The 52,962-nt window shown below is 39.6% G+C and overlaps 1 protein-coding gene across 1 annotated transcript; it reads right to left on the reverse strand.

The window, feature by feature from the left end:
• Positions 1 to 587: 587 nt before the first annotated feature.
• IL31RA (interleukin 31 receptor A) lies at positions 588 to 52,708 on the reverse strand. The gene is made up of 14 exons (XM_004744641.3): positions 52,627 to 52,708; positions 43,029 to 43,146; positions 39,554 to 39,735; positions 37,076 to 37,227; positions 31,712 to 31,877; positions 25,312 to 25,391; positions 22,908 to 23,124; positions 16,336 to 16,518; positions 15,289 to 15,390; positions 14,348 to 14,494; positions 12,302 to 12,442; positions 4,652 to 4,745; positions 3,476 to 3,557; positions 588 to 2,242 (listed from the first exon to the last, which is right to left on the reverse strand). Exons 1-14 carry the CDS (start codon positions 52,682 to 52,684, stop codon positions 1,793 to 1,795), a joined length of 2,172 nt encoding a protein of 723 aa, XP_004744698.2. The 5' UTR covers positions 52,685 to 52,708; the 3' UTR covers positions 588 to 1,792.
• Between the last annotated feature and the right edge of the window lie 254 nt (positions 52,709 to 52,962).

Here is a 52,962-nt window from a genome sequence, read left to right on the forward strand (position 1 = left end):
TTCTTTTCAAATTTTCTTGTATTATTAGAAGGGCCAGGAATAAGGCGCTGACATAGCTGTTTACATGATTCCTAGAGCCCCAGAAAACTTCATGGGGAATGTTACCCATTTTTAATGAACTTATTAAAACGCAACTTCTCCTGTTTGTGTTCTGTTTGCTGTAACTGAGAAAATGCAGACAGCTTTTTCAGGCCACAGAGGCAACCCAGGACACTGCAAGTGAAAACGGTTTGAGACCCAATCCCAGGAAAGAAAGGCCTCATAGCTGCTGGGCCTGTGCCCTGTGAATGTGCTCTGGAGGGCAGAGTGTGGCCCCCTGAAGGAGCTTCAGGGGTCCTGCTTCCCTTCCTGGCAGGAAACACTGACTCCTAGGACCTACCTTGGGCCATCTAGAAAGAACAGAGAGTCCTGGTTTCCTTAACCCTCAAGGCAGCAAAAGTCAGTGCGAAAATGATAAAAGGAGTCCAGTGGGAAAGGAAGAATAAATGAAAGGAAAACAAAGAAGAAAAAATTGAATTTAAATAAAATTAAATTTTTTAAAAAGGAAGCATTAAAAAGATGAGAGGCTGCTGAGAGAGGTGGGAAAGCCAGGTTCACAGCCCCGCCTTCCTCCATCTCACAGCCTGGTCTTCCTCCATCTCTCGGGGCTCTCAGCCACCTCCCCCAATAGCTAGAGGAGTCAAAACCACACACTAGGAAGTCATCTGCCATCAATGTGGTCACGATGCTGGGTCTCCGCAAATGAATCCTGACCATAGGACTCCCTTGACTGCCATAAGCTGTGTGTGTGGCCAATGCAAAGGCAAGAGGAGTCCTGGGGTCAGAGCAGCAAAATCACAGCAGCATGTTTCTACAGCCTACTCAGGTTTTGCTGGGAAGAAGCCTTAGAAGGTCATGCTCAGGAAGCATTCCCTGGCTCTGAGGCCACGTGAGGCGCCAGGGTCTCTACCTAAAAGCAGGGCAATGTTCAGTGCCTTCTTACTTTCAGGCTTGGGGGCAAGACAAAATGGCAGCAGAGGCCTCTGGGATTGTTTCCAGGGCTGTGCAATGTGAAGATTGGGGTGGACCTTCTGGCCCAGCCCAGAGTCTGCTCACCAGTGCCCTGCTGAGACACCCCCCACACACATTCCCTGATTTCCCAGCAGCCAGTGTGCTGTGAACCAGGGGCAAGAATTGTGGGTGGAGGTCTTGCTGAGATTTATGAGGGTAAGAAGGAGTCTTGGGCAGGCACAGCATCAGGAAGGCCACTCTACCTCCCCTGCCTCTGTACAGAGGGAAAAACAAAATCTCGAAAGTGAGATTTCAGCGCTGCCTTGGAGGTGGAGCCCAGAACCCAAGGTATAGAGGTATAGGGAGAGACTCTCACCTCCTACCAGACCCCAGTCTGCTGGCAGTGGGGAGAGTCTACTGGAACCCTGAGGAAGTAACTCCAGCAACAGCTGTGACAATGATCTAATTCCTACAGAAGGCCAATTATATCCACCTTGGGGGCCCTGCTGTCCCTTGAAGTAATGTCACAGACCCCAGTGTGAAACTGAAAAAAAAAAAAATAATAATAATAAATTGCTTTTCCTAGGCAGGGTACAGACATATGACCATCCCTCCTTCTCGGGCAAGTTACACGTCTGGGTCAATGAAGGTCAACAGGCCCCTCAGGGGGATGTGAGAGTTTCTCTAACACAAGCAAGTTGGGAGAGACACCCAGGAAAGCTCTTCTGGCCAAGTCATGATATATGCTCTCTGCAGGATTCACCCACACTGAGACCCAGAGGGATTCAAGCCACAGCAACAATTAAACTTCTCTTTTGGCTTCATCTTGAGGTTTTTCGCATGTGACAAATTCTCTGGTTGTCACCGAATTTTTCAAGTATGGATTTGGTTCTCCTTCCTCGCAGAGATTCTCTGGCCCTAAACTCTGAACAGAAGAGAGAAGTTGTTCTTTGGTTTCTAAGCTGGTCTCCTCTGGTATTCTAGAACGCAGCTGTTGGGGTTTTCTCTGTGGAATCTCAGTTGATGTGGGAGGACGATAAGGCCAATATGGAAAAGTCACATACTTATTTTTCTCCTCTCTCAAAATGCTTTCCTGATCCTTTCCAATTTCCTCTGTGGAAACCTCTTCCAAAAAATTCTCAAAGTTCACCACCAACTTGTCAATAAAATCACTGGAGGCCGAGTATGATTTTAGAACCCTGTCTCCTTCCGTGTTCACAGGATCATCAAACTCCTTCAGGTTTAGCTTATCCTGAAAAAGAGAAAGGGACACCCCCAATGATCATTTAAGAGCTACACATGAGGCAGTCAAGAGCTCATTAGGCTTAGGATAACCAATGTCTCACCTCTTGACCAGCCCCCACATTCCTTCCAGAGACCAGAAGTGATGGCCAATCTCTTCCACAAGCCCTTCCAGAGAAGCCTGGCAAGACTGACCCATTTCCTGAGAAATGGCACATGGTATTCAAACAACTTTTTTTCTTCTTGAGAGCTCAAGGCTATTTTCCACATAATCATAAGCTCACTAAACCCCAATTGAGATGGAAGCATCCAAATTAGAACTCTTACATAAGATGAAAAACCACAATCATCAGACAATACTGCCTATAAATTCATTTACTCTCTTGACAACTTTTAGTAAGTAGCAAAGTATATAGGGTAACACACAGCTGATAAAGGAGAGAAGAAAACAGAAATAACACAAATAACAAAAATTAAAATAAATAAATAAAGATGTCTACATTAAAAAAGTCTTCCGAGCTGAAACAAGCAAGAGCTAGTACTAAAAATTCCTGCATCAAGAAGTATTAGAAATAGTCTTTCAATAGTAAAAATTTAAAGGTTATATTTGATAGGGCTTGTTTTTACTTAACTAAAAGAAATTATATCTTAAAAATTGCAAAACAGTTTTTAATTTAAACTTATGAAAAGGAAGTTTTCTACTTAGGGATAAGTCACTAAAAAACCCTATTCCCAGTTCAAGTCTGACTGTAACTTCCCTAATTTGAGAAAAACAACCCGAGGCAGCCGTGTCAGCCTGTGGACAGCTATGTATATCAACATCCCCTCAAGGTCTCCAGTGGCCTCTAGACTAACTTGTTCTTGGCTGCTTTTTAATGGCCCTGAATCTTATAGCCAGGCTCTCTCTTGCTCCCTAATTAGACAGTCAGGTCCTTGAGGATGGGGCCAGTGTCCTTAGGTGGCATCCATTATAGGACCAGTTCCATGTCCAGCACACACTGGGTCCTCTGAGCAGAGTGAAGTCCTTTCCACTGATCCAAGAGGATGAAGGCCAAAGTTGTTCTAGAAAGGCTCATTCCACCTGTCATGCCAGCCATACCTCGGGACTTTTTAACCTGAATTTCTATTGATGTGAAGCCTGTACAAATCTCAGTGCAGGACTCCTCCCCATCTCCATCACCCTTCCTTGTCTTATGCAACCAACCTACTCAATGATTTCTCTAACAAAAGCACAAGTATTTACCTTGAAATCATCTCCATGCCATGTGGCTATGCTGCTTTCAGCAGGGTTGGGGACATCAGGCCAACATAAGTGCTTCAATTTGCTAATAAGAGATATGATTTTAAAACGGGAATTAAGTTTGAGAAGTATATGTTACTTACACTGCATGGGTCTGCCAGAAGGGTGCAGCTTTGCTACAGAGAATTGTATGGCTCCCTATTACATAAGGACAAGCTGTCGACTTCCTGACAGAAACTGGGAACACATAGTTTGGGGAGTGAAATTATAAGTCATCAATGGGTTGTGATGGAAAGACACCTTTCTTACCCTCTCCTGCCTCTGCATCTCCACCCCTGGTCCTGATGCTAGAAACCACACCATGACAGAACCATGTTTTTGAGATTTGTCCTCCAGGAAGCATAACCCTCTAAGCCTGTACAACATCTACATTTTAGTGCAGTGATTCTCAAAGTGTGGTCCTAACCAGCCGCAGCCGCCTCACAAGGGAGCCTGATAGAAAAGCAAAATGTACAAGGGTTTGCCTGGTGACTTGGTTTCTACCTATGGTTTGGAAATGAGGCTGACATTCACTTAACTATAACTAAGCCTAGATGCTTGGCAGAGAAGGTCCTCATCTGTGCAGTTTGGGAGAGAGAGATCTATGGGGGAGGGAGCCCTTGACCAACAGGGTAGCATGAGATTCTCTGGGAAGAGAAAGCAGAGGACCCTGAAGACAAGCTTCCTTTCCCACAGTGACCAGAGCACATGGGACAAACATCTCTGTGGCCAGCCCTCCAACACTGCACTACCAGCAAGGAACAAGTCTATGCTGGGCATACTACTGGCCAATGCTCTAATCCCATGGGTAAGTTCTCTCTCTACTTGGGAGATCACTGAGAGGAAGGACCTTCTCCCTGACTTTAGAGTCAGATGCCAAATACCGAAGATAACAGCATGTGGGGCAGCTGGCAATCCCCTGGCATAAGCCTGGTACATGGGGCTGTGGGGAATAGAAGTCCTCGTTTGGTCAGAATTCTGATGAGCAGGGTATGGCAGATAAATAAACTCAGTAAATATGTACCGAATTGATAAATGAATCAACATCCCCTTAATAACACAGTGCCCTTTCCACACATGATGCCTTCCACCCCTTTAGTCCCTGATTTTGAGGGTACATGCTGTTGCCTATAAACTCACTTGGGTTTTTTGAGACCATATGCCACTGTCAGCATGATGAGAATGAGAAGGCCGCTTCCAACCAAAGAAGTTATAAAGAAAATCTCAGGGACACCTTTGGGAATAGGAGAACAAAAGTCAGTAAAAGGATGAGCTCCTCACTTTGATGACAAAAATTAAAGATTAATTTTTTCTTCCAGGAGTTTCAGCAACATGTTCTTTATGATTTTTCTTTCAATTCAATTAAAATTTATTCATAAAAAGAAAAGTGATATTTGTGGCTCCTCATCCAGTTCTTTTCTGCCTGAATAACAGTGACAAACACTATGTTCACCAGGCTCATTCTCCACCTTCATTCCTTAGCACATATTTAGTGAGTGCTTACCACTTTCCAAGCACTATCCTGGGTAATAAAAAGTAAGGAATATATACACGATCCCTACTCGCATGGAGCCTACATTCTGGTAGAAGGATTCAGACAATAAAAAAAGAAGATTATTACAGATATAATAGGATGATAGAGTATATTTAGGTAAGATGGGAAGATAGTAACTTTACACATCGGCAAAGGAAGACTTCTCTGAAAGGAGAAATCTGAGCCAATGTTAATAATGAGAAGGGGTAGGAGTCAAGATGGCGGAAAAGTAGCAGGCTGAGACTAATTCAGGTAGCAGGAGATCAGCTAGATAGCTTACCTAAAGATTGCAAATACCTACAAATCCAATGGAAGATCGAAGACAAGAACAACAGCAATTCTAGAAACAGAAAATCAACCACTTTCTGAAAGCATACTTTCCTGGGGTTGTTGCCACTCTTTTAGTATTTTACTTGCTCCTTCATATACTCTTATCTGGACAAAATGACAAGGTGGAAAAATTCATCACAAAAAAAAAAGAACAAGAGGCAGTACCGAAGGCTAGGGACCTAATCAATACAGACATTGATAATATATCAGGTATAGAGTTCAGAATGACGATTCTCAAGATTCTAGCTGGGCTTGAAAAAGGCATGGAAGATATTAGAGAAACCCTCTTAGGAGATATAAAAGCCCTTTCTTGAGAAATAAAAGAACTAAAATATGACCAAGTTGAAATTTAAAAAAAAGCTATTAATGAGGTGCAATAAAAAATGGAGGCTCTCACTTCTAGGATAAATGAGGCAGAAGAAAGAATGAGCGATATAGAAGACCAAATGGCAGAGAATAAAGAAGCTTAGCAAAAGTGGGACAAACAGCTACTGGACCACGAGGGGAGAATTCAAGAGATAAGTGACACCATAAGACGAAACAACAGAATAATTGGGATTCCAGAAGAAGAAGAAAGAGAGAGGGGAGCAGAAGGTATATTGGAGAGAATTATTGGAGAGAATTTCCCCAATATGGCAAAGGGAACAAGCATCAAAATCCAGGAGGCACAGAAAACCCCCCTCAAAATCAGTAAGAATAGGCCCACACCCCGTCACCTAATAGTAAAATTTACAAGTCTTAGTGACAAAGAGAAAATCCTGAAAGCAGCCCAGGAAAAGCAGTGTGTAACATACAATGGTAAAAATATTAGATTGGCAGCAGACTTATCCACAGAGACCTGGCAGGCCAGAAAGAGCTGGCATGATATATTCAGAGCACTAAGCAAGAAAAACATGCAGCCAAGAATACTATATCCAGCTAGGCTGTCATTGAAAATAGAGGAGAGATTAAAAGCTTCCAGGACTGAGTATTCTCTCAAAAACTGAGAGAATTTGCAAACACCAAACCAGCTCTATGGGAAATATTGAAAGGGGTCCTCTAAGCAAAGAGAGAGCCTAAAAGTAGTAGATCAGAAAGGAATAGAGACAATATACAGTAACAGTCACCTTACAGGCAATACAATGGCACTAAATTCATATCTCTCAATAGATACCCTGAATGTTAATGGGCTAAATGCCCCAATCAAAAGACACAGGGTATCAGAATGGATAAAAAAACAAAACCCATCTATATGTTGCCTACAAGAAACTCATTTTAAACCCAAAGACACTTCCAGATTTAAAGTGAGGGGGTGGAAAATAATTTACCATGCTAATGGACATCAGAAGAAAGCAGGGATGGCAATCCTTATATCAGACCAATTAGATTTTAAGCCAAAGAGTATAATAAGAGATGAGGAAGGACACTATATCATACTCAAAGGATCTGCCCAACAAGAAGATCTAACAATTTTAAATATCTATGCCCCTAATGTGGGAACAGCCAACTATATAAACTAATTAATAACAAAATCAAAGAAAAACATCAACAGTAATACAATAATAGTAGGGGACTTTAACACTCCCCTCACTGAAATGGACAGATCATCCAAGCAAAAGATCAACAAAGAAATAAAGGCCTTAAATGACACACTGGACCAGATGGACATCACAGATATATTCAGAACATTTCATCCCAAAGGAACAAAATACACATTCTTCTCTAGTGCACATGGAACATTCTCCAGAATAGATCACATCCTCGGTCCTAAATCAGGACTCAACCAGTATCAAAAGATTGGGATCATTCCCTGCATATTTTTAGACCACAGTGCTCTGAAGCTAGAACTCAATCACGAGAGGAAATTTGGAAAGAACCCAAATACATGGAGACTAAACAGCATCCTTCTAAAGAATGAATGGGTCAACCAGGAAATTAAAGAATTGAAAAAATTCATGGAAACAAATGATAATGAAAACATAAAAGTTCAAAATCTGTGGGACACAACAAAGGCAGTCTGGAGAGGAAAATATATAGCAGTACAAGCCTTTCTCAAGAAACAAGAAAGGTCTCAGGTACACAACTTAACCCTACACCTAAAGGAGCTAGAGAAAGAACAAGAAAGAAACCCTAAACCCAGCAGGAGAAGAGAAATCATAAAGATCAGAGCAGAAATCAATGAAATAGAAACCCAAAAAACAATAGAACAAATCAACGAAACTAGGAGCTGGTTCTTTGAAAGAATTAATAAGATTGATAAACCCCTGGCCAGACTTATCAAAAAGAAAAGAGAAAAGACCCAAATAAAATCATGAATGAAAGAGGAGAGATCACAACTAACACCAAAGAAATACAGACAATTATAAGAACATACTATAAGCAACTCTACACCAACAAATTTGACAATCTGGAAGAAATGGATGCATTCCTAGAAACATATAAACTACCACAACTGAACCAGGAAGAAACAGAAAGCCTGAACAGACCCACAACCCTAAGGAGGTTGAAACAGTCATCAAAAATCTCCAAACAAACAAAAGCCCAAGGCCAGACGGCTTCCCGGAGGAATTCTACCAAACATTTAAAGAAGAACTAATTCCTATTCTCCTGAAACTGTTCCAAAAAATAGAAATTGAAGGAAAACTTCCAAATTCATTTTATGAGGCCAGCATCACCTTGATCCCAAAACCAGACAAGGATCCCATCAAAAAAGAGAACTACAAACCAATATCCTTGGTGAACACAGATGCGAAAATTCTCACCAAAATACCAGCCAATAGGATCCAACAGTACATTAAAAGGATTATTTACCACGACCAAGTGGGATTTATTCCAGGGCTGCAAGGTTGGTTCAACATCCGCAAATCAATCAATGTGATACAACACATTAATAAAAGAAAGAACAAGAACCATATGATACTCTCAATAGATGCTGAAAAAGCATTTGACAAAGTACAGCATCCCTTCCTGACCAAAACTCTTCAAAGTGTAGGGATGGAGCACACATACCTCAATATTATCAAAGCCATCTATCAAAACCCACCACAAATATCACTCTCAATGGAGAAAAACTGAAAGCTTTTCCACTAAGGTCAGGAACACAGCAGGGATGTCCATTATCACCACTGCTATTCAACATAGTCTAGAAGTCCTAGCCTCAGCAATCAGACAACAAAAGGAAATTAAAGGCATCCAAATCGGCAAAGAAGAAGTCAAACTATCACTCTTTGCAGATGATATGATACTATATGTGGAAAACCCAAAACACTCCACTCCAAAACTGCTAGAACTGTACAGGAATTCAGTAAAGTGTCAGGATATAAAATCAATGCACAGAAATCAGTTATATTTCTCTACACCAACAACAAGACAGAAGAAAGAGAAATTAAGGCGTCAATCCCATTTACAATTGCACCCAAAACCATAAGATAACTAGGAATAAACCTAGCCAAAGAGGCAAAGAATCCATACTCCAAAAACTACAAGTACTCATGAAAGAAATTGAGGAAGACACAAAGAAATGGAAAATGTTCCATGCTCCTGGATTGGAAGAATAAATATTGTGAAAATGTCTTTGCTACCTAAAGCAATCTACACATTTAATGCAATTCTATCAAAGTACTATCCATCTTTTTCAAAGAAATGGGACAAATAATCCTAAAATTTATATGGAACCAGAAAAGACCTCGAATAGCCAAAGGAATATTGAAAAAGAAAGCCAAAGTTGGTGGCATCCCAATTCTGGACTTCAAACTCTATTACAAAGCTGTCATCATCAAGACAGCATGGTACTGGCACAAAAACAGACACGTAGATCTACACGTAGACACGTAGAATAGAGAGCCCAGAAATAGACCCTCAACTCTATGGTCAACTAATCTTTGACAAAGCAGGAAAGACTGCCCAATGGAAAAAAGACAGCCTCTTCAATAAATGGTGTTGGGAAAATTGGACAGCCACATGCGGAAAAATGAAATTGGACCATTTCCTTACACCACACACGAAAATAGACTCAAAATGGATGAAGGACCTCAATGTGAGAAAAGAATCCATCAAAATCCTTGAGGAGAACACAGGCAGCAACCTCTTCGACCTCAGCCGCAGCAACATCTTCCTAGGAACATCGCCAAAGGCAAGGGAAGCAAGGTCAAAATGAACTATTGGGACTTCATCGAGAACAAAAGCTTTTGCACAACAAAGGAAACAGTCAACAAAACCAAAAGACAATCCAGGGAATGGGAGAAGATATTTGCAAACGACATATCAGATAAAGGGCTAGTGTCCAAAATCCATAAATAACTTATCAAACTTAACACCCAAAGAACGAATAATCCAATCAAGAAATGGGCAGTGGCCATGAACAGACATTTCTGCAAAGAAGACATCCAGATGGCCCACAGACACATGAAAAAATGCTCCACATCACTCAGCATCAGGGAAATACAGATCAAAACCACAATGAGATACCACCTCACACCAGTCAGAATGGCTAAAATTAACAAGGCAGGAAATGACAGATGCTGGTGAGGATGCGGAGAAAGGGGAACCCTCCTACACTGTTGGTGGGAATGCAAGCTGGTGCAACCACTCTGGAAAACAGCATGGAGGTTCCTCAAAAAGTTGAAAATAGAGCTACCCTATGACCCAGCAATTGCACTACTGGATATTTACCCTAAAGATACAAATGCAGTGATCCAAAAGGGCACGTACACCTGAATGTTTATAGCAGCAATGTCCACAATAGCCAAACAATGGAAAGCACCTAGATTTCCATCAACAGATGAGTGGATAAAGAAGATGTGGTATATATACACAATGGGATACCATGCAGCCATCAAAAGAAATGAAACTTTGCCATTTGCGACAATGTGGATGGAACTAGAGGGTATCATGCTTAGCGAAATAAATCAGTCGGAAAAAGACAACTATCATATGATTTCCCTGATATGAGGAAGTGGAGATGCAACATGGGGGGTTAAGGGGGTAGGAGAAGAATAAATGAAACAAGATGGGATTGGGAGGGAGACAAACCATAAGTGACTCTTTTTTTTTTTTTAAATTTTTAATTTTTTATAAACATGTATTTTTATCCCCAGGGGTACAGGTCTGTGAATCACCAGGTTTACACACTTCACAGCACTCACCAAAGCACATACCATAAGTGACTCTTAATCTCACAAAACAAACTGAGGGTTGCTGGGGGGAGGGGGTTGGGAGAAGGGGGGTGGGGTTATGGACATTGGGGAGGGTATGTGTGCTATGGTGAGTGCTGTGAAGTGTGTAAACCTGGTGATTCACAGATTTGTACCCCTGGGGATAAAAATATATGTTTAAAAAAAATAAAAAATTAAATAAAAATAACGAGAAGAAACACTCATGCAAAAACAAGGAGAAAGCATTCCTGGCATAAGGAACAGCAGAGGCAAAAGCAGGAAGAAGTTAGAGAGCATAGATAGAAGCAGAACGCGGTAGGAGAGGAGGTCAGTAAACCCCAGCTCAGGAAGGATCCTGAAAGCTGTGGGTAGGAATTTGCATTTTATTTAACATACAGCAGAAGCAACTGGTGGGTTTCAAGCAGGGAGCTAGGGTTTTAAACTCTGAATGCCGTGTGGAGAATAGACTGCAGAGGAACGAAGACAGAAGCAGGGAGATCTGTAATCTGCAAACAAGTGTAAGAAACACCAAGGCTCCAAGGCAGGCTCTTGCCTTAAATTTGACCCATGGAGAAAATTCTAGCAGATGATGCAATCTGTGCCTAGTGCTGCAAAAATACTATATGATTTTAAAAGATTCTACAGAACAATATCAAAAAGAACTCCAAAAAAGGCAGTGTTAGCCCATAAAAACAGAACATGTTTTCTATGTGGAAACACATACTGTATTTACATTTTCCAGAACCATAAAGATAGTTTTATACTTTTGAAAATGTGATAAGCAAGAGGCTTTCAAGAGTACTTAAACCAGGGGGGTCTGGGTGGCTCAATGTGTTGGGTGTCTTGATTTCAGATCCAGTCCCATGGTCATGAGGTTGAACCCTGCATTGCGCTCCACTCTAAGCCTGGAACCTGCTTAAGATTCTCTCTCTCTTTCTGCTCCTCCCCACCCTCTGCTCATATGCTCTCTCTCTCTCTCTCTAAAAAAAAAGTGAGAGAGAGAGAGGGAGAGAGAACCTATACCAGACTCTGTTTACCTTTTACTGAAAAAACTGGCAATGTCTCTTCACTTTTAATATAAATAATTCTTAAAACAGTTCTAGTATATCCTTAAAATCAAATCTCTGCTCCTCAAGGACTTGAGAAAATTAACATATTTCTGTTTCTCACATTCTCCTTCTTTCTTTCTTTCTTCATTTCTCCTCTCATTCTAGCTTCCTTTCCTCTTGAATATTTCCCATAACCATCATCAACACTACATTTTGTTACTAAATTTTTCTTGCTATTTTTAATGTAAAAACTGGTAAGTAGAACATATTATGTACATTTTTGCTCAAAAATCTCCACAAATGATGGAAGTTAAGTTCCTTCCTGTGGACAATGGTGCTAGTTAAACCAAGGTTTTCTCTCCAAGGCCCCACTCTGTAGCAACCTCTGGAACACAGATACTGGTGACTATGAACCTGTGGCAGCTTTAGAGCAGAGGTTGGTATGTACTGAAATGAAGTTGGAATTAACTTGAACCCTTCTCCTCAAGATGACATGGGACTACCCATGATGAAGGAAAAAAATGACCAGTCTTTTCAAATTCATTTCTCAATATGTCTGCTCTCTCTACTTCTCTCCTCAACCATAAGCCTTCCAGGAAAGTCAATGAGCCAGAGGGCAGATGGTTCTTCTTACTTAAGTACTTCCCTTTCATTAGGCTTCCCCCTGCCTTTAGCAAACATCATCTCCAACTGCCCTAAGGGAAATGCCAAGGAGACTTACGCAAGGCATAAAGGAAATACTCACTAATTGATAATGTCTTGAAGTTTATCTTGGTGCCATTGGTTCCCCCAGCACTTGTGCTGGCCATGACCTGAAGAGTATAAGAGGTCTTTCGTGTCAGGGACTCCAGGCCATACTGCAGGATATTGGGGTTGACTGTCTTGGCTAAAGGAAAAATATAGAAGTCAAACACAACAGCCAAGCCCAAGTAAAAACTGTGCCTTAGGAAGAGTGAAATAAGAGCACTGGGACCTGTACCTCCAAGTCATCCAATCAAATACCCCAATCCCTCTATCCATGTTCTGCTTAAAATTATAGAAAGATATAGCAAAGATATAAACATAAAAGCTAACACTATAAATCTCTTTGAAGACAACATAGGGTAAATAGTGGCTTTGAATTTGGCAGTACATATGATACTTAATACATAAGTAACAAAAGAAAATAGATTAATCTGGACTTCACCAAAATTAAAAACTTTTGTGTATCAAAAGATATTATCAAGAGAGTGAAAAGACAATCCATAAAATGGAAAAAAAATGTTTGCAAATCATATATTTTATAAGAAACTTCTAACATAATCTTATGACTCAAAAACTGAAAGACTAACAACCCAATTTAAAAATGGGCAAAGTGGGGCACCTGGGTGGCTCAGTGGGTTAAAGCCTCTGCCTTTGGCTCAGGTCATGATCCCAGGGTCCTGGGATGGAGCTCCACATTGGGCTCTCTGCTTAGCAGGGAGCCTCTTACTCTTCTCTCTCTGCCTGCCTCTCTGCCTATTTGTGATCTCTGTCTGTCAAATAAATAAATAAAATAAAAATGGGCAAAGAAATTGAACAGACTTTCTCAAATAAGATATACAAATGGCCGATAAGCACATGCAAAGATGTTCTACATCATTAATTATTAAGGAAATACAAAATGAATTGAGAAACCATTTCATACCCCCCATGATAGTAACAATAATATAAGTGTTGGTAAGAATATGGAGAAATTGTAACTCTCATCCATTGCTAGTGGGCATGTAATATGGGGCAGCCACTATGGAAAACAGCTGGGTGGTTTCTCAAAAAATTAAACCAGAATTATCATATGGGTCAGCAATTCCACTCTGAGGTATGTGCCCCAAAGAATTAAAAGTAAATACTCAAAGAGTATTTGCCTACAGTATTAATTACAGTAGCCAAAAAGTGGAAACAACCCAAATGCCCATCAACTGGTGAATGGATAAACAAAATGCAGACTATCCATAGATTAGAATATTCTTTAGCTATAAAAAGGAATGAGATATTATTACAACCTAAAAGATGGATAAACTTTGAAAACACAATGCTAAGTAAGAGAAGCCAGATTCAAAAAGCCTCATATTGTATGATCCCATTTATATGAGATAGCCAGAATATGTAAATCCAAAAGACAGAAAGCAATTTTGAGGTTTCCAGGGACTGTGGGAAAAAGACAATGAGAAGAGACTGATTAATGGGTATAGGGTTTCTATTTGGGATAGAAACAGATAGAGATGATGGTGGCACAACATTATTGATATACTCAGTGCCACTAACTGGTACACTTTCAAATGTTTTGAGTGATAAATTTTATGCTTTATGTATTTTACTATAACAAAAAAAAAAAGTTAGCCTAAATAGGAATCCAAGCCTAGCCCAGAATTGAGGATGTCAGTAGATATTGTGGATTCAAGCAAAAGTATGACTTGACAGTGGGCAAAAGGAATCAGGGTAGAGGGTGCTGCACTGAGGTAGGTGTCACCACTCTACTCTTTAATACAGAGTATTAAAGAGTCTGCATTAATGATTGGGAAGCTCCCAGAAGGCCAGCTTGTTCACAGCCTGACCACAAACACTCCTTTTGATTCTTAGGTACTGTCATTTCACTCTCATTTGACTCCAAAAAACTCAAGAGGTAGGTGTTCTTGGCCTCATTATCAGAGAGGTTGTCAAAGAGGCTAAGTGATTCATGTGAGATTATAGGGCACCAACCCCTACAGCAGGTGTACCCACAGCAACTCTTTGGGGTTCGGGGGCTTTCCAGCTCGGCTACAAGCACACTTACAGAACTCCTTTCCATCTTCAGTTTGGTAATATATGGTGTAGTTGCTGATGAAGCCATTTCTCTGACTCTTGGGAATCTCTTTCCACATGATTGTGACTGTCTTCACACCAATGTTGTCTGCCTCAGTCACAGGACCCACTGACGGAACTTTACAGGCCAGGGAGAAAAACAATAAGCACTGAATCACAGCTGGGAAGATCCTTTTCCCCAGAGCTGTGGGTGGTACTCAAGGCAAATCGGGGCCAAAGATGGGAGGCCGGAGCAGAGTAGGGAAAAGATGGAATTATCCATCCTGAACAGAAGGAAAGCACTGTTAAAGGCCTGCAAAATAAGTACTTTCTGACAGAGCCCCCACTCTCATTTTGCATTCAGCTTTCATTCGTATCAATAATAGCTAGTATCAAATACAGCTGCAGGACAGGCACCCGGGGTTACTTTTGAGTGACAGGAAAGATTTTCTAATGTTGAATCTGGATAAGGTTAACCTCCAAAAGATAAAGAATAAAGTCTGGGCAGTTCATCAGTACAACCCATGAGTTGTACCGTACAATAGCAACACAAAAATAATTTTTTGCATCTCCAATTTAGGATTAACTCTGTAAGGTCCCTAACTTGGTCTATGTTATTTTTGCTTACAAGCCTATTGGCCCTAAGTTCCTTTGTGAGGTTGGACAAATTATTTTACCTCTCTGAGCCTTGATTTTCCATTTGTAGAATGAGGGGCTTGGACTTGAGGATCTCTAACTTCTATCCCAGCTTTGAAATCCAATAAACCTACAACCTGACCGCAACTGTGTCAAGCGTATGAAGCTTCCAAGCTGAAGGTGCAGCACAGCTAAGCGCTAAGACAACTGTGAATGGGCTAAAGACATTCACAGCCTCGTGTGGTTGTTGGACAGGCCCCAGGGTTTCCTTGCCCCATGGGGCCTTTGCATACATACTGCCTTCTTGAGCATAAGCCTGAATGGAATATGGCTGGCCCACTCGGTCTCCCAACACTGGATAAACAGAGATGTTATAGCACTGGAAGGGTTTTAATTCATCTGTAAAGAAGAGGGAGAGAGACAGAAAATAAGCCTTATGCTCAGAGGCTGGCAAAGGAGAATCATTAGATCGAGTTACATCTACGTCTTAGAGGACATATGTAAGTATGGACATATACTCTAATGTAAGAACATTTCTCTACTGTTTCCACATCTGGAAAACAAGGAGGTTAGGATGGATCATCTCCATTGTCCAATTCTAACCTTTTAAAATTAACTATTAGAACTAAGTCTACACCACTCTAATGAAATGCCAGAGCCAACCAGGAAGGGAAAAGTAAGAGATCCAGTCCTTCCTCTATCATGGATTTTGTTACATGATTTGGAAGCACTACAGAATAAAACTTAATCCTTCTCTCAATACCATATCATCCTGAGAACTCAGATTCCATGAATTCTGGCTCCTCTACCATGAATCCCTGCATGAGTATAATCCTTTATATGGTGCCATTAAGTATTAAATGGTTAGACTGGCAGGATTGGGAGGGTAAAGCCTCATTCATCTGTCTTTCAAGGAGCAGGGACTTTCTTTAAAAGAAGTCTATTCGTTATATCACTTACTTGGAGAGGGGACCTAGATCTTAAACAGGGAACCAGAACTAAAAGGGTAGCCTGGGCAAGACTAGTGGGAGAAAAACCCTAGCATTACCCACATGATCAAAGATATCCAGGAAGGGCTCTCTGATGGTGAGGTCAATATGGTGATTTCCACCTGTAAATAGACCATATACCAAGTCTGATATCCATAGATTCCTGGCCCAGCCTAAGTGGGAACCACCAAGAAATATGGCACTTCACTGGGCCTGCACTTGCTTTGTCCAAAGGACAACCAAAGATGTCCAAAACTGCATCTACAGCTTTAGAGTCAAAGTTAAAGATCTTAAAACTAGTGGAAATGAAACTGAATCTTATATAGAAGGAACTTGTGGGGTCCACAATGGATACCTTTCTGGATGGTCCAGTTCCTGGCCTGAGACACAGATTCCCAGGAAAAAGTGGAGGGCTCTGAGTCCAAATCGGGGAACCATTCAACCATCCATGTGTCCACATCTGGAGCAGAGCTTTGCCACTCCACTATCAGCTGGTCCTGAGTGAGGCAGGCCTGCATGGCCTCAATGCACTGAAATGCTAAGAGAGGAGGGGAAAAAAAAAGAGAGAAAGCTGCCTAACTCATTCTCCAAATGCACCAACCACACTGGCTTCATCCACTGCCCAAACTGTAAAGAAAATCAAAATTCAAGATCTCCACTGAGGCCTCCTCTTAATGGTGCTGTTTCCATCTTTTTTATTGTACCACTTTTCCTTGCCTCCTACGTTTGTTGATTAAGTATCTTCTTAATTTTTCCTTATGTCTCCAAAATTTACCTATTTCCAAGAAAGAATCTCATTTGAAAGTTGCTGAGTCACAAGACTTACCTTCCATAGGTGCCTGTGCAAGTAAAAGGAAGCAAGTTTAGACAAAGAATGAATCTCTAAAAGCAGAATTTCAGGTACCAGTAATTCTATGGCTGGGAGCTGGGAGATCACGCCCCTAAAGGCATACCTGGGAGGTGACTTCAAATTTCAACTATCTAGGCTGGTCCCACACAACCTGGCTATAGATTCCTATCCACAAGGCCGTGAGAACTGTATGTACCAGAAAGATGTAGACACACACTTCAAAGCACCTAGATATGACTGATATGTAAATGACATTTTCTGCAGCCCTAACAAAACAAACAAAAACAACAACAAAAAAAAAAAAACCCTCTTGTCTTGAAACAAGCAACAAGGATTCCTTTAATAGAAAAGTTACAAATAAAATCTTGGGGTGGGGGGAAAGGGTGGGGCGCACCTGGGTGGCTCAGTTGGTTAAGTGACTACCTTCAGCTCAGGTCATGATCCCAGGATCTAAGGATCAAGCCCCACGTCAGGCTCTCTGCTTAGGAGAGAGCCTGCTTTCCCCCTCTCCCTCTGCCAGCCACTCTGCCTGCTTGTCTTCTCTCTTACTCTGTCAAATAAATAAATAAAATCTTTAAAAAAATTTAAATACAATGCAATACCTAAGATTTTAAATAGAATAAATAAAATACCTAAGAGTTTCAATACAATACCTAAGATTTAATTAGAATCAGATAGCTATCTTATTAAAAATGTTTAAATAAGAAGAAAGGAGAACTACTGGAGGACATGTGGCACAGAAGGGGAGCACAAGTAGGTGGGGCCCAGAAGATCATGGGGTGCCACTCTCCTCTGCCCCTTATCACCCACAGTATGCCTGAGGCTTCAAAATTACAATTAACAAAGTATGTTTCAATGAACACCAAAGATAGTCCTGGATAAAGGCAGGAGGCAGTGTCCTTCCAAAAAAAATCAAAAAGCCTTCCGAAGCTAGAAGCCTAGCCAAGTATAGAATTTGGTGTGAAGTCTGGGAGTACTGAATCCTGCTATTTGTAGGCAACAAGCCCCAGCAGGCTATATGCACCTTTACGAGCCTCTGTTCTTAAAGGCCACAGTTTATGAATCCTTTTCTCAGACTGGGCCTTTATGAGATACTCCAGCTGCTAGTCCCAGAGAAAGGCCAGGAAATTTGTCGATCTAAAAGGATCAGGAAGGGCAACTGAGGCATGAAGGAAATGTAAACCTGGAGTAGGGATAGCGGCCAGGACATCAACAACATGTGATCTCTAGAGCTCCCACCACTCCCACTCCCACCCATAGCCTGTAAACATCCTCAGTTACCATTCTGGTCAGGCTGAAAGGCATTTCTAGAGCTTCTGGAACCCTCCCTAGCTCTTGTAGAAGGTAATGTTCATGCTCCCTGATCTGCTCAATTCCTTCTTACTATTTGGGGTGTGTGTGTGTGTATGTTGCTTTGTTGGAAGAACTGTGCCCTCAACTTACTCCACAGTCCCCTTGCAGGCCATGCTGGAACCATTCTTCCTTAGGTTTTTGTTGCAAATTGTACCCATTATGGGTGGAACTGTGTCCCACAAAAAAGAAATCCTCAGTACTCCAGAATGTAACCTTATCAGGAAATCAGATTGCTGTGGATATTAGTAGTTAAGAGAGTGGATCCTTAACCCATTATTTATGACTGATGTCCTCATGAACGGATTTGGACACAGAAACAAAGAGACATAGGAAGCTGGCCATGTGAAGACCCAGGCAGAGACTGAAGTTATGCTGTTATAAGCCAAGGAATGCCTGGGGCTTCCAAAAGCTGGAATAGGTAAGGAAGGATCCTCCCCTAGAGCACAGCCCTGCCAACACCTTCGTTTTAGACTTCTGGCCTCCAGAACAATGGGACAGTAAATTTCTGTTGTTAGAAGCCACTGCGTCTGTGGCCCATTGTTACAGCAGCCCTGGGAAAATCACATGGCACCTTTGACTTGGCCAACTCCCATTCCCTGGCTGTGTTTCCTTCACATCCTTTTCTGGTCTCCCTGGAGGCACTTTCGTAATAATTACTTGCACACAAATCCTGACCTGAAGATAGGAATGAGTGTTGATTCCTAAGCCCACAGTCCTTTTCTTTACCAACACTGGCTATCTGAGGAGCAGAGGTGAGGTTGAAAGAGCCAAACATGCTATAGGGATAAATGGAACAGCCCAGGCCCTGGGCCACAAGAGGTGTGGAAAAGGTTCAATTAAGCCATGGCAACTGTGAAAGAGCCTGGGCAGTGTCAAGGGTGCTGAAGGAGAAGTTTCCAAATCATCACTCTGCTGTATGTAAACTCTCCTGGACCCCTCCATTATTCAACAAGAACATTTGAACAATTTCTCCAAATACAACATAACCCCAGGTGCTGTAGAAAATCCATATTCATCCTGGAAGAGGGGAAAAGGGGCTTTGACTGCTAACACTTTTAAGTTCTCATGGTCTGCATGAAGGCAGTCACTGTGGGCCATCAAATACAGCCCTCAGGCACTGTGGTGCTCTCCTTAGCTGTCTAAGGCTACCCTCAGCTCTGCCTCAGGAGTCCTGACAGCCTCCTCACCCACACCACACAGTTGCTGTGCTCTTCGGGGTCCTACCTCAGATCACTCCAGAGCCACATGCTGGCTAAGGTCCTTTAAAAGTCAGAGATGTTTAGGTCAGAAGGAACATGAAGGTGTATCTATTCCAAACCCTTTTTTAAAAGATGATAAAATGGAGGCCCACACAGGTAAATAACTGGTTCAATGTCAAGCAGCATCAAGTCTAAGATTCTGGTATATTGTAAAACTGTGGATTATGCAGACCTGAGTTTGATTTCACCTGAGCAACCATGGGCAGATTCCCAAGCTTTCCTGAATTTCCACTTCATCATCTATTAAATGATTCTAATAGCCTCTACCTCATGGACCATTTCAAGGCATTAAATTAACCTATCTCATCTTGGCATAATGCCTGACATTTACCAATGAACAGCATATGATAAGTGTACTTACTAAGTGTTAACACTTATAACAATTATTATTATTATTATCTTGGTGCAAAAAGGTGATTTTATTAAAGCACAGGGACAGGACCCATGGGCAGAAAGGGTTGCTGCTATAACAATTATTATTATTATAACTATTCTCTAGCTGACTCTACCTTATTAAACAAAATTCTATAAAGCATTACTTTCTTATACGTCTAAACCAGGAGTCTTTAAACTTTCTCTGTAAGAAGCCAAATAGTAAAAATTTTAGGTTTTATAAGACATGTGGTCTTTGTCACAATGATTCATTTCTGTCACTATTACACAAGAGGAGACATAAGCAAATGGAAACAAATAGGTGTGGCTGTGTTTCAATAAAACTTTATTTACAAAAACAGGTATCAGGCCAGGTTTGGTCTACAGCTGTAGCTTGCCTGCATCTGGTCTGGGATTATTATAATGGATGATCACACTGATGCTTCTTTTTTTTTTTTTTTTTTTTAAGATTTAATTTATTTATTTGACAGAGAGAGACTACAAGTAGCCAGAGAGGCAGGCAGAGAGGGAGGGAAGCAGGCTCTCCGCTGAGCAGAGAGCCTGATTCGGGGCTTGATCCCAGGTCCCTGAGATCATGACCTGAGCCAAAGGCAGAGGCCTAACCCACTGAGCCACCCAGGCACCCCACACTGATGCTTCTGACACAAGGCAAGTACCTTCAGAATTGGGAAAAATTAACAACAACAACAACAACAAAAAACCCTATGGGAATTTAGCATAATTTTAGCTAAAATATTATTTTATAGTACTTTTAAAGTTGATAATCCCTGCCTAATAAAAAATTAATCAACCAGAAATTTTATTAAGAATGGCAATGTTGGGGCAGCTGGGTGGCTCTGCTGAGCATCCAACTCTGGATTAGCCTAGGCCATGATCTTGCAGTTGTGAGATCAAGTCCCCCACTGGGCTGCACTCAACACAGAGTCTGCTTCAGATTCTCTCTCTCTTTCTCCCTCCTGTACTCTCTCAAATAAATAAATAAATAAATAAATAAATTTTTAAAAATAAGAATGACAATAGTAATAATTAGCATTAGGAAAATAATTTTAAAGATACAATCTCATTGCACAACAGCTCCATGAAGGAGGCATTACTACATAACAGCTCCATTTTACAAGTAGCTGAGGTTTAGTAAGGTTATATAAGTTGCCCAAGGTTTGTGGTATCTAGACACCACAGTAAAAAAGCCAAGATATGAATACAGGGCTGTTGGACTCCAAAGCCCATGTTTCTATCCACTATTCTTTACTGCCTCCCTCTCCAGGGCCACATCAAGAAACTGGCTTTACTATGCAGCAGTGCTTCTACTAACAAAGAATGTTTATTCAATGACACACATTTGTCAGAAACTTTATCACTAGGGATATCAGATAGGAAGAAAGTAGGATGCCAGGAACTAAGGATGGTGAAAAATATTATTAAATACTACAGTAATGTCAAGTGTAGCTCAAAACACAGAATATGTATACAACTGACCATTGAACAACATGGGGGTGAGGGCCACCAACCCCCATGCAGTTGAAAATCTATGTATAACTTTTGACTCCCCCAAAACTTAATTACTAATAGCCTACTGTTGACTGGAAGCCTTATTGGTAACAGAGTAGATTAATACATGTTTTGCATGTTACATGTATTATGTATTATAATTTTTTTATTTTTCAAAAAATTTTATTTATTTATTTGACAGAAAGATATCACAACTAGACAGAGAGGCAGGCAGAGAGAGAGGGGGAAGCAGGCTCCCTGCTGAGCAGAGAGCCTAATGCAGGACTCGATCTCAGGACCCTGGGATCATGACCTGAGCCAAAGGCAGAGGCTTTAACCCACTGAGCCACCCAGGCACCCCTATGTATTATATTTTTACAACAAAGAACATGAGAGAAAAGAAAATGGTATTTAGAAAGTCATAAGAGAAAATACATTTATAGTATTGTACAGTAAAAAAAAATTGCATATAAAAATTGCATATAAGTGGACCCACCCAGTTCAAACTCATGTTGTTCAAAAGTCAGCTGTACATAGGAGTTCCAAAATGAGGCAAGGAAAGAAATGGGTTCAGTTTAAGGGGAAGAGAAAGAGGGGAGTAGAGGCAAATGTGTCCAGCGCTGGTAGTGCAAAGGTCTGAACTAGTCTAGGTCTAAGTAAAGAGAGGTGAAAAATTAGAGAGTGCAAAAAAAAAAAAAATTAGAGAGTGCATTATCTAACTACGATGTGTTTCAATAAGTAGTTACTGAGCACCTTTTCTTTCTTTTCCCTGAGAACCTTTTCTATGCCAACTGCTCTATGCCTATTCTAGGTGCTACAGAAGGGGGCTGGTGTGAGGAAGAGGAAGAGGAGGAGAAGAAAAACAGACAAAAATCTCTGTGCTCAAGGAACTTGCATCCAACTGAGGGAGAAAATGAGGAATGAGAAAATGGATAGAATGAGAAACAGTAAGATTTGTAGAGAAAAATAAAGTGGGAAAGAAGAAATCCCTTGCCTGCAATTCCTTGACGAAGAATCACAGAAAGTATTTTATTCCAACATGCAATATAAAAGATGAGTTTGCCTGGAAACAGTAAAATGTTTAAAACTACTTAATTGAAAGTATAATGAGCACTTTATTGATACGTATAAACATCATAAATTTTCCTAACTGAAGATTCACATGGAAAGGGGAAAAAGAAGAACATGGAAGAGTGAGTAAGTGTAGGCTGGGACATGGTCAATACCATGAAAGGGAAAACTCAAAAAAGAAGTTTCTTTCACTGAGGACAAATGTGGTTTTTGGACAGTTTTATATGGCTCACTCGGACCAAACAAATCCAAGCTTCTTGTAGAACTTCTAGGTGTATGACTGTCTCATATGACTTTATGAAGTCTCTGCTTTTCAACACAGGCTTTGTTCCAAAGGAAGTGTATTTCAAGGGGTTCATCAATTACCACAAGATTTTGGTCTCCTCACCATAACCTATAAAGCTCCCACTTCATTTTCATTTGGACCTGACAGAAAGAGCAATCCTTGAGGGGGTCTTCCTGGCCAGCTAGTTGGGACCAGGCATCAAAGTAAGATGTTGACACTCTACTTACACTTTTCATCAACAGCCGGAATCCTCAGCGTGGCCACCGGAGATTCCCCAAGAGAATTATAAGAAATCACATACACCCAATGGGTCTTGCCTCCCAGATGCAGTTCATGTGTCTGGTTAGTGGTGTTCACTGTTTCTGTGAGATTAGTGTTGCTTTCTGGAAAGTACCATATCCTGTAGCCAAGGGCCTTCTCCAGGACCGGGGCTCCACTTGCCTTCTGAACCCAAAGGAAACAAAATGTATTGCCAGAAACAAGAAAAGATAGACACTGAGATGGTAATAAATGGTGAGGATGAGGGGTGAGGGGTAATGTTAATTATTAGGTGCTAAACTGCAATTAGGTCATCACCCTTCTGGGATGAATAATACACCCTGTGCTGTAACATGAATCCTTCAAGGGCCAAAAGAGCTTTGATAAATGGTCCCTTGGTATCAACCCTTAACAGAAGTGTAATTCCATGAGGTTTAACTAGGAGAAAGTGCAAGCCAATGTAAGCAAGTCATTTTGATGCTTATCTTTCTTTCCCTCCCACAGGAACAGGACAGGACAGTATAAGCTAAAAATGTGAGACAGTCCCTCCAAGAATCCCTATTTTGTTCTGGCCTTGGGTCATCTCTTCTCTGGAAGCTTCCAAGGGTTGGAAAGTACCTGTGCTGCGACATAAAAAGCAGCATGTCGCCTCCTTTGAGAAAAGAGCTAGCTTCCCTGGACCAGCCATACTGGATATCCCAGCTAAGAGGCCTAAAACATTCAGGGTTGTCCTACCAGTCCTAAACCTGTGGTGAGAAGCCTCAGGGGACCCCAGAGATTCCAAGCCAGACTCTTCTCTTCAGCCTTGAACCTGAACCTACTAACCATATGTTTTTGCCTAGTGATCACCTTGCTGAGTCACTTTGTCCCACTGCTTTTCCATTTCAAGAATTGACAGAAACTTCCTAATGACTGGGAGGTTTTTACCTCTTAGGACAATGCATTTTCTTTTATAAACAACAGCTTTATTGAGATGTAATTCTGATACCATAAAATTCACTACTTTAAGGCATACAATTAAGGGATTTTTTTTAGTATATTCACAGAGCTGTGCAATCAGTGCATTATTCAGTGCATTATTATTCAGTGCATTATTCAGTTTTAGTCCAATTTTTTAAACCAAACTTAATTCCTAGAAACCTCTCCTACTGAGGCAAAAAAAAAAAAAAAAAAAAAGGACCAGTCTTCAGGTGAGGGAAAGAAAGAGGAGGGAACTCAAGTCCATTTCACGAACTTCACATTCACATGTTGGCCTACTTGACCCAACACTCTGTGGCTGACCATATGCGGATATGTGCCATTGTTTGCTTTCCTTCCCCCAAAATATACTGACTGAGTGATTTGTTCATACTTAATCAGTGAGAAAGAAACCACAAAATGGGAGTCACACAATCTTGATTTACAAAGGCCAGTACACCTGGCTGTGCTCTCCCTGGCCTGCTGCCTCTACAACTTGGGGGGGCCCCAAAGTCCTAAGGTATGAAGGGAGTGGAGAAAAGCAGAAGGCATAACTGGAATTGGAATATCATCGGTAAAGAAAGTGATTTTTCCATTTTCAGAAGGATTTTAAACTTGCCTGGACTTTAGCAAGCATGAAATAATATGAGTGTTCCCGGAGAACTCAGGACACTACTGAAGAGTTCTGACATCTCGCTGCTCTCCTCCCCTTCTTCTCCCCTCCACAGCTCCCCCATCTTTTTCTCCTGGTTCCTGGATGGGTTTTTCCCCCCTCATATTTGCCCTTCTCTTTTCCTGTTTATTCCCTCTTCCCCTCCTTTTTTGTCCTTTGTCTAACCTTCTCTTCTCTTTTCTCTGTCTCTCCACATGATGCCCACACTTTCTCCTTTGTTCCTCAATCCCAGGCCTCCATCCAGGAAAGGATCATTTGACTCATGTTCTGGCCTTATATCCCACTATACTAGTACTCAAAGGGACACATGAGCAATGTATGTTTTCAATGACCCAAGGCCACATTAGTGAACTGACCCCAAGTCAGTGCTTTTCTCCCATGTAGGGGTAGGTGTTATACAATATTACAGCCAGCCTGGGTCAGTGGGGAATGGGGGGGAGGTGTGGGGGTAGTTCCCCAGAAGGTCAAGATGCACTTGCACTTTGTACCTGTCTTAAATGTTAATGTTCAGACCAAAGAAGAGAGGGGGCAGGGTCTGTAAGGTGTATTTAGGCCAACTATAAGATGACCTATGAGGCTTTGTGAACTGTGAAACCACAGTGAGATTTGGGGCATTATAAAGCCTCTAGGGAAGGAAACACAGATGGTAAAATTTCAAGAATTACAGTTACTGGAGGTGTAAAAAACCAATGGTTTTAAAAAGAAACAAAACAACAACAACAACAAAACTGTAAGGTGGTCACCTTCCACATCAACTGCACTGGCCTTCTTCCATTGACCTTGGCTGGTCTCAGGACTCTCCACAGATCCAGGCCATAGGGAGCTGTAAGGAAACAGAGTGAGGTGCTCAACATAAGACAGAAGGGACCTGAAACAGAATTTGCTGAAATTAGCTGGGTGGACTATTAGAAATGCAGTTGGGAAGGGTTTGCTGGAGGAAGCCCGGAGGAATAAAGCGGTCAGTGGAGGAATGGCCGTACTACAACAATCCACAATGTCTTCATTTTGTGACCAAAGGATTCATATCAACCAAAAGTAAAAATTAAAACTGCTCTTAGATCCAATGGCTTAATGTAAGTTTAAAAAGTACAATAGGAAGTACTATAATATAATTTATAACTGAAATCTGGATTGAAATGTAACATCTCATGCCCTCTAAGATATAATATCTATAAACACTAAAGCTGGGAATGACACAGATAACTAATAGGGAGATAGATACATAGATAGAGATATTATCTATATCATTTCAGGTTGGGGAAGGGAGAGGAAGAAAGAGAGAGTAAGACCTACTCCCCAAAATGTTAAGATGTTATAAAATATAACAAAGAATTAAAGAAGAAAGGAGCAGAGAAATAATCTTTGCTAGGCCATAGGTCATTACCTGAGCTTTAAAGATCAGCTTGATGCTGATCTTTGTGGCAGAAAAAGCAAAAAAGGTTCATATTGAATTGCTTGTTTCTCATAGCCTGATAAAAAACAGTCATATGAAGGAGCAAATGGCTGACTAGGGGAATGAATTAATTAATAGAATTTATCATGAGGATCCTCTTAGAAAGACAATGGGAAACATAAAGGCCAATGTCTGCAATCATAGCTGAGCAAAATAGAGAAATATGACATATGTACTTTTTTCATATTTCTGTTCTATAAAATGTAAGGGCATAATGTTATACCTGATTCACACAGTTCTTCCGTGAATAACATAATCCATGACAATATAGTTCAAGTGTGTTAGCTTCCGAAGATCTGATCAGACAGGGATAATTTCAAAATCCTGAGTTTCTAGTTTAAGAATGTCTTACACATGTTAACCAGGAGAAGAAAGCAGATAATTCTAAAGAACTGTCCAGAAGGCTAGTGGCCTGTAATTTGGAAAAAGAAATGTCTCTAATTGAAGATGCAGTTAATGAACTCTGAATATTTTTTTTGAGGAAATCACATGGCTAAAGATAATGTAAGTAGGTCTGTAGAGAATGGAGTCAACCACTCAGGCCAAGAACTAAACTGCTTTAGTACTAACAGACTGTTTTCAGGTATGTGCAGTCACACTTTGGGTGACTAGGTGTCTTAGGATGAAATTACTGAACTCCAAATGAAAACAACTTCATAATGTATAAAAATGAGCCAAAGGTCAAGTAAGTCAATAACCTGTTTTGTCATCAATGGAGAGTCACATTTCTACAACTACTTGCAGAACTAGGAGTGAGTAAAACAGTCTAATTGGTAGGTCCTGATCTTGATGAGATCTAATTCTATGTAAGAAGCATATCAGGAGGGACGCCTGGGTGGCTCAGTTGGTTAAGCAGCTGCCTTTGGCTCAGGTCATGATCCCAGCGTCCTGGGATCGAGTCCCACATTGGGCTCCTTGCTCGGCAGGGAGCCTGCTTCTCCCTCTGCCTCTGCCTGCCATTCTATCTACCTGTGCTCACTCTCCCTCTCTCTCTCTCTGACAAATAAATAAAATCTTTAAAAAAAAAAAAAAAGAAGCATATCAGGAAATCAAAACTATTTAGACTTTAAAAACTTGAGTTCATTTGTGCCCCACTGAGATAACTGTCTTACTGTCTTACAAGCTCTGTCAGAAGTTATCTGATTTCCCAAAGAAATCAATATTCTTTAATATCAATTTCTTCAAATCGACTCTTCAATAAAGAATCAGAAGACAGACAACCTGTACTCAATTTTCTCAGAGAACAAGAAGCTGGTTTCAACCTGTCTACAAGCCAATGAGATGTGAATACAGAGTTCCTCCAGGCAGAAAGCTTTAGCACAAGGGCCCAAGATCACGAGACTTCACAGGTGACCCATGGAATTGGAAGGATTATCACTCCATCTCTCACTTGCATCTCTCACTTCCATTCCAGTTATGTTCAGTCAGACTCAGGGATAATAGCACTGACAGTAAGAAGCAAACAAATCTAAAGGTGAAGTGTGTATTATAATCCAGCCCCAAATATTCATCTGAAGGACAGAGATAAAATAAACTAATTATTAGATAATCAATCATTGCAAGGACTTGGCTAGAAATACAAGCGAAATTCTCCTTGGATTTATCCCATAGGCAGTCATCTAGTTGTAATAGATGGTGATGGTAAATGAATTTAATCAAGTGTTTTCTTTTTTCACTGAGGCCCCTATTTCCTGCAGATAAAGGCCAAAAAGGAACCATCTTCCCATTATCAGCTTCCCACAGATGCAGCTTTTAGTAAAACCATCGCCCGAGTTGCATGTAAATCTTCTACAATGAACAGAAATTTCCATTAACCATGAGCTAGTAATGGCTTTGCAGTATAATCAAAGTTAGAAAAGTAATAATTCAGTGTGTTTGTAAGAGCAAAATTAAATTTTTCCAAATCCATCAAAATATCTACATATTCAAAGGCATCAATTCTTTGAACACGTTAGCAACAATTTGATGCTATGTTGCTTCCATTACAGTCTGGGAATATCCACAACTACCACCAGTCAGACACCTCAGACATGCCCTGGTGCTTTGCTGAAGACCAATTAATAAGAACAGTTAACTTTTAGCCAAGTGTCACTATACTAAGCATTTTACCTGATTTGCCTCATTTAATTGCCACACCCTTATAATTAAGCATGGTAGTAATATCATCACCATTTCTGAAACACAGAGATGTATGTTTCAGTGTTACAAGATTTTAGGTAATAAAGCCAGGATCAGAATATCAGGATGTAATTACATCTGTGTCCTTATATGCTTAAATGTGGATAAATCATCCTAATAATCAATCTATTAAAATCCAAATGAAAATAAATAATGTTTCATATTTTACTTAGAAGAGAAAATTTCAAGCAATTAGAAATGGTTTGAGGTGGGGTATATTAAATAACTGGCGTTCCATTGTGAAATAGGGAAACAAATTGTTTATGAATTAGAAAATGGAAATTAGGATTTGCTGGGGGCCAAGGGGGTGCTTCTTCATCAGTTTTCTCTGGGATCCTGAAAAAAATGAAGAGAAACAAAAGCAAAAGTTCTACAGTGGTGCCTTTGATAAATAAGTGGTTGATTTCATCAGCCCCAGGCACAGACGACACCAGCATCTAAGGCACTGCTAATGAATTCTAGCCCAACTAGCCAAAATAACAAATCAGCTGAAACAGTAAATCTTGTTTCTGGCAGCAAAACAAATGGATGAAACAGAAACTGACATGAGGAAGTGGCTGGGCTGTCATGAGCTAACAGAAGATCCAGAATCACAATGGCACCAGGAGGCCACTGGAGAGAAGACCACCAGCTATAGGGTGGCAGGAGGGCAGTGCAAAACAGGGTTATACCTGAAGTAGAACCTAATCTCCTAGACCATCTGCTAGAAGGTGTAGCTAAGGCAGAGGACGCATCACTCAACAATACTACATGTATTGCCTTCTGATCCTTTAAAAGGGAGGGCTCAGTTAAGACAGACAACTCTCTCCTACAGATTATAACCAATGGGCCACTTTATTTATTTAATTTTTTTTGCTGTATAATTTATGTGCTGTTAGTATTTGTAAATGATTATATTTGTGTTCATTAGACACTTTGAGGTGATGTCTATAGAATGTAAATGTGTTCCCAAATATTGTATGTAATTTTAATAAAAAGTTACATGAGATCCACAAACTGAGTAGTTTTCTTTTATCATGTCTGCATTTCTATTGATGTAAAATTTATATAGCCCTTACCATTTGTAAGGTACTGTTCTGAGTACTTAGACATAAAGATTTGGAATTTTCTGTGATATTTTTTTTTCTTGGACTTCTAGAGCCTGGCATAGAAAACTAGATGCCTGAGTGGCATAGATGAATGGAATCTATGGGTGAGAAGAGCCTTTAGAAATTATCTAGGCTGGGGTGCCTGGGTGGCTTAGTTTGTTAATCCTCTACCTTTGGCTCAGGTCATGATCTCAAGATCGTAGGATGGAGCCCCACATTAGGCTCTCTGCTCAGTGGGAAGTCTGCTTCTCCTTTTTCTTTCTCTCTGTGCTTACATTCTTTCTATATCCCTCTCAAATAAATGAATTTCAAAAAAAAAAAGAAAGAAAGAAAGAAAAAGAAAGAAAAGGAAGTCATCTAGTCCAATTTCCCATGTGCTGTATGAACCCATGTTGTATAACCACATCCACCAATGGGTAGTGTAGACTGAACTAACATGAACATCTCCAGTGGGAGCTACAAAATTCAGAAGATACTGGATTATTTCCAGACATCCGATCATATGTGCAAATGTGCTGAACACCTATTAGTACCAACTTTGTCTCATAGGAAACTCAAGCAAGATTCAGAGGAATAAATTATTGTCAAATGGACTAGGGAGCACAGAAATTGATTGCAAATGTTACCTGAAACTTGTATGGTACTTGGCTGTAAAACAGAATAAGATTTAAGAGAATATGACTGAAATTATGGCCAGGTGTGTAGTTGGGGGAAATTCAGGGAGAGTAAAGCTTCAGAAGGCTAGAAGGATGAACATTTTACATTTCTTCTATTACAAAAGATGTGTGGACATACCAAGTGTTCAACTACTCATTCATTCATTCATCGTGTTAGGCTGAAAAATGTATCCCAAAGATCTAAATCCTAATCCCTGCCATTGGTAATGTTACCTTGTATGGCCAAAGGGACTTTGCAGATGTGATTAAGTTAGGATCATAAACTGGAGATTATCCTGGATTATCCGGGTGGGCCTAAATGTTTTCACAAAGGTCTTTATAAGAGTGAAGCAAAGAGATTTGACACAGAAGAGGAGAAAAAAGTGACATGATGATGGACGCAGAGATAAGAGTGATATGTTTAGTAGATGGGGGAAGAGGCCAAACCCCAAGGAACACAGGCAACCACTAGAAGCTAGAAACAGTAAAAAAAACATATTCTACCCTCAGAGTCTCTATAAGGTAACAACCCTGCCAACACTTTGACTTTAGTCCAGTGAAACTGTTTTGGACTTCTGAATTCCAGAACTGTAAGAGAAAAAAATTGTGTTGTTGGGGCGCCTGGGTGGCTCAGTGGGTTAAAGCCTCTGCCTTCGACTCAGGTCATGATCTCAGGGTCCTGGGATCGAGCCCCACATCCGGCTCTCTGCTCAGCGGGGAGCCTGCTTCCCCCTCTCTCTCTGACTGCCGCTCTGCCTACTTGTGATCTTTCTCTGTCAAATAAATAAATAAACCCCCCCCCCAAAAAATTGTGTTGTTTTCAGTCATTAAATTTGTGATAATTTGTTACAGTGGCTGTGGGAAACTGATACATTCATCAAACATTTATTACTGTTGAGTGGGAGGTGCTGGGCAAGACTTGATTTACAAAGAACAGTAACCCATGCTGAGTGACCTGAGCAATTGGCTAATACTTCTGAAACTCAGCTCCTTCACCACCAAGTGTGGTGATTCCACATCATTTATAGGGCTCCTAAAAGGTTGAATAAAAATAATAGAAAGCCAAAAAAATAATAGGAAGCCTGGCATTTATTGAATGTTTATTGTAAGCTAAATACATTATGTCATTGAATTTTTAAATAACACTAAAAAGTAGGTACTACATTTAACTTAGTTTTATAAATTGTATTCTATTGTGGAAAGGGGGAGTAAATAATGAGAAAAGTAAGGTTTAGAGATAGGTATCTAGCCCAAAGCACTCCATAGCCAAGCTGGGATTTTAGCCAACCCCACAGAGTTAAAGTATTAGTCTGAACACCAAACCTCACTCACAGCAAGCATTCACTCGTTGTATGGTTCCTTTATCTTTCCCTCACTGTCATTAAGAACCTAACTTTTTTTTCCTCATTAATTATACCTTTATTTATCTTTAAGTGGTAGCTCCAAGGTTTACAATATATAGCTTTAATTTATCATAAGATATCTTTAAATAATATTATAGCACTTCACATATAGTATAAGAAGTTTCTAAGAGTATTAAAGATGTGCTCTTTTGCCTTTGGGGCAAAAAGATGCTAAGGCCATCTGAGGAAGGCTGACTTACCGTGTGGGCTCAACTGGGCACAGTGAGTGCCCTGTGAAGAGGGAATGTACAGACTGCCAGAGTCCATGATTCCCAAGTACAGAGTTTGATGAAACCCAATAAGGCTAGGCCCAGGTCACCCGAAACCAAACCAGGCAGAAAAGAAATTGCAAGGGACCAGCTTGCCTTCTTCCTCAGTTGTTCCCACTTTCTCTTGGCTCCAAGCACTCCAGAACATGGACTCCGCTGGGGCACATCGCAGAGCTACAACATACTCCGTAAAAGCCTGCAGCCCTGTGAGGTTGTAGGTCTCATCTCTATCGATATCTTCTTTGGTGAAGTTGACTTCCATCTAAAAGACAGAGATAACCCTGAGCTAGATGGGAGACCTCTTTTATCTTTCCATTTTTCTTCTCCATTCCCCAATCATTTCAGAACTAGAAGCACTATACCTCGAGTTTTAAAAAATATAATTTTCATAAATAAACTTCCACGCATGCCTGGGAATCATTTGTGCCTGAGCAGATGTGAGTCACCCCACGAACCACCACCCTCCCCATTTCCTCTCTCTGTGCTTGGAAGGCAGAGATCCCTGCCCCTGGACTGGACGTGAATGAGTAGTCTTGTTGTTCTGGAAAATACAAGGTGGAGTCCTAGGACCCAGGCAACCCAGTCTCAGTTTCAAAACAGAAGATGACTCCAACACCTAGATATAAGGCCTTACATAACAGTAGGCAACAGAGACCTTCCTTAGTGGCATCATGTTCAAACTCAGGTCATGGACAAGGCCTCAAAAGTTAAGTGACCATGGATTACCTCAGGGTTTGTTATGAGCAGAACTGGGATCAGAACACAGATTTCATCCCTCCTAGACCCTTTCCCTTTACCTAAATTTTCCACAGCAAATTGTTGGTCTTTGGGTGACCAGCAGGGCTGCCAAGGATCTCAGCAGCCTGGATGCATGCATTCATTTTGACATTCTTTTGTGGTATGGAGAGAGAGGTAAATAAATCACTTCTCCTTTCTAGACCTCAGTATCTTCACTAGTAAAATGAACACATTGCTGTATATAGTCTCTAAAGTCCCTTCTGAATCCAATTTTCCAAGGGAAACTAAAAATTCAGAGACTTGTTTTTGAGCATGATCACTGTTGCTGCAATAAGAACTTTCAGCTGTTGGATTATATTAACTCATATTGAATTAATGAATGAATGAATTAATTAATTAATATGTATATAACAGCTGTGAAATAAGTATAGAATGATAGGTGTTAGGCCTAAAGGACACTGGGCAAAATGACAAAGTGTATATGTGGCAAAAAGCTGAGCATCCCAGCTGCAAATGGACACTTGTGAGCTCCCAGCCTAGTAAGATGGTGCTGGGAAAAGGATGTAGGAGCCAAAGGTGAGGATCGTTTCATGCTGAATCCAAAGTTCCGTGAGCTCCCTCCTCCAGTCACCCCTGGAAATGTTGCAATGGCAGAACAGGGTCACTGGGACAACCCATCCTCTCCAGGAGAGTAGCCTCTGCAGCTTAAGCCTAGTTATAGGGCCCAGGAGAAACCAGATTAAGATCTTTGGGAGAAAGGCAACCACATGGTGACTTCCATACATGAATCAAAATGAAAACCATACTCATCTACAAAGTAAGTACAAGGAAGTCTAATAAAGTTCTGTTTTCCTTTTATGCTCTTTTAAATAATAATATTCTTTTAAAACGATCTTTTGAAGTTTTCTTCCTGCTTTACTAGCCTCCTTAAGCACATGCTTGGCTTGTGTGTTGGGGGTCCTCGCATTCACTCTCAGAAAGCTCTGTTTAATGTAACTATGTAAGAATGTTCTTTTCAGCCCTACTGCTAAAGCAAAAAAAAAAAAAAAAAAAAAAAAAAAAAAAAAAAAAAAGAAAGAAAGAAAGAGAGAGAGAAAGAAAGACAGAAATTCTTCTCAGTCTTTCAGTGTGCCTGCCTGGAAGGCTTTTTTTAGTTTGGCTTTTTTGTCTGGACAAGTGCATTTGGTCCTTACAGGGTCCAGAACAAACTGATCCTCCTTATATGGGCTTAACTAAAACTTTCCCAGCTCAACACAGACAATGGGCTCCTAATAAAACACTAATTAACTTCATCAGGTTTGTTTCTAACAATCTGTACTTTGTGCCAAATCCTAGCTTGCCTAAAGTGTTTATGTTTTAAAAGATGAGTCAAAAGTGTTGGTACAAAGCCCAAGCCTAAATCAAACTCTCAAAACAGTCTTGAGATCTTTGGCAGAGTGCTTAAATGGCTGGGACTTATACGGGCAGAAGCTCCTTAGAACAGGCAACAGGAAGATGGTCTGGAGGTTGCTAAAATATGGTCAAATGAGTGACAACCTAGGGTCAGATAACCTGGGCTCGGGTTTGCAACCTACAAAACTTGTAGTCTTGGACAGGTGATTTAAGCTCTCTACATCACAATTTCCTAATCTGTAAAAGGAAAAATAGTGATGCCTCATTGACAAGATAAATGTAAGTATTAAATAGTCTGGAGTATAAGAAAGTGGTTTGCAACCCATATAGCATCATACAAATGTAAGTCTTGCTATATGGCCATATGGGTTTTTTTTTTTCACAGTCTAATGCACAGAGAGATAACTTTAAATGACTGTGCTGAGGGTTAAGTGCAGTGACAGAGGAGGAGCACCTAGCTCAGGTTCTCAGGAGGAAATCCGTCAGAACTGAGTTATGAAGCATGAACAGATTCAGCAAAGTTTGGGAAAGGGTGAGAGGTGCAAAAATGAGACAGAATAGTGAAACAACATGACATAAGGGAAGCTAGCAATTGAGAACTACTAGAGAATCAAGGACAGGATAATGATGAGGTTGGAGGAATTGATAAGCAGCAGGTCTTGGGGGGTTAAACATTTGGACCTTTTTCCATGGAAAAGTTGGGTTGGTGTAATTGCATTTAGAACTGATTTTGTCTGAAAACTGAAAGGAGAAAGATACTAAATACACATTCCACTTTCCCTCTCATTTCCTTCACAAGAGCAGGAGAGAGGACCTCTCATCTCAGGGACTAGAAGGGATAAAGCAAAGAAGAGTGCAGATGTGGGTGGGTTTGCCAAAGAAGGGTCCTAGAGGATGCTGTATGCTCCGGTAGTTTACACCTGCTGATCTCACTTAGTGTTGTTGTCCATGGCTCAGTAATTTTCTAGAGGAACAGAGATCTTGGTTTATTTTTCCTGTTGAATCCTATCTCAGCAGCCATAGGACTCTGGGCTCAGACAAAGAGAATAAACTCAAGGGCACACCACCCTAGCAAGTCCTCATGTTTACTTAGACTATAACATGTAATGTAAGGAAGATGAGTTTATGCTCTGCCAGGAATTGCCTTGTCTAGAGTTCCCTTCTATGTTTCCCAAAACTACAAATTAATAAGTCTTATGTTACATGTAGTCAAGTACTAGTAGAATGATTCCAGAGCTGGCATAGAAAGGATGCTGAGAAAAGGAGTGGACATCATTGTTTCTCTTGTGTTAAATACAAGACAAGTGAAACTTAACCAACTTTCTTTTCTGAAAGGGTTCTAGGTTAAAAGACAATGCAATAGATAAAGTATCTTTGAATTCCAGCAAAGGAGAATCAAGCAATAGTGTCATGGACAAGTTGGAAAAAGATGGGCTAAATGATTATGGTGGTAATTAAGTATATTCACAGAAACCTGGATAAATGGCCACACTCAAAGAAAAAGCGGTTGCTATCTCTGAGTAGTCTCTATCCCTGTGGCAAAACATAGTAGTCCTATGTTTTGCCACAGGGCTCTGACATAGTCACAGATTGACAGATCTGTTTTTCTTAACTATCAGATAAAGATATAGAAATAAGAGTGATCCAAGCCAAAGATATTACAAAGTTAGAAAGTAAAAAGTTAAATGTATGTTTTGGGTGATAGAATAAAGACTCTAAATTGGCTGAAATGATGGGTATAACCAACATGAAGAAATACAACAAGAATAAATAAAACACCTACACTTACCTTAATAAACAAGTTATAAGATAGTAGACATGTGTTTTCCTAGAAAATCTTGTGTGTGGGGGGGAAAGTCGTGAAGATTAAACTGATTTAACTGGCTAGGAGATAATTAAGAGTCAATAATATTTAGTGGTTACAAAAACAAACTTGATATAATTTCAGGTTTCATTGATGGAGATATGGGAATACCCTTTAAACTTTGAGGTTAGAAACGATTTAAGATATAAGACTTTATGGATAAAAGAAAAGATTGAGAAAATTTGATAATATTAAAATTAAGAAGTTCTGCTTCAAAATAACCATTAGAAGAGTTAAAAGGCAAACCATTAGTCAGAAGTGTTTGCAACACACATAACAAACAAAAAACCCATAAATAAAATATATAAGAAGATTGGGAGGGAGACAAACTGTAAGTGACTCTTAATCTCACAAAACAAACTGAGGGTTGCTGGGGGGAGGGGGGGTTGGGAGAAGGGGGGTGGGGTTATGGACATTGGGAAGGGTATGTGCTATGGTGAGTGCTGTGAAGTGTGTAAACCTGGCGATTCACAGACCTGTACCCTGGGGGATAAAAATATATGTTTATAAAATAAAAAATTTTAAAAAAAAGAAAAAAAATATAAGAAACTCCTACAAGTCAATTTAAAACTCAGACCACCCACTAGAAGAAAAAAAACGTGCAAAAACTTAAATCAACATTTCACAAAGAAGGACTCCAAATAGCCAATAAACACCTGAGAAGGTAAATGAGCTCATTAAAAGTCAGGTAAATGCAAATTAAAGCCATGATTCTTCTGTGTTTATATAATGGAGTACTACACAACAATGAAAATATGAAAATATATAAACTCCAGGATTATATAACATGGATGAATCTTAAAAGTACAATATTGAAAGAAGCCAAATATTTACAAAACACAAAATATATGGATTCCCATTATGTAATGTCTCAAACTATGTTGTTTGGGGATGCAGGTTTAAATGGCCAATCCATAAGAAAAAGTGAAGAAGTATTTACCATGAAAAATCAAAATAAAAGCTCGAGGGACATATGGCAATTATCTTCAGGAAAGGACGGCCGGGGACCTTGGCATGCTTTTTGGGACCTCACTGGTTTTTAACATAAGGGCTTACTTAATAATAATTTATTAAATGTAATATTTAGGTTTTGTTCACTTTTCTAAATATGTCATATATCACAATTTTATAAAAGTTTGAAAAAATAAAACAGGAAATGGCCAAGCTATAGAATCTCTGGCCACCAACACATCTAGACATAAATCAGAGCAGAATGCAAAAGTAAATTTCTAACTTTTTAATTAGTGATGCTTATTAAAGTGTGCTCAGAATGCAAGATGCCTACAGTGAAACACTTATACATTCTAAAAGGCTGAAAAGGGAAACTGGGATGAAAAGTATCTATTGTCTGTCTTCCATTTTTAAGGTAGAAAATGGGGGGAGAAATGATTCCAGGTCAAAAAAAGGCTATCAATAATGTTCTTCTCTGGGCCCTCTAATAGAAACATCATAATGGCATAACTTACCCAGCGGGCACTATTTACTGTTCTGAATCGAAGAGTATATTTTAAAGTAGATGAAAGAGGAGCCAACACAGGCCTTATCCATTTTATTTGAAGCATTCGTTTGATGCCCAAAACTGATTGCACACTGAAAATCTCAGGTGGTTCAATTTTCACTGAAAATAAAAATCATCATAAATTTTCTCATATATGCAAGAAGATCAGAAAATGCTAGTAACATCCATCTAAAACTGAAAAAAAGAAATCTAGAAAGGAAATGATAATGCATATTTCGTAACTGGCTATATGCAGATGGCGTTGGGAAGGCAGGGCAAAAGGAATGGTGCCACGCCTGTTTATCCCACCCCTGCCCCACCACCAAAAAAAGAATGGCCAGTGAGGAGAAGATACATTTCTGTGACTTTTCTGCAAATGCACCTTTTACTGATTCGTTCAGATCTTATGCCAAGAAGAAAGGAGGTCAAAAGAAGAGATCACACAATTAGAAAATGGGCTGTTTCCCTTATCTCCACTTCCTTCAACCTCTCTTTGCTCAACCCCCAAAAGTGTCCAGTAGAAAGCATCTCTCACTTCCCTTGATTGTTACAAACATTATCACTCAAAATCTTTCTCTTTCAAAATACATAATATTTTTCTGGTTTTAAAAGTAGCATGGCAAAAAATTGCCAATTTTTTTTTAATATGGAAAAATAAAAGAAAAAGTTTAAATTAGGGGTGCCTGGGTGGCTTAGTCGTTAAACATCTGCCTTCAGCTCAGGTCATGATCCCAGGTTCCTGTGAACAAGCCCTGCATTGGACTCCCTGCTTAGCGGGAAGCCTGCTTCTCCCTCTCCCATACCCTCTGCTTGTGTTCCCTCTATTGCTGTGTTTCTTTCTATCAAATAAATAAATAAACCCTTAAAAAAAAAAAAAGAAAAATTTAAATCCTCCATAATGCCATAAACCAGAGCCACTGTAACGTTCTGGTGTATTTCCAGGCTTTTTTCTATATAAGTATTTGTGTATTTTTTAACCAAAATTAATATTATGTTAAATAAAACCGTTGTCTTCTTAAATAAGACTATTCAATCAGCATATATCCTCTCGCATTAGAAATTCTAAAAACAATGATTTTAACAAGATTGGAGGATATAAAATTAATATACAGAAATCTGTTGCACTTCTATACATTAGTAATGAAGTAGGAGAAAGACAAATTAAGAAAACAATCCCCCTTGCAATTGCATCAAAAAGAATAAAATGCCTAGGAATACATATAAACAACGAAATGAAAGACCTGTATTCTGAAAACTATAAGACACTGATAAAAGAAATTGAAGACAAGACTAACAACTGAAAAGATATATCATGTTCATGGATTGGACGAATTATAATGTTCTAAATGCCCATACTACCCAAAACAAAATACAGATTCAATGCAATCCTTATCAAAATAACAACACTTTTCACAGAACTAGAAAAAAATACTAAAATATGTATGGAACCACAAAAGACCCCAAATAACCAAATCAATCTTGAAAAAACAAGAATAAAGCTAAAGGTATCATAATCCAAGACTTCACACTATAGTAATCAAAACAATATAGCACAGGCATAAAAACAGATACATAGATCAGTGGAACAGAATAGAGAATCCAGAAAGAAACACAAACTTATATCATTGATTAATATATAACAAAAAAGGCAAGAATATACAATGGGGAAAAGACAGTCTCTTCAATAAATGGCTGGGAAAACTAGATAGCTACATGCAAAAGAATGAAACTGGACCATTTTCTCACACCGTGTATAAAAATAAAATCAACATGGGTTAAAGACTTAAATGTGAGACCTGAAACCATAAAACTCCTAAAGAAAACAAAGCAATCTCTTGGACATTGGCCTTAGCAACATTTTTCTAGATACGTCTCTTCAGGCAAGGGAAATAAAAGCAAAAACAAACAAACTATTGGATTTCATCAAAATAAAAAGCTTTTGCACAGTGAAGAAAATCATCAACAAAATGAAAAGGCAATTTACTGAATGGGTAAAGACATTTATTTGCAAATGATATATCCAATTACGGACTAATATGCAAAACATATAAAGAACTCATACAACTCAAAACCAAAAAAACACACACAATTTGAATTTAAAAATGGGCAGAAGACCTGAATAGACATTTTCCAAAGATAAAAAGAAGACCAAAAGATACATGCAAAGATGCACAACATCACTCATAATTGGAGAAATGCAAATCAAAACCACAAAGAGATATCACCTCATACCAGTGAGAATGAGTAGTATCAAAAAGACAGGAAATATCAAGCATTAGTGAGGAAGTGGAGAGAAAGGAACCCTCATACATATCCATAACCCTTGGTATACCTACTATCTCCTTGAGCTTTGAGTTTACTTTTATGTTTACATCTCTTCTGAGAAAAAGAGGGGAGGGGTTATCTTTTAATAATAGAGCATATAGGAATAAAAAATGATACTTACTTATGGTATCTAAGTTCCAATGTGTTATATCAGAATTAATTATACCATCTGCATTTTGAGCTTCCACTTGAATGGTGTAATTATCTGGGTTTGTTATTGTTGGAGGAAAAAAGGAGCAAGAAGCATGATTTCCCCTTGTAGAATTATCAGTTGGGCAAATATCACTTTTGTATCCATAAGAGCTTTGAAGGAAAAACCAATTCAACATGAGTTTAGTACAGTAGTTTGGAAACAAAGCCATACTTAATATATTAAGCATGTGTTTATTAGTTTCACTCTGGGTTTCTCTTGAGGACTATATCATCTCAAATATGATGCTCCTTTCTCCAAATTCCTTCCTCATCTCTTCCAAGGAGAGATCAAAGTTACCCGTTTCTTGCCTGAGATGTTATGAGCCATAGAGACTTCCTTGGAACTCTGTAAGTCCAGCAAAATCTATGCTTGTAATACATTTCCTATTGGTAAGGAATACTGACTAGGATCCTGAAAACACCCAATTCTAGCCTTGAGAAATTATCCTTAAAAGAAAAATAAAATCAAAGAGGATTTGTTAAATAAACTATGATAGATACATAAATAGAATTAAAATAGTTTTTAATAAATCAAGTAACTGATATGGAAAGATGCCCATACTCCTATTGGTGGTGAAAGGAAAAAAAAAAGGATGTGTATTATGTACATAATAATCACATTTATATAAACTTATATATTTATATAACCATTCTCAGAGGTGTCTGAAAAGTATTCATCAAAATGTTAAAATTTTACCTCTGGTGGTGGAATTCAAGTGATTTTTTTTACACTCTTTATATTTTTCAGATAGAATTTTTATCACCGCCATACATTATTTTCAGAAAACTCATTAAATTTTTTCTCCCTGGGCATAAAGATAACTTAAATCCTACCAAGCTATAACTTAATGAAGATAAGTACAAAGATTGGTAGGAATCCAATGGGTGGGTACAGCCCTAGTCCCCATGGCTGGGGGATGATGATATAAGAGATGAAATAGGCAGGGAACATCCTACTTTGCAAGATGCCAATGTTCGATGGGGCTGGGCGCAATGGAGCAAAGCTTAAATGTACAGAAGCATGGAATCTTGAAAGTAGAAAAGACTTTAAAGGCTTTCTGCTATTGTTGAGCAGTGCAAAAACAGCCTCCAGAGTACTGTTGGGTCATGGTTCCAAGCACAAGCTCTGGAAGCCAACCAGGTTTGAATTCTGTGCCTTGGGTAAGTTTCCTAACCTCTCTGTGCCTGAGTTTTCTCATCTCTAAAATGAAAGTAGTATTGTACCTATGACATAGCACTGTTATGAGGATGAAATGGGCTCATATGCATAAAGTTCTTTTAAAATATCAGCCACTGGATCTAACAATGAAATGTTACTATCATTGTTATGAGTACTATCACTGTAGCTGAATATATTTGCCTTTATTAATGCTGTAACCTCTAAGAAATAACCTTTCTTCCCTTTCTGCATCTCAAGGGCTCTTTCATACCTCAGTTCAAAAGTCACTCCCTCCCTGAAGGCATCCCAAGTCTCCTTATTCTTTCTCAAGGAAAAATCCATTCCTATCATTTCTGAGCATCAGTACATTTTGTTCATACCAAAGACCCACCACCATCTATTCTCAGGGTTGACCATCCACAAGAAATGCTCCCTTTCTACCTGGAAGAGATATTCTTAGTGATAAAATTACAAAACTACAAACCAGTCTGGGAGTCCTGGAGAGCCCAGCAGGCCTGGGGCCAACTACGGGGTGTATACAGACCTGAGAACACCCTGGTGTGAGGCACCATCTGACTTCAGCTCAGGTCAAGATCTTAGGCTCCTGGGACAGAGCCTCATGTTGAACTCCCCGCTCAACAGGGAGTGTGCTTGCCCCTTTCCTTCCCACCCCTGCCTCTACCTTGCCCTTCCCCTGCCCATGTTCTCCCTGTCTCTTTCTTAAATGAATAAATAAAATCTGAAGAAGAAAGAAAAAAAAGTACACTCAGGTATTTCCTACTTGTACAGGACCAATGGGTGAGAATAATGATAATCCATAGGGAGTGATGGAAGGAGGGGGGATGACTCCTTAAGAGAAAAATAGGAGTACACTTATTGAGGTTTTCAGATTTACATTCTACTGGTACTTTCTATTCAACACTGGGCCTCGAACAAGTAAGTCTGAGAGAAGGTAAGACACTTGGACCATGGATTAGTCGGCCTTTATCACTCTGATCTTCAGAACCAGGGCTTAGCAAACTAGGCCTGCTGACCAAATACAGCCCATCTTTTCTTCTTGTAAGGCACAGAGACTAAGAACACATTTTACATTTTTAAATGGTTGGGGAAAATACTTTGTGGTGCGTGAAAATTATATGAAATTCAAATTTCAGTGTTCACAGATAAAGTTTTATTGAACAGTCTGGTCCCTTGGTTTACATACTGTGTCTGTGGCAGCTTTCCTGCAACAATAGTAGTTTTCAGTAGTTTCAAAGAAATCCAGTCTCCTCTAGGCCTAAAATATTTACTTGTCTGTCCCTTCATAGGAAAAGTTTCCTGCTCTCTATTTTAAATCATCTCCAAGATAGAACACAGATACATGAGTACTGCAAAGAATAGTGTTTGCTTTTTTCCTTTTCTTCTACTGTAAAGCATGAAGTAGACTTCCCTGATAACACTAGTTACCAATTTTCAAGGAGTGGGGGAAAAAACATATATGAGATCTTTTATTTAAAAACAAAACAAAAAGTTGGAATTACAGGCTCTCTTTCTGAAATGGAAAAAGTTTAAAGATCATCTTTCAATATTTCCTAACATGGGTTTCCTTATTCTTAGGGAACATGAAGAAAATAAAGTGTTTCATGAGCTATTTTCAAAATTTCAAAAAATTCCCTGCCCATAGTCACTAAAACATCTAGCTTTTGGCTAAGATTATAATAAAAATTTTCAAATTTTTATTCTAATAGGGTTAGAATAAAAAGGGATGCTTGAGATAGTGAAAATTTTGGGAATCACTGTCCTGGTGTAGTATTGTTTGACAGGGGTCACACAACAAATTAGTGGCAGACTGAGAGAAATGTGTCTCCCAGTTATGGGTTTATAACCCCACTTACTATAACTGAGTTCATGAAGAATGAACAGTTTTATGGCACATTCTGGAAAGAGGACAAATATAGCTGAATACAGTAAATAGATTTTTTCACTGTGCTTATAACTGGTGACTACTCTCAGCCAAGTTAGTGCCTCTCGGAGGAGGTAATCATGAAGCTACATCTTCCCCCTCCCACCGCCATACTATGACCATACTGTCACATGACTATAGCAGCCAAGATGTCATCCTAGACACTGGACACAAATAGGGGTCAACCAGAAGCTGTAATGAAGAAAACCTTTCATTTCATAAGTGACTCAAATCATGAGTGACCCAGGAGCCTCTACCTCCTTCCCTTACTCCCACTGATAGCACACAAGCTCCCATACTTACTAAGTTCTCTTTACTTTGTACCATGTATAACTGACTTCTTTCTCTGGACTCCAGGTGCAAGTAAAATTTTCCTCATAGTAAAAGACACACGAAATGTTTTCAGGCTTAGCAGGCAGAACTAGATAAACAAACAAACAAATACATACATACATAAATATATAAGTACACACACACACACACACCCAACACAATCATTTCATGAAAATAGGCAGGTCAAAAGCTGGTCTTTTTTGGTTAGTTGATACATACAATAGATTCTCCCATTCATGGCCAAGGAAAGAATCTAACTCCCTTTCTTCAATTATTCCCCTTGAAGAACTACATTTCTACCTTTAAAAAAACACTTTTTACATTCTTAATCAAGAGCGACATTTGAGAAGCAAAAATCTTTAAAATGCCAGGCAAATATAAAGTGTTAGTAAAATACTAAGTAAAGCATCAAATGATGGAACCAGTCTGGGTAACTGGGCAGTGGATGGTATGTGGAAAAGAGAAAAACACAAAATGTTCAACTATGCCACACTTCAACCTTATGAGCAGATGCTTAACTGACTGAGCCACCCAGGTGCCCCTACAACTGCCCCCATCCTTGAAGCACCCATTAGTCATCAGTGCAGTCAGATTTTCTATCTTGTGCTGCCGGGAAGATGGCAGAGTAGGAAGACCCTAACCTCACCTCGTTCCACAGATACTACTAGGTAACATTCATATCAGTTTGAATATTCCAGAAAAAGAACCGAAGACTAAAAGAGCAAACCCCGCAAACAAAGGTAGAGAAAAGGCAGAGATGTGATTTGAGACCTAAGGGGATCATGGCCATCCACAAACAGGAGGGAGCTGAGAGTATAGTGAAGGCAAGAAACAGACAATCACACTGGGCACTCAAAATGGGGAAAACAAACCCCCATAACATTTGACTTTGAAAACAAGAGGGGCCTGATGTTGTGAGTTACAAACAGTAGGACTCGATGCCTGGAATTCTTAAAATAAGGTGTTTGGCTCTAGAAGAGCTCTGCGGGCCTTAGGAAGCGGAGTCCTCACCCTTAAAGAGACAGCATAACAAGAAACCTGAGCAGATACAGTGGAGAATCAGCAGTTTGAAAACCACTGGGTGGCAGGGGCTCCTGTGTGGATCATTTGGTTGGGTATCTGCCTCTTAATATCAGCTTAGGTCATGATCCCAGAGTTGTAGGATCAAGCCCTGTGTCTGGCTCTGCACTCAGCACAGAGTCTGCTTCAGATTCCCTCTCTCCTTTTCCTCAGCCCCTCCCCTGACTTGCATACTCTATAAAAAAACAAACAATAAATAAACAAATAAAATCTTATTAAAAAAAGAAAGACAGAAAATCACTGGTGGCAAATGAGAGGGAGAGTGATTTACTTATTACTGGGAGTGTCTTGGAGAGCTAGGGATCTCAGAAAGACTCCTCCAGCATCAAAGGAGTTGGTATGCACCATTTCCCACCCCTGCCGCCCAGCATAAACACATAGCAATCTGTGGGAACCAGCACTTTCCCCACATTTCCTATTTAACTTGCTTGCCCTAAGCCCCTACCCCATGCTTCAATGTATCTGCCTTGTCCAGCCACACTTGCCTCAGCCCCAGCAATGCAGAGCCCTCCCACAGAAGATCAATACAAACCTTACCAGCATTGCCTCTCCTGACCTGTGTCTTTTGCAAAGCCTAGGTCTTGGTGGTGGTAGGCTCTGCAAAAGCCTGAGGCTTTGTTAAAAGGGCAAGACCATCCCACATGCCCTTTACAGATCCACTAAGGCTGGCCAGTACCAACAGCAGCTCCAGGTCTCAATTAGCAAGCAGACCAGAGTGTACCTTGTTTAAATACAAGCCACAACTGCGGGGAACCAACTACTACACACAACAGGCAAAGAGAGTCACTATAGACAACTGAACTGAAGCAAAAAGAGACAAGAACATAAGACACATGCAACCTCCAGAGGAAAAACTCCCTGAAGGGCTAGGTCCTGGGGAACAGGGGACATTGCAATGCAGGGTACTTCAGGATCTCGTCTTCCTAAAGTCATTACCTTCAACAGCAGGAGACATAGCTGACTTATCTTGCATATGAAACAGACACAGTTACCAAAAAATGAGATAATAGAGAAATATATCCAAGTGAAAGAATAGGACCAAACCAGAGCAAGAGACCTAAGCAAAACAGACATAAGTAATATGCCTGATAGAGAACTTAAAGAATGATCATAAAGATATTCACTGGACTGGAGAAAAGGATAGAGGACATAAGTAAGACACTTAACAAAGAGATAAAAACGAATCAGAGATAAAGACCACCACAGATGAAATTAAAAATACACTTGACAGAATAAGTAGCAGGCTAGATGAAACAGAGAAATAATGACCTAGAAGACAGGGTAATAGTAACCAAACTGAGCAAATGAGGGGGGGGGAAATATGAAAATTGAGAACAGTCTGAGGGAACTCAGTGACTCAATCAAGTATGAAAACACTCACATTATCGGAAGTCCAGAGGAAGAAAAGAGAGGGGGTAAAACATTTATCTGAAGAAATAAGAGCTGAAAACTTCCAAGAGACACAGAGTGCCCTTTGCAGATCCAAGAGGCACAGAGACCCACATGGAGCATTCACATATTAGGCCACAAGACAAGTCTCAAGAAATTCAAAAAGATTGAAATCATAGATAGCATTCATTTTTTTCTGACCACAACACTATGAAACCAGAAGTCAACCACAGGAAAAAATCTGGAAAGACCACAAATTCACAGAGGTTAAACAACATGCTACTAAACAATGAATGAATCAAAAAAGAAATCAAAAGTAGAAATAAAAGATTCCCTGGTGGGGCGCCTGGGTGGCTCAGTGGGTTAAGCCACTGCTTTCAACTTGGGTCATGATCTCAGGGTCCTGGGATTAAGTCCCGCATCGGGCTCTCTGCTCAGCAGGGAGACTACTTTCCCTCTCTCTCTCTCTGCTTACCTCTCTGCCTACTTGTAATTTCTCTGTCAAATAAATAAATGAAATCTTAAAAAAAAAAAGGGGGGGGCGCCTGGGTGGCTCAGTGGGTTAAGCTGCTGCCTTCAGCTCAGGTCATGATCTCGGGGTCCCGGGATCGAGTCCCGCATCGGGCTCTCTGCTCAGCAGGGAGCCTGCTTCCTCCTCTCTCTCTCTCTGCCTCTCTGCCTACTTGTGATCTCTGTCTGTCAAATAAATAAATAAAATTAAAAAAAAAAAGATTCCCTAGAAACAAATGAAAATGAAAAGAGAATGGTTCAAATCTTTGAGACTTGGCAAAAGTGGTTCAAGAGGAAGTTTATAGTAATACAGGCTTACTTCAAGAAGCAAAAGAAAAAAAAGACTCAAATAAACAACCTAACCTTATACCAGGAGCTAGAAAAGAACAAACAAAACCACAAACCAGCAGGAGGAAAGAAATAATAAAGATTAGAACAGAAATAAATGATGTAGAAACTAAAAAACAATAGAACAGATCAATGACCAGGAGCTGGTTCTTTGAAAAGATCAAAAAAACTGATAAACCTCTAGCCAGACTCATTAAAAAGAGAGAGATAGGGCCCAACTAAATAAAATCACAAATATAAAAGGGGAAATAACAACCAGAAAGACAAACAAATGTGAGAGAATGCTGTGAAAAATTACATGACCCAAAATGGACAACCTAGAAGAAATGGATAAATTCCTAGAAATATAAAGCTACCAAAACTGAAAAAGGAAGAAATAGAAAATCTGAACAGATCCATTAGTAGAAAGGAAATCGAGTTAGTACTCAATAAATTCCCAACAAACAAAAGTCCAGGACCAGACAGCTTCACAGGCAAATTCTACCAAACATATAAAGAAGATTTAATATATATTCTTTGCAAACTATTCCAAAAAATAAAAGAGGAAGGAAAATTTCTAAATTCATTCCATGAAGCCAGCGTTATCCTGATACCAAAACCAGATGAAGACTCTACCAAAAAAGAATGCTACAAGCCAATATCTCTGAGGAATATAGATCCAAAAATCCTTAGCAAAACACTAGGAAGCTGGTGTTTTAATGATACATTAAAAGAAATTGTTCACTGTGGTCAAGTGGGATTTATTCCAGGGTTGCAAGGGTAGTTTAATATTCTCAAATAAATCAGTGTGATATATCACACCTATAAAACAAATGATAAAAAAATATGATCATTTCAATAGATGCAGAAAAACCATTTAACAAAGTATAAAAGTATAACCCATTCATTTAAAAAAAAAAAAACCCTCAACAAAATAGGGATAGAGGGAACATACCTCAATATAACAAATGCCTTATATGAAAAACCCACAGCTGGGGTGCCTGGGTGGCTCAGTTGGTTAAATGTCTGCCTTCTGCTCAGGTCATGATCCCAGGGTCCTAGGATCCAGCCCCAGGTCAAGCTATCTGTTCAGCAGGGAGCCTCCTTTTCCCACTCTCTCTGCCCCTCTGCCTGCTTGTGCTTGCTTTCTGTCTCTCTCAAATAAATTTTAAAAATCTTTAAAAAAAAAAGAAAGAAAGAAAAACCCACAGCCAACATCAGAGTAATGGGAAAAAAATGAAACCATTTCCCCCAAGATCAGAAACAAGACAAGGATGTCCACTCTCACCACTTTTATTCAACATAGTACTGGAAGTCCTAGCCACAGCAAGCAGACAACAAAAAGAAATAAAAGGCATCCAAATTGGTAAGGAAGAAGCAGAACTTTCACTATTTGCAGATGACATGATATTATATATAGAAAATGCTTAAGACTACACCAAAAAACTACTGGAACTGATAAATTAATTCATTAAAGCCTCAGGATACAAAATCAACATACAGAAATCTGTTGATTTAATATATTTAATAAAGCTACTAATAGTGAAGTAGCAGAAAGAGAAATTAAGAAAGCAATTCCATTTACAATTGCACCAAAAATAATAAAATACCTAGGAATAAATTTAACCAAAGAGATGAAAGACCTATACTCTAAAAACTATAAGACACTGATGGAAGAAATTGAAGATGACACAAAAAAATGGAAAGACGTTCTATGCTTAGAGACTGGAAGAAAAAAATACTACCCAAAGCAATATATACAGTTAATGCAATCCCTATAAAAATACCAGCAGTATTTTTCACAGAACTAGAACAAACAATCCTAAAATTTGTATGGAACCACAAAGACCCCAAAGGGTCAAAGCAGTTTTGTTTGAAAAGGAAAAACAAAGCTGGAAGCATCACAATTTCATACTACAAAGTTGCAGTAATCAAAACAGTATAGTACTAGCACAAAAATCAGAATAGAAAAGAAAACCTAAGGATAAATCCACAATTATGTGGTCAATTATTCTTCAACAAAGCAGGAACAAATACTCAATGAAACAAAGATATTCTCTTCAACAAATGGTGTTGGGAAAGCTAGACAGAAGCAAAAGAGATAAACTGGATCACTTTCTTACACCATACACAAAAATAAATTCAAAATGGATGAAAGGCCTACATGTGAGACCTGAAACCATAAAAATCCTAGAAGTGAGCCAGGTAGTAATTTCTCCAACATCAGCCATAGCAACATTTTTCTAAATAAAGGTCCTGAAGCAAGGGAAATAAAAGCAAAAACAAACTATTGGGACTTCACCAAAATAAAATTCTTCTGCATAGCAAAGGAAACAAGCAACAAAACCAAAAGACAACCAAGGGGATGGGAGAAAATATTTGCAAATGACATCTCTGATAAAGGGTTATTACCCAAAATATAAAAAGAGCTGACATAACTCATACAAAAAACCCAAATAATCCAATTTAAAAATGAACAGAAGACAGACAGATATGTCTCCAAAGAAGACATCCAGATGGCCAACCAACACATGAAGAGATGCTCAACTTCACTTATCATCACACCTGTCAGAAGGGTTAAAATCAAAACCACAAGAAAGTGTTAAGTTTTGGTAAGGAATTTGGAGAAAAAGGAATCCTTTTGCACTGTTGGTGGAAATGTAAACTGGGAATGCCACTATGGAAAACAGTATGGAGTTTCCCCAAAAAGTTAAAAATAGAACTACCCTACAATCCAGTAATCACACTATGAGGCATTTACCCCCCCAAAATACAAAACACTAATTTAAAAGTATACATGCACCCCTATGTTTATTGCAGCATTATTTATAATAGTCAAGATATGAGAGCAGCCCAAATGTTCAATGATAGATGAATGGATAAGGAATATGTTATACACACACACACACACACACACAAACACACACACACACACACACACACACACACACACACACAGGAATATTATTCAACCATAAGAAAGAATGAAATCTTGTCATTTGCAACAACATGGATGGAGCTAGAGAGTATAATGTTAAGCAAAGTAAGTCAGAGAAAGGCAAATACCATATGCTTTCACTCATATGTGGAATTTAAGAAACAAAACAAATGAGCAAAGGGAAAAAAGAGAGAGGCAAACCAAGAAACAAACTCTTAGAAAATAAACTAATGATTCTAGAGAGGAGGTAGACAGGGGATGGGTGAAATAGATGATGGGGTTTAAGGAGAAACTTATGATGAACACTGGGTGATGTACTGATGTGTTGAATCACTATACTGTTCCCCTGAAACTAATATAACACTGTATGTTCACTACATAGGAATTAGATTAAAATAATTTTTAAAAAATTCCAGATTAACAAATTCCACACTTCACACTGCCAGCAGGAATATGCAAAACCCGACAAGGTGGTGAACCAAAGGTCAGCCCATAATATCCCCAGAGGAACAACCTTCACACTTAGCAACTCTCTGCCTCCATGACTCAGAAATGATGGCAGTGGGCTCATGTGTGTGTTTTTATTTACACATTGGTTGCTCTTTAGTCCTTTGGACAAGTTTGTTTGTTTATTTTTAATATTCATTGAATATTACCTTGCCCCTTACTTCACTTCACGCATTTCACTTAGACCCATCACACCAGGATTTCAAAGTTAAGCCTTTGTTGGAGAATGAGGAAACAAGAAGTTTTTTCTTGTATCCCCAGAATATTCTTTCGTCTTGTGTTATTCTCATTCTGGCCTCCTACAGTCATATTTTATTTCCTTTTCATTCTTACTTTGCCTTGCATTGGCTGGATTCAGAACCAGCCACAAAAACCAATGTAGAAACAGATCCTTATGGATCCAAACACACCCTGGTAAAAACTCAGTGACTTTACTTTCCCAGTCTTCCCTGAATACCTCCCTTCACTCCTTCAGAAGCTGTAATTAACATATAGAAGAGCCATAAGTCAGAAAAGGAATCAAACATCTGGCTCCCAGAATCAGAACCATCTGGTTCCCCAGGTATCAGGAAAAGAGAAAATGGTTTTAAAAATGATTTTCCAGGGGCGCCTGGGGGCTCAGTCATTAAGCATCTGCCTTGACTCAGGCCATGACCCCAGGGTCCTGGGATAGAGCCCCACATCAAATCCCGCATCAAACAAACAAACAAAAAACAAAACAAAACAAAAACTAGTTTATTTATTTTTTTAAGATTTTATTTATTTATTGACAGAGAGAAATCACAAGTAGATGGAGAGGCAGGCAGAGAGAGAGAGAGGGAAGCAGGCTCCCTGCTGAGCAGAGAGCCCGATGCGGGACTCGATCCCAGGACCCTGAGATCATGACCTGAGCCAAAGGCAGCGGCTTAACCCACTGAGCCACCCAGGCGCCCCCAAAAACTAGTTTACTAATGCATGCAGTGCATATCATTCAGGAGAAACCTCAATGAAAAGTAATTAGAAGAGGTGGTTAGATCTTGGGTTCACATAGCATCTTAACAAAAATACAATAAATTTGTGCAGACCAAACAAGACAAAGGAAAAGGAATTTAACTTTCCGAGGGTAGGAAACTACAAGAAGGTAAACATGTATGGGAAACTAAGGCAGCAAGCTTCATTTTTGCATCTGTTAATTCTCCTCTGCCTCTACAACAAAATAATCCCCATGTCAAAGTAGCATATTTTGGAATGAAATATTTTAATCCCTTACTCTAGAACACATTTGTGATAAATAAAATGTACATTCAGTAGTATTTCTAGTGCTCATCAATATCTCCCCTTCTTGGACATGCAGCAAGATCTTACTTTCTTGCCTCCTTGAAATCAGGCATGGCCATGTGAGAGGATCATTTAAGTTGTGGTGCATGATTCTCCTTTCTCTCCTTCTTCTGTTCCTGCACACCCTGCAAATCCATGCTGAGATGATAGCATGTTAGGGTGGCAGAGCCTTCATTACCCTGGGCTCCTGCTTACCTCTAATGGACATACAGAGTTTGCTGTTTTAAACAATGAGATATGGGGCTTGCTTATTCTTGCAGCATGAACAACTTTCCCTGACTAATGTAAAAAATAGTCTGCTCCGAATATCCAGGATTCTAAGACTTGGGAGAAGAATTCATTTTATCAGTAGTTTTCTCTCTTCATGTGTTCTCATGACCTTAACACTCTAGAGTACATGCCAGTACTCTTGGGTCTTTATAAAACTCCTAAGGACCACGGTATATCCCAGGGGGCTACAAGGCAGTCCATGCCAGAGGAGAGGTCTGGAAGATGTTATCTGTGAGTTACGACTACCTCTTGGTCACCCCCAATTACTACATGTTACAGTTTCAATTATATATGCTCAAATTCATACGTTGAAGCCCCAACCCCCACTGCCTCAGAAAGTGACTCTATTTGGAGATAAGGTTTTTAAGGTTTTAGTTACCATTGAGACCATAAGGTTTTAGTTACCATTGAGACCATTAGTTACCACCTACCATTAAAGTAGGCCCTAATCCAATCCAACCGGTGTTCTTATAAGAGAAGGAGATTAAGACACACAGAGGGAATGACCATACAAAGAGGAAACAAGAAGAATGCTATTTATGCCCCAAGGAGAGAGGTGTCAGGAAATCAACTCCATGGGCACCTTGATCTTGGACTTCCAGCCTCCAGGACTATGAAAAAATAGTTTAAGCCGCTCAATATGTAAGAATGAGAGCCCCAGCAAACTGGTACATGACATGATGCCTTCTCTACATTCCCAGTACCCACTCCCCAATTTCCCTCTCTGGTCCTAATTCTTTTAAATATAAGATGCAATCAAAGTAATGGATAATAAATCTGCAAGGCCCATAGTCTTAAGTTGTCCCACAGTCTTAAGGTGGAACATTGTAAAATGTGTTATGTCATCATTTCCCTTTATATCCTTGGAAATTATTGAAAATACTGTGGTTATATATTTTTGTTTTTATGTGTGTGTTTTTCATGAAACGACTGTTCCTATCATAAAAACTATTGAGATAAGAACTTACTACCACTCTAACACAGTGGATCTTGGCCTTTTGGGGTGTCATATCTGAAACTATGATAGGCCATCTTGCCAATTTGCACACACATATGTATACATCAACATGCACGCACCAATCCACAGAAATTCAGGGAGTTCACAAATCCCCTGTTGTTCATCCACATATGCCCAAGGTCCAGGAGTCCCTTTGCACTCCAACTCACAGTTCTTGTCCAAAGAATTTAGTAAGAATCATATAATCCATAAAAGGGCACCTGTCAACTTACCTGCCAGGCTGGATTTGCAGAGTAGAAGGAGCAGCCACAGTGCCCACACCCCCATCATCCCCAAGTTAATGCAGGCAGGCTGAGGAGAGAACTGAAAACGTCATCAGTCAGGATTTCCTATCTCTTTTAAATAACTCCATTCTTAGTGACAAACAGATTCTGGGGGTTTTAAGGGAGAGTCTTTGGTTTTTTGGTTGTTTTTTTTTCTGACTTTCTTTTTAATTTATATTTTTTGTCTTTCATCACATGGATCCCTTCACAATTTCTTCATCAGCCCCAGTCAACATTTAATTTACCCAAAATTCATTCCACTATGTAACACGAAAAGTACACTAG

Source organism: Mustela putorius, unplaced genomic scaffold (genome assembly GCF_011764305.1).
Source record: "Mustela putorius furo isolate JIRA1106 unplaced genomic scaffold, ASM1176430v1.1 tig00000145_pilon_pilon_pilon, whole genome shotgun sequence".
In the NCBI taxonomy this organism is placed as follows: domain Eukaryota; kingdom Metazoa; phylum Chordata; class Mammalia; order Carnivora; family Mustelidae; genus Mustela; species Mustela putorius.

Excerpts from the sequence above, each read along its gene's own strand:
- IL31RA (XM_004744641.3), bottom strand. The coding sequence starts at position 52,684 with ATGATGGGGGTGTGGGCACTGTGGCTGCTCCTTCTACTCTGCAAATCC. Across the intron at positions 31,878-37,075 it reads CAGTAAATAGTGCCCGCTGG|ATGGAAGTCAACTTCACCAA; the intron begins GTAAGTTATGCC and ends TCTGTCTTTTAG. Across the intron at positions 12,443-14,347 it reads TGAAGATGGAAAGGAGTTCT|CCAAGACAGTCAACCCCAAT; the intron begins GTAAGTGTGCTT and ends TTTTTCCTTTAG.